Below are 72,089 nucleotides of genomic sequence, written 5' to 3'. Positions count from 1 at the left end.
CAAATGAGACATTGGATCTTTTTCTCATGAGCAAATGCTAAGGGAATTTGATACCACTAGACCAACCTCACAAGAGGTACTTAAGGGAGTGGTAAACATGAAAATTAAAGAACACTATCGACTGCCACAAAAACACAATTAAGCTCTCAGCACACGGATACTCAAAGTAAATACATAATCAAGTCATCAAGCCTACAAACTAGCTAACAACATGATAACAAGTCAGAATCTCATATACCAATACTAACTTTGAATGTAAACAGTATAAATGTTCTACTTAAAGGCATAGAGTAGCAAATTGTATAAAAAGACAGGACCCCATTGTCTACTGTTTTAAAGAGACCCATCTCACATGTAATAGTACCCACAGACTCAAAGTAAAGGAATGGAAAGAAATCAATCATACAAACTGAAGACCAAAAACAGCAAGAGTAACCACTGTTACATCAGATAAAACAGACTTTAATCCAACAACAATCAAGGACAAAAAGAAATGGCATTGTATTATGTAATAAAAAAAGGTTCAATTCAACAAGAAGACTTAACTATCCTAAATATATATGCACTAAACACTGGAGCACTCAGATTTATAAAACAAGTTCTTCTTGACCTACAAAAAGACTTAGATAACCACACAATAATAGTGGGAGACTTCAACACATTACTGAAATCATTAAACAGGTCTTTGAGACAGAAATCTCACAAATAAATTCTGGACTCAAACTCAACACTTAACCAAATAGATCTAATAGACATCTACAGAATACTCCACTTAACAGCCACAGATATACATTCTTCTCATCTGTGCACAGATTGTACTCCATGACTAACCACATGCTCTGCCATAAAGCAAGTCTCAATTAATTCAAAAAAGTAGAAATCATACTAAAGATACTCATGAATGAAGGTCAAATAAAAATCAAAATTAATACCAAAACCATCTCACAAATCCAAACAATTACACGAAAATATAACATTTTGCTTCTGAATGACTCTTGGGTGAACAGTAAAATTAAGGTTGTAATCAAAATATTATTTGAAATTAGTGAAAATACAGACACTGTTATGCCCAGACCGTTTATTCCCCGAAGAAGACCACCAGAGTCCAGAGTCAAAGCTAAGCAGCAAGGATCTTTATTACAGGTTCGAACCTGGAGCTCTCACTTGCTCGTGAAACGAGACGGGCAGGAGAGCTCCCCTACTGAGCTCCGAACAATGTTATATAGTCTAAGGAAAGTAGCCATAGAATCATTATACAAATTAGAGGTATGATTGGCTGGAGTTTGAACAAAGCGATTTGGCAAACTATGATTGGTTCCCGCCATTTCTGATATTTCAGTACAACCCTTGAGGCGGAAGAGCAGTTTTACACAAAGGCAGTTAATTATATTGCATCAGGTTGCACGACCAGTTTATGGCTATCTTGCTTAAACACACCTTGTGACTTGGCTATCTTACTTAAACATTCCTTGTGACCTGGCCTCAGAAAGAGAAACATGTACTTACAGAACTTACGAAACCTCTGGTACGTGCAAAGATTAGAGAGCAGAACAAGGGTGTAGCGGGTGGGGGGCGGGTACACATCTATCTTTGTGTCCTTTCAACACAACATACCAAAATGTTTGAGATGCAGCTAAACTAATGTAAAGAGAAAAGTTTATAGTGCAAAATGCCTACAGCAAGAAGTTAGAAAAATCTCAAATGAACAATACAACATCACACTTACAGGAAGTGGTGAAAAAGAGAACACATCAATTTCAAAGCTAGTGGAAAAAAAGAAATAACTAAAATCAGAGAAGAACTGAAGAAAATTGAGACCTAAAAATCCATACAGAAAATCAGTGCAACCACAAGTTAGCTTTTAGAAAGAATTAAAAACAATTGATAAACTGCTTACTAGATTAATAAAGGACAAGAAAATAAAAAGAGAGAATTTCCAAATAAGCACAATCAGAAATGACAAAGATAGACATTACAAGTGATCCCACAAAAATACAAAAGATCCTCAGAGACTATTATGAATACCACTATACACACAAATAAGAATACCTACAGGAAATGGGTAAATTCTTGGAAACACACAACCTTCCAAGATTGAACCATGAAAAAACAATGCAAACCTGAACAGACCAGTCATGAGTTCCAAAACTGAATCAACAATAAAAAACCTACCTGTAGCAGGAAGTCAGGGACCCGGAACGGAGGGACCGGCTGAAGTTGTGGCAGAAGAACATAAATTGTGAAGATTTCATGGACATTTATTAGTTCCTCAAATTAATACTTTTATAATTTCTTATGCCTGTCTTTACTGTAATCTCTGAACATAAATTGTGAAGATTTCATGAATACTTGTCACTTCCCCAATGAATATCCTTGTGATTTCCTATGCCTGTCTTTAATCTCTTAATCCCGTCATCTTCTTTGTAAAATGAGGAGGATGAATGTCGCCTCAGGACTCTGTGATTGTGTCAACTGCACAAATTGTTTGAAGAGCATATTTGTTTGAATATGAAATCTGGGCATCTTTTAAAAAGAACAGGATAACAGAGATGTTCAGGGAACAAGAGAGGTAAATTTGAACTGGCTGCAGGTGAGCCGGACAGAATAGAGCTATATTCCTCCTCTTTAATAAGCAAATAGGAGAAATATCGCTGAATTCTTTTTCTCAGCAAGGAAGATCCCTGAGAAAGAGAATGCGCCCTGAAAGTAGGCCTATAGACGGCCCCTTTTTAAGGCGTTCGGTCTTTTATGGTCGAAGCCAATGGGATGAAATAAGTCGCGGTCTCCTATAGTGCTCCCAGGCTTACTAGGATGGGAAAATTCCAACCTAGTAAATTGTGGTCAGACAGGTTACCTGCTCTCAAACCCTGTTTCCTGATAAGATGTTATCAATGACAATGCGTGCCCGAAACTGCATTAGCAATTTTAATTTCACCTCATCCGGTGGTCCTGTGATCTCGCCCTGCCTCCATTTGTTTTGTGATATTTTATTACCTTGTGAAGTATGTGATCTCTGTGACCCACACCCTATTCGTGCACTCCCTATCTTTTTGAAAATCGCTAATAAAAACTTGCTGGTTTTACGGCTCGGGTAACATCACGGATCCTGCCGACATGTGATATCTCCCCCGGACACCCAGCTTTAAATTTCTCTATCTTGTGCTCTTTCCCTTTATTTCTCAACCCAGTCGATACACTTAGGAAATAGAAAAGAACCCACGTTAAACATCGGGAGAGGGTTCTCCCGACACCCACCAAGCAAAAAGAGCCCTGGGCCAGGTAGATTCATAACCAAATTATATCAGCACAGAAAACAAAGAACTGGTACAAATCCTACTGAAAGTATTCCAAAAAATTGAGGAAGAGACTTTCTCCTCTATTTCATTCTATGAAGGCAGCATCACCCTGATACTAAAACCTGACAAAGACACAACAACAAAAATAAAATCATAGACCAATTACTCTGATGAACATAGATGCCAACATCCTCAATGAAATACCAGTAAACTGAATCTAGCAGCACATCGAAAAGTTAATTCACTACAATTGAGTAGGCTTCATTCCTGAGAATATAAGGTTGATTCAATATGCACAAATCAATACATGTGATTCACCACATAAACAGTATTAAAAACAAAAATTATATGATAATCTGAAGATTCTAAACTAGCGTTTGATAAAATTTAACATCCTTTCGCAATAAAATCCCTCAACAAGCTAGCCATCAAAGGACTATTCCTCAAAATAATAGGAGCCATCTGAGACAATCCCAGAGCTAACATCACATTAAACTGGCAAAATTAAAAGCATTTTCCTTGAGAACTGGAAAAGGATAAGGATGTCCACTGTCACCACTCCTATTCAACCTAGTACTAGGAAGTCTTAGCCAGAGCAATCAGGCAAGAGAAAAAAAAAAAAAAAAAAAAAGGGCTTCCAAATAGGAAAAGAAGTTCTCAAAGTATATCTCTTTGCTGATGATATGATTATATACATAGAAAACTCTAAAGACTCTGCCAAAAGGCTCCTGGAACTGGTATACTTCAGTAGAGTTTCAGGATACAAAATCAATGTACAACAATCAGTAGCATTTCTAGACACCAATACTGTTCTAGCCAAGAGTCAAATCAAGAACACAATCCCATTTACAATAGCGACCAAAAAGTAAAACACCTAGGAATACATCTTTTTTTCTTGTAGAAAAGATATCTATAAAAAAATAAAATAAAAAAAAAACCCTACAAAAACTGCTGGAAAAAAACAGATATAACAAAAATAAATGCAAAAATGTGCCATGCTCATGGACTGAAAGAATAAATATCATTAAAATGACCATACTGCCAAAGCAATTTACAGTTTCAATGCTATTCCTATCAAACTATCAATAACATTCTTCACAGAATTAGGGAAAAAACTCTTTTAAGATGCATATGGAACCAAAAAAAGAGGCCTAATAGCCAATGCAATCCTAAGCAAAAAGAACAAAGCCAGAGGCATCACATTACCCAACTTCAAGCTATACTACAAGGCTACAGTAACCAAAACATCATGATACTCGCATAAAAACAGATATGTAGATCAATGGAACACACTAGAGAACCCAGAAATAAAGTCACACACCTACAATTATCTGATCCTTGACAAGCTCAACAAAAATAACCAATGGGGAAGACTCCTTATTCAATAAATGGTGCTAGGGTAACTGGCTATACATATGCAGAAGAATAAAACTGGAACCCTACTTTTCACCATATACAAAAAAATTAACTCAAGGAGGATTAAATATTTAAACTGAAGACTTCAAATTGTAAAAGTCCTAGAAATAAAACCTATGAAATACCCTTATCAATTTTGACCTTGAAAGAATTTATGGCATCATCTTCAAAAGCAACTGAAACAAAAACAAAAATTGACAAGTGGAACCGACTTAACTAAAAGTTTCTGTACAGTAAGAGATATTATCAATAGAGTAAACAGACAAGTACAGAATGGGAGAAAATAATCACAAACTATGCAATCAACAAAGGTCTAATACCCAAAATCTATATAAGGCACTTTAATCAACAAGCAAAAGGCAGATAACCCCATTAAAAAGTGGGCAAAGGACATGAATAGACACTTCTCAAAAGAAGACTTACAAGGAGTCTGCAAACATAAAGAAAACAGTTATCATTGTTAAGTTTCAGAGAAATGCAAATAAAAACCACAATGAGATATGATCTCATACCAGTCATAATGGCTTTCATTAAAAGAGAAAAGTGGGCTCTAATACACTGTTGGTGGAAATGTAAATTAATCCAGCCACTGTGGTGCACAGTTTGGAGATTTTTAAAATAACTAAGAGGTGAGCTATCATTTGACCCAGGAACCCCCTTACTGGGGAAGAAAAATAATTTTACCAAAACGACACATGCAACCATGCATTCATAGCAGCACTATTCACAATAGCAAAATATTGAATTAATCCAGGTGCCCATCAATGGTGAATTGGATAAAGAATATTTGTTACATGTATACTGTGGAATACTATGAAGCCATTAAGATCAAAATCGGCCGGATGCTCATGCCTGTAATCTCAGCACTTTGGGAGGCTGAGGCAGGTGGATCACCTTAGGTCAGGAATTCGAGACCAGCGTGGCCAACATGCTGAAAACCCGTCTCTACTAAAAATACAAAAATCAACCAGGTGTGGTTGTGGGCACCGGTAGTCCCGGACTGGGCATGGCGGTGCAAGCCTGTAATCCCAGCTATTTGGGAGGCTTGAACTCAGGAGGCAGAGGTTGCAGTGAACTGAGATCGCACCATTGCACTCCAGCCTGGGCGACAGTGTGAGGTTCCATTTCAAAAAAAAAAAAAAAAAAAAAGATAAAAATCATGTCCATTGTATCAACATAGATAGAGCTGGAGGTTAGTATCCTAAGCAAATTAATGCAAGAACAGAACATCAGACAGTGCATGTTTTCAGTTATAAGGGGAGCTAAATATTGGGTACTTTTGCACATAAAGATGGGTACAACAGTTATTGGAGACTACTACAAGTGGAAAGGAGAAAGGAGGACAAGGGCTAAAAAAACCTACTTATTGCATCCTATGCTCACTGTCTGTATGACAGGTCCAATTATATCCCAAACCACAGCATCATGCAATATACTTTTATAATAAACCTCCACATGTGCCCCCTGATTTTATAATAAAAGTTGAAAAAAAAATACTGGGCCATAGTAAGATAGCCTAGGTAATGCCAAACTGCTTGGCCTTGCTAGTAGATGGTGAGTTAGTTTTACAAGTTGACATCTCTAGATTTACATATTAATTATTCATATTTCAACTGGTAATAAATACACATTTTAAACAACATAAAATGTTACACTCACATCTTCAGCTTTATTTTTATCTATTTTTTAATTTAAAGAGAAATACATTCAACCTGAAGAATCTTCCATGCTGAAATTATCTCAGGCTTTGAGATTTACTAAGCTATCCTTTGAGACTTACATACACTGAACATCAGGTAGATAATGAGCTTTGGGCAATGTAGGCAATAATTCCTTTTCCCTTAATACCTACACCATATAGTATAGGAATTTAAATAATATGACATTAACTTCTGCTTGTGGATGTCACTGATAATGTGTCAATACAAAGAAATGAGTGAAAAATGCTTTGTTCTTTTCAAATAGCAATCTACTCCATGGTAGTTTTACTGAACAATGAGGAAATCTTACATCATTGTTTTCAGAAGGAATGCATGACATCTGAATAGGGAAGCCAGGAGAGAATTTGTCCAAATCACTAGGGCCTCCTCCTGACCTTCACCAGGAAGGATTCTTAATTTTACAACTGCTCATTTGTGCTGTCATTATGCAAAAATACCGACTGGGGGTAAAGTGAGGAGTTGGTTCTGTAAGTCTTAGAAAAGAGCAGATTTATCCAATACCTTAGAGTGTACTAAAATAAATATATGTATTTTTTTCAATTTGAAAAACAATATACAAACTATGTTAAAGGAGTCAAAATAAAGTGTCAAAAAGCTACAAAGTCCCTATTTGTCCTGGAATATATTTTCCTCTACCTATTTTACTGAAAATTTTAGTTTCTCTTTTTACATATGTTCTTATCTCAATTCAGATGAGCACTAATATACCCTTTTATCATAAAAGGAAGATCTATTTTGGCTGTTCTGGAGCTGCCAATCATGGAAGCCCAGCAAGGATTCAAGGATGAAGTTGACTGACCACAAACTCCAAATACTGCTCTGAGCTCAGTTTCTAAACTGTTTTTCTTTTGTTCTTTGTCACAACTTGCTAAATACCTCATTTTCATTACCATTTATTGGAACTCATCTATTGGCCTGATCATTGAACGAAATGTGTCTTCCTGCACAATCCATATTTTAGCTCTTGTTTCTAATTATACAGGGTTATTAGATGCTAAAAGTGAATCTTCAGGAAGTTTTCTTCCCTCTTGACTGAATTGATGCCAATTCCAGGGGGTTTTACTGTATCCTCTGCTCCTACCATAGATTTTGTACCCCTGTTATATGTTAATTTATACTTTTCTGTCATTGTCCTAACTTTATATAAATAAATCTTTAATTATTAGCACAAAATATTCCTGAAATATGACACCAATAAATGACATTAAACTCCCCGTAATAAAACAAACAGAACTTTGTATTTGAGTAGCACCTTTGATTTAGGTCATTTCGCTAACATGGGCTGAGTAAAGAATCATCAAATAGTGCACACTAAATCCCCATATCTTAGAAAGAATGGCTACTACTCACATATTGCTTGGTCAGCTCCAAAAATTTAAAAAGCATAGTAATTTATCAATTGTCTTTAGAAACATATATAACAAGCTCAGAATTCTGGGTTCCTTGTAAGAAAGAATAATATTGGCATTCTATAACTGAAAGAAAGCTAATGACCCATTATGAGATTGAATGTTTTCATCTGAAAATTACCATTAAAATTTATTTTCTTTCCATCTCAATATAACGCTCATCTCAGTGGTAGGAAACAAAGAAAACAAGTAACACTGGGGACTTGGAAAAGAAATCACTTGAATATATCTGATTTACATTGGTAATCATATCCTGGAAGATCTAAATCTTCCATTTTAAAGCTTTTCTTTTATACTTTTATTTTAATGACCTTAAAAATATGTGGCCTACTTTTATTTTTCAAAATCTATATCTTGTTTAGCATTTAGAGGGGATTAAAACAATTTAAAGAGAACAAGTCTGTATTTACATGGACACAGCCTACTAATTTTGGGGTCTCTTTTGTATGAAACTAGCCACATAATGTTCTTTTATTACAGTTGATTCAATTGACTCAAAAAACATAGATTTGAATTGCACAGTTCAATTTACAGGTGTACACAAGTGAAAATATAGTATTTGTGGAATGTGAAACAGGTGTATACAGAGAACCAATTTTTCCCATTTGTGGGTTCCACAAGAACCTGAGCATGCATGTATTTTGATATCTGAGGGTTCCCTAGAACCAATCCCCTACCAATACCAAGGGGCGACTACGTATATTTCACTAAAGAAAATTTCTGATCTAAAAATAAGCCTCAAACAATATATTCCCTTAATTCTTGATTTTAGATTCTACACTCATGGAAGCCTAAATGTGTATCTTAAATATATAATTTACTGCAGTTTTAAAAATTATTTCCAATAATTAACTAAATTCTGTTTTTAATGTCTCATAGTTTTGCTAACAAATTTAAAAGAAGAAAATATTACTTTTAATTCACTTTAATTAAAATTTAAGCACTAATATAAATAAAAACACTGTGCTAGGAACTGAAAAGATAAACATTTAACTAATATTCTGCCTTCACAGTCAATCAAGTCAATCAAGCAAATTTCTACCTAATTATGTATATAGCAGACACTTGATATCTGTTACATCAGTACATATTGCTATTGGAATATGGAAGATAAATAGATTAGTTCTTATTTAAGGCATAAAGTATGGCTTATTGAAATGGGTTAAAAGTGATGATTTTGGTTTCTTAAATTAACCTTCTGACAAGGGGTAAAACTTATTTTATTTTGAAAAGTATTTTTAAATATATCCATCGTACTTATGCCCTATAATGTCCATTAAACACTTTTGAATTAATTATTATTATTCTAAAGGTTAAATATGAATTTTCAAATGCCTGCATTAGTTACTGTAAATTAACAATAAGATAAGAGAATAAGACTATTAATGGAACAATGAATTATAATTACAAACAAAAACAATTCAATATAGACAACTTGTTAGCAATTTATGTAAAGTGAGTTCTACTTAAACTACTTTAAGAGCAATACAGGTTTACTGTTTATAAACATACTCGTTCATGCAGAACAGCAAATGTCAAAGGAAAAGGCTAATAGTTTCATAAGCAAACTTAACAGGAACAATATATAATAGATGCCATGAGGCCTGACAGTTCTAATCAAGTTTGTAGGTAACCTTCAAACTGCAAGGATAGATTTCAAACTTAGGATCTCTTGTTCTGCGGGGGATTATAAAATAATCAACTGAGAGTTTACAGAAGTAGATGATTTAATACTTCCACTGTCTCAAAAGCTGACAAATTACATCACAAAAACTGTTTAATTAATAGTTTTGTGAACCATTTTAAAAGTAGAAAAAATGACTTTTATTTCACTTTATTAAAATTTAAGAACTAATATAAGTAAAACCATTTATTTATCTTACCATATTAGAAATTGATATGTACTCAAACATTTTATTATAAAAAACATACTTGTACACTTAGTCTCCCATGTAAATTTACATTTTGACTACTATTTTCACAAGCTTTAACAACAAAAAGAAACTACCTTTCAAAGGAAAAAAATAGTGCTGTATACTATAGACTAGCTACTTTAACGTTAATGGGAAAGGTTCTTTAGGTTATCACCCAAGGGCCAATTTGAAAACCCTGTGAGGATCACAAAGTGCTCAGTTATAAATAGCATAACTTGAGAACAAATCATTGTCAAACCAAATGTATTTTCCACTATGACAGAATAATGGCCTTGATTCTTTCTATCTACAGTAAGTGTAATCGAGCTTGACCTCAGGAAGTCTTTTAACTCTGTCCCACATGGCATACTCATCAACAAGCCAGGAAAATATGGTTTAGGTCATGCTATCGTTGGCTTGATGTAAAAGTCATCAGAGTGTGGTACTCAAAAAGAAGTTATTGATGGTTCATGGTTGACTGGGATGTATGAAATGGAATAAGGGAAGTAGTTGCCTTATGTCTGATCAAATGGTGTTATGCCAGATGAGATATCTAAGTTTGAAATTATTTCTAATCTTATACATGATTAGTAAATGACCTAAACTAACTTCTCCTATTATATCCAATTCGGAAGGGTGACTGTGAAGTAGAAATTACCTCGAGATATATATATGTACATATATACATTCATTCACTCATGCATACACACACACAAGTGTGTGTGCATGTATTCAAAAGTAATCTAGACAATGGGGAATATCTAAGAAATGAAAAAATCAAATTATCACAAAATTTTTAATGAGGAATTAGTTACCAGCATATCTAACTTAAAAAATGACTCTATATTTAAGAAAAAAAAAACAAAACAAAACATGGTGGCATGTTTACTGTTGAACAAAAATAAAGTATTATGACAAATGATGTACCAAAATGTAAGTGAAAATGCTGCAGTGTATAACCATAGGAGGACACATGAGTCTGTTGTACTTTACTCCATCTTGAAGGAATGGAAAATTATTAAACTCATAGAGAAGAATGAAATGACCCTTATGGGTCTAGGCTGTAAGTTTCACTCTTAACCTAATATTCTCTTAACAGAGAAGGTGCTTGTACATTGTCTAAAACAAAAAAATGAAATCAATTACTAAGTATTTTTATAATCATTAATATTCACAATAAATATAATATCATCACCTGGTTGTACTCATCTTCCCACATACAAGATGTGGCATCTGAATTGAGAGGTTCCTCCTTAGGTATATTTGATCCTGGTGAGACATGAGAAGCTCAGGCAACTAAAAGGGCACTTTCAGTTAAGATAAGAAGTAGTAATAGCAGTCATGTTGTACATAGCTCTTAAAGTTCTACAAATAAATTTGGACCAAAAAAATAGAAATGTTGAAAATTTTTACAATTAATATACATTTTCTTTTGGGCACATTGTTATGCCCAGACCGTTTATTCCCCAAAGAAGACCACCAGAGTCCAGAGTCAAAGCTAAGCAGCAAGGATCTTTATTACAGGTTTGAACCTGGAACTCTCCCTCGCTCGTGAAAAGAGACGGGCAGGAGAGCTCCCCCACTGAGCTCCGAACAATGTTATATAGTCTAAGGAAAGTAGGCATAGAATCATTATACAAATTAGAGGTATGATTGGCTGGAGTTTGAACAAAGCGATTTGGCAAACTATGATTGGTTCCCGCCATTTCTGATATTTCAGTACAACCCTTGAGGCAGAAGAGCAGTTTTACACAAAGGCAGTTAATTATATTGCGTCAGGTTGCACAACCAGTTTATGGCTATCTTGCTTAAACACACCTTGTGACCTGGCTATCTTACTTAAACATTCCTTGTGACCTGGCCTCAGAAAGAAAAACATGTACTTACAGAATTTACGAAACCTCTGGTACGTGCAGAGATTAGAAAGCAGAACAAAGAGTTTAGCAACATCGGGGGGGGAAGGGAGGGTACGCATTTTTGTATCTTTGTGTCCTTTCATTTTTCCCCCTCTCATAAGTAACTGGACATCCAATCTTGGATTTTCGGAGTTTTACAGTGCAACCTCACTTTCTGGGTGCAGGAGAGGCTGGTGATGGCTGCGGAGGACCATGAGTTGGATCGTATCAAATCTCTCTCTGACAAATTGTAAAATCTTATTTATTACACAGGGGCCTATGGTAAATAGAAGTAATAAGGACATCAAGGGGCCTAAAAGGGGGGCCAGAAGGGAAAACATTGAAGAGTTCTACCAATTGTTAGCAGCTGTAGCGAATTGCTGCTTTTTCATTTCTAAGCTTAGTTTATGTAGACGTTGGACTCTCTCTTCAACTAATCCTGACTCATTAATATAGAAACAGCATTCCTCTTTGAGAAACATGCAGGTTCCTCCTTTTTCTGCGGTGAGCAGATCTAGGGCTCTTCTATTCTGTAAAGTTACCTGGCCCAGGGAAGTGAGTTGCCTCTGGAGAGATGCAAGTGACTCGACTGATGCTTCCATAGCCAGGGAAAACTGTTGAAGTAACTTATCGTTTTCTATCATGGAGTGTTGTAACGCCCCTCCTGCTAGCCCCGCCGCAACGACAGAGGTGGTTAAGGATATTCCGGCAATTAGTGGTAGAAAAACTGCCCGTCTATGTCGCGTAGTTTCACTTGGGGCAGTCCCTGCCCAGCCTATAAACTCCGGGGTCAGCACAGTCAGTCGGGGAACTAGTGTAACGGGGATACACAGCTGCCCGTCAGAGATGCTTTTGGACAGAGTTTTTAGCAGGGTCATGTTACACCAGAAGAATACACCAGGGGGAGCACGTATGGGGCTATTACGTATGTAGCCGTCTGGTTGCAGAGGCTGCTACTGAATGCTGAATAACAGTAGGGGTATTTTTCCTGGTAAGGGTCACGATACAGGGCTACATCGGGTATTGCAACTGTTGATAAATTAGAGTCTGGTATATAGTTTGTGGGGGGGGGGAGGATAGGGGAACAGCGGTTAATGGCGGTCTTCCTAGGGTGGCACACATAAAGCAAGAGGACAGGTCGCCTAAGCCAGTAAGGTTGGTGACTGCTAGCCCTTCCTGTAGTAAGGTCAGCCAAGAGAAGGGCTGCAAGTCTTGTGATAACTTGGTTTCTTGTCTGTGGATCTGTGTATGGATTAAGGGTTGAATCTGGACTAGACTTCACCACAAATATAAGTGGCTACTGGGCCAGGTACTAGTTGATGAATAGTATACCCCTCCATGTTGCGGGGTTGTCCACTGAGAGTCCCACGGGTCTCTAATTATCCAGGTATAGGTGACTGGGGACTCAGTTTGGTAAAAATACCACCCTTGTTGTTCTGTCCAGTATCGGACAGAGTGCATCTTACAGTAGCTGTATGGGCAACCTGCACTCTGGTGCCACCAATAATTTTTACAATTATGTTCAGTCTGATCATACTCAAAACAGATCATGGGTATTGCTGGTTGGGCAATCTGGAACTTAGTGAAATTGAGGTAAACTATAGTATTACACCCGGAGGGGGGGCAGCCTGTGCTAGCTAGCAGTTTACCCGCTTAGGGGGTTTCCTCGGGGTGAGTTTTGTTCTCATAGAGCCAGAACCTCCAGACATAGGGATTAGACGGCGCAGCAGTGAGGAGAGTCAGATGCATAAGGCATAAAAGCATAGGTAAGCTAGACATGGTTACGGCTATGGGGATGACGGCGCAGGGTTAGCTTTAAGGGATTGTTCTTAGCTTTGTCTACAGTCCATGTAACCGGTGCTCCAGACGGCCCGAGAAGGTCAGATGCTGGGTCCACTGGTTTGATGTGTGTGTAGTGGATCCATGAAGCAATGCCTTCTACCTTGAGAGCGGTGGGAGTAGTCAGGAGTACTTGCAGTGGTCCTTTCCACCTGGGTTGAAGAGTTTCTTGCCGGTGGCGCTTGACTAGGACCCAGTCTCCTGGCTGGAATGGATGGGGCGTCGGCGGAGGTCTTGCTTCGTACAGTTCTCGTAGTCTGGGCCAAATTTCCTGGTGAATTTTCTGTAAGGCTTGTAAGGAGAACAGGAGCTCAGAGACATTTTCAGTTTCAGGTTTGAGTAAGTCATCTTTTAGACTGGGGACCAGGGGTGGGGGTCTGCCATACATGATTTCATATGGTGTGAGGCCCAGTCTGTAAGGGGTATTTCAGGCCCGGAACAGAGCATAGGGGAGAAGTACTACCCAATTAGCGCCAGTCTCCATGGTCAATTTAGTTAAGGTCTCCTTTAGAGTCCGATTCATCCTTTCTACCTGTCCTGAGCTTTGGGGCCTATAAGCACAATGTAATTTCTAATTTGCCCCAAGAATGGAAGCCAAATCCTGACTTACCTTAGCAACGAAGGCTGGTCCATTGTCTGACCTTATTTGGACGGGAAAGCCATACCTGGGGAGGATTTCTTCCAAAATTTTTTTTTGCTACAACCTGAGCAGTTTCTCTCTTAGTTGGGAATGCTTCTGTCCATCCTGAAAAAGTATCTACAAAGACAAGTAAGTACTGATACCTATATTTTCCAGGCTTTATCTCAGTAAAGTCTATTTCCTAATAGACACCAGGCCTAGTTCCTCTACACCTAATTCCTGCGGCGGTCTGGGTTTGGGGGCAAGGGTTGTTCAGTTGGCAGGCTTTGCAATTTGTTGTCACATCGCTGGCCAGTTCAGCTATGCGTCTGATTCTGAACTTGGCGTGCCTGATTAAGTCTATCATTCGCCAGGCACCCAGGTGGGTTGTCCGGTGGATATGTTCCAACACCTGCCGTCCTAATTTTTCTGGTAGTATGGTTTGGTCATTTATATCAGTCCACCACCTATTTTGAACCTGTTTTAGGGGAAGCGTGTCCATCCATTCGCGATCCTGTTCGGTATAGTCGGGAAAACATGGCAAATTTTGCGGGCCAGGATCAGGGAGCTGGAGCACGAGGAGCTGACTGGGAGCTTTTGCTATGCTCTTTGCAGTTTGGTCAGCTAAGAAGTTGCCTCGAGCAATTGGCATAGTTGGTTTCTGATGCCCAGGGCAATGTACAATAGCCAATTTCTTTGGTTTCCACAAAGCAGTTAATAGAGCTAGGATCTCTTGCTTGTTTTTTATTTCTTTGCCTTCAGCTGTTAATAGTCCCCTCTCTCTGTAGATGGCCCCATGTATGTGCGCAGTAGCGAAAGCATAGCGGCTATCCGTGTATACTGTTAGTTTTTTCTCTGCCCCTAGGGTGAGGGCCTGTGTGAGTGCTATCAGCTCGGCTCTTTGGGCTGATGTCCCTGGAGGCAAGGGTTCCGCCCAGATTACCTCAGTCTCTGACGTTACAGCCGCTCCTGCATACCGCTGGCCTTGGTGGACGTAGCTGCTGCCATCAGTGAACCAGATGAGTTCTGTGTCAGGGAGCAGACGATCTTGCAGGTCCTCCCGCACCCCATGCACCTGAGCCAGTATCTCAGTGCACTCATGGGACGGGGCGTCCAAGTCTGGATTTGGCAGCAGTGAAGCAGGGTTTAAAGAGGTTGGGGGCAGAAAAGTTATTCTGAGGGGGTTTAACAGCAGTCCTTGATAATGGGTGAGCTGGGCGTTACTCATCCATCGGTCCGGCGGCTGCTGGAGGACGCCTTCAATGGCATGTGGGGTTATAACGCGCAACTCTTGCCCCATGATAAGTTTATCAGTGTCTCGGACCATTAGGGTGGTCGCCGCGATTATCCAGAGGCAGGGTGGCCAGCCAGCAGCCACTGAATCTAATTTTTTTTTGACAAATAGGCAACTGGCCTCTGCCAGGGGCCTAGGTACTGTGTTAACACGGCTTTTGCAACACCCTTACTTTCATCCACGTATAAGTGGAAGGGCTTGGAGACATCAGGGAGCCCCAGCGCGGGGGCTGATAACAAGGCAGTTTTGATTTGCTGAAAGGCCAGCTCAGCCTCTTCCGTCCAATTGAAGGGCTGCCGTTCCTTTGTTGCCTGGTATAGGGGCTTGGCTAACTCAGCAAATCCGGGTATCTATAACCTACAGAACCTTGCCGACCCCAGGAATTCTCTCACTTGCCGTGTTGACTGGGGTCTAGGGATGCGTAGGACTATTTCCTTTCGGGCTTTGGTTAGCCAGCGTTGCCCCCCTTTTAATAGGTACCCCAGGTAAGTTACCTCCGACTTGCAGATCTGAGCCTTTGTTGCTGAGGCTCGGTAGCCTAGCTCCCCCAGAGTCTTCAGGAGGTCCTCAGTCCCTTGAACACAAGTTTCCGGGACCTGGCCGCTATTAAGAGATCATCAACATATTGCAAAAGAGTTATTTCAGGGTGTTGCCGCCGTTACTCACCCAGATCTTCATGAAGGGCTTCATCGAACAGGGTTGGCGAGTTCTTGAACCCTTGTGGCAGTCTGGTCCATGTTAGCTGACCGTTGATGCCCCTCTCAGGATCCGTCCATTGAAATGCAAAGAGTTCTTGACTTTTGGGAGCCAGAGGAAGGCTGAAGAAAGCATCTTTTAGATCAAGAACAGTATACCACTGTTTTTCGGGATGTAAGGCACTCAGAAGGGTGTAAGGATTGGGCACAGTGGGATGTATGTCCATGATCCTTTTATTAACTTCTCTTAAATCCTGTACTGGCCTGTAGTCCGTACTGTTGGGTTTACGAACAGGTAACAGTGGAGTATTCCAGGATGAGTGGCAAGCCCATAGGACTCCCTGGTCTAGGAGTCGGTGGATATGGGGCATAATTCCTTCTCTTGCCTCCAGGGACATAGGATATTGCCGAACCCAAACCGGGTCTGTCCCTGGCTTAACTTCCACAAATATGGCAGGTCGATGTTTAGCTAGCCCCAAGCCCCCAGTTTCTGCCCACGCTTCAGGGAAACGCTGGAGCCAAGAGTCAATTTCCTGATCGGGGGGCTTTTGCTCTTGATGGAGTCGGTACTCATCTTCTAAGGTGACAGTCAGGATAGATATTGGCCTGTTTTGGGAATCAGTTATCTTGGGCCCTTCTGGCTCAAAGTGGATTTGGGCCCCCATCTTTGTCAGCAAGTCCCTCCCTAGTAGAGGGCAGGGGCTCTCTGGGATGACTAGGAAGGAATGGGAGACTTTTCCCGTTCCTAAGTCTACAGTCCTCTGGGTTGTCCAGGGGTATTTTTTGATGCCTGTGGCCCCGTGCACCCAGGATGTTTTCTTAGACATTTTTCCAATTGGTTTGGTTAGGACTGAGCGTTCCGCCCCAGTATCGACCAAGAAGCGACCTGGGGACCCCTCCACTTGCAAAGTTACCCTGGGTTCGGGGAGGGGGTCCGAACCCCGTCCTCCCTAGTCAGAGTACTGGGTAACGAGTACGGAGGTAGGGTTAGCTGGTGTCCGTTTCTTTGGGCAGTCTTTAATCCAGTGACCACGTTCCTTGCAATAAGCACACTGATCCTTTTCTAATCCTTGCCTAGAGCCTTGCTTTTTCTGCTTTCTGCTTTGGCCATTCCCTGCCTGGGGGAAAGCTGCTACTAAGACTTTGGTCATTTCTTTGGTTGCCTTGAACTGTTTTTCTTCTGGAGTATCCCTATTATTATAAACTCGCTGGGCCATCTGAAGGAGGTCCTGAGTCTGCTTTCCCTCTAAACCTTCTAATTTCTGGAGTTTTCTTTTAATATCTGGTGTTGCCTGGTTTACAAAGACATTACTACCGCTGCCTGATTTTCCGGTGCTTCCGGGTCCATAGGGGTAAACTGTCTGAAGGCTTCCATTAATCTCTCTAAATACACAGCGGGGCTTTCTGTCTTACCTTGTAACACAGAATATACTTTAGCCAAATTGGTGGACTTGCGAGCTGCAGCCCGGAGACCCGCCATTAGAGTCTGGCAGTAAATGAGCAGTCGTCCCCTACCTTCTGCCATGTTGTAGTCCCATCTGGGCCGGGTCAAAGGAAAAGCCGCGTTAATGGGTCAGGATTTGCAGTTGGCTGGCCGTCATCTCCTGGAACCAGCTTTCTGGCCTCAACTTGGATTCTTTCCCACTCCTCCGTTGTGAACAGGATTCGGAGGAGCTGTTGACAGTCATCCCAGGTCGGCTGGTGAGTAAACATGACACTGTCTAACAACGAGGTTAGATCTTTGGGATTATCTGAGAACCGAGCATTTTGGGACTTCCAATTGTATAAATCACTGGTGGAAAAAGGCCAATACATGAGACGGGAGAGCCCGGTATCATCGAGCCATCCTATTTCTCTGAGAGGCAGGGCTACAGTGGAGTCAGGGAGTCGGGAAGCTTGGTCCTGCTGTACGCGGCCTCGTGTTCGGCCGGCCGGCCCCCCCAGGTAACTTTCGCTCTCAGCTGCTTCCGCTTCTCGGTTTCCCTCTATGGAAGCACCACCCTGGGGGACTGGGTCCTGCGGGATAAGGTGCGGATATGGTGGGGGAAATGTGGGTTCTAACGTTAGGGGGTCCTGGCTGTCTGGCAGCACAGGGGCCGAGGGAGCAGAGGGAGTCCTTTGTCTTGTAGGTCGCGTAACTAGGACCTTGCAAGGCTCAAGGATGAATGGAGTTATCCAGGGCGGTGGGTCTTCCACAAGATTTTGCCACACTAGAATATAAGGAATTTGATCAGGATGTCCTGACTGCCCTGGCAGGAAAATCTTAGTTTTTACCTTAGTAATAATAGAGAGACAGAAAGTTCCTTCGGAGGGCCACCCTACGCCGAAAGAGGGCCATTCTGAACGGCAGAAAGTAACTAGCTTTCCTTTCTTTAGCTCTACGCTTAAGTTATGCCCCCGAGCCTTCACATCCTTAAAATTGGTAACAAGGAGTGAGAGCGGTGTGCTCTGGTTGTTGCCTATCTTTGGACTGCTCCTACAAAGAGAAGGGGGGACGAAAATGAGTGTGAAGCAGAGGGGAGTATCTGACAGGTCCGGTCCTGGAAGGGGAAGAAAAGGTTTTATGTTTCGTTTTGGGCTTACACTTAACACTTAACAATAACGGACAGACAGTGATAACGATGAGCATTCTGCAAGCGCGTGTCGGACTTCCGACCTGAGTCAGACGGGGCAACCAAGGATGGAGGTCCCCAGATGGGCACTGGGGAACGTCTCCCACCAGTCCCGAGTGGCTGTCTTCTAGCGCGTCCGCCAAGACCGTGCCACTTACAGAACAGACCAATACAGATTACAGATTACGGATTTCGCGAAATTTCAGGGAGACAGACAGAGACAAAGACAGAGACAGTGACAAAGCCGGCTTACCTACAGATTAAGATCTGTTGACTTGGGGGTCTGGTGGGCTTGGGGGAAATCCCGGACGAGCCCCCATTTGTTATGCCCAGACCGTTTATTCCCCAAAGAAGACCACCAGAGTCCAGAGTCAAAGCTAAGCAGCAAGGATCTTTATTACAGGTTCGAACCTGGAACTCTCCCTCGCTCGTGAAACGAGACGGGCAGGAGAGCTCCCCCACTGAGCTCCGAACAATGTTATATAGTCTAAGGAAAGTAGGCATAGAATCATTATACAAATTAGAGGTATGATTGGCTGGAGTTTGAACAAAGCGATTTGGCAAACTATGATTGGTTCCCGCCATTTCTGATATTTCAGTACAACCCTTGAGGCGGAAGAGCAGTTTTACACAAAGGCAGTTAATTATATTGCATCAGGTTGCACAACCAGTTTATAGCTATCTTGCTTAAACACACCTTGTGACCTGGCTATCTTACTTAAACATTCCTTGTGACCTGGCCTCAGAAAGAAAAACATGTACTTACAGAATTTACGAAACCTCTGGTACGTGCAGAGATTAGAAAGCAGAACAAAGAGTTTAGCAACATCGGGGGGGAAGGGAGGGTATGCATTTTTGTATCTTTGTGTCCTTTCAACATGAGCAATATTCTGTCATGTTTAGAAGTGATGATTGTGTTAGCACAATTATGAAGAGAAAGTATAATGAAATTCAAAGTATTTTTAATACAAGAACATAATGTTTAAGTGTCACAATTTGTGCATAATAGCAATCATGTATCACAGATAAAATGGCACAAGATTTCAAAGTCAAGTACTTAATTAAATCTTTCTTCAAGATTTCAAAAACTTTTTCTCATTTTTTTCCTTCTTTTCTCATTAAAGGACAAGTTGAGCAAATTGGTATAATTATTCTTTGATGGAAAAGCATCTTCTAAACTATAAAGCAGAACTCCAACCCCAGGGATTAGTCAGTTCCAAATGTTGCTTTTAACAAGGCTGGTCTTTCTGAAAATAATTTATTTTTTCAGCAAGGTGAGCTTTCAGCAGTTTTGCTAATGGTATACTCAAATCTCAAGTGACCAATCTTACATACAACTCCTACTGATCCTCTCTCTTCTGATCTTGCCAAACGTAAAGTTTTGTTCTTAAATCTATATTCCCTTTGGAGTTAATTTCAAACAACTAACTTCAAGTCATGTTTATGCCGTATGTTCTGTTCCACTTGTATAAAATCCTAATCAACTGAAGAATAGTTGGGAAAATAATCACAATTTCAAATATTGACACTAATAATCAACTAAAACTATTAATTTTTATTTCTTCCAGATCTTAAATCTAATTTTCATCTTATCTTCTTAGTTCCCACCGAAGCTACAACATTATAATTATATGCACACAATTATATCTTTTCATCACGTGCTTTAATGGGAAGAAAGACTACAAGCATAGACATTCGTGGTACTCAATTTAAGGTCATTCTTTATGTCATACACACACACACACACACACACACACAAACCGATATACATATAGATACAAACATGTTGAATATCTCTTGTTTAAAATGCTTGGGACTAGAAGCGTTTTGGATTCTGGATTTTCATTGTTTATATTTATTTTTTAGAGACAGGGTCTCAATACATTGCTGGTCTTGAACTCCCAGCTTCAAATGATCCTCCTGCCTGAGCCTCCCAAAGCTCTGAGATTACAGGTACAAGCCACTGGACCCAGACCTAGATTCCTGATTTTTAAAAAAATATTTACATATATATATAACCAGCTATCCTGGGGATAGGACCCAAATCTAAACACAAAATTTATTTATGTCCATATATACCTTATTGACATACCTGAAGGGAAATTTTTGCATTATTATTGATAATTTTGTGCATGAAACAAAATTTTAACTGTGTTTAAATCACAACTCATAACATGAGGTTGGGTGTGGAATTTTCTACTTGTGGTGTCTTGTGAATGCTCCAAATGTTTTGGATTTTGAAGTATTTCAGATTTCAGAATTTTAGAGTAAAGAGGGTTAACCAGTAATATATTTACAGATTATGTGATCAAGATGACCTTTTTGATAAGCCATGAAAATTAGGAAATAAGGAAATGATCAAGATAATACAATTGTTTAAAGACAAAAGCTTTTATTCAAAGCCTTATATGCAAAGAACTATGTTTTCGACATGTTCTAGAGCATTTGTTATAGAGTTCTGTCTTTAGTAAAGACAATATAAACAAATATCATTTGAAGAACATGCAAACATACTTTAAAAATCATTAGACTGAGAAGCATTTCAAGAAACATTAAGAGATATCATTATTGTCTTTATGAGGCTATCTCTGCTTGGATAAATTTTTTAAAATATTTAATAAAATACACATACAACCTAAAATAAATCTTGTCACATAGTTCTTTATCTTTGTTTGAAATTAAAACTAATTTTAAAAAATATTTTTAATGATCATTAACATTCAAATTATCTCACTGTATAAGAACACACAAAATCTAGCTAAGTAGAACAGGCAGATAAATTAAAATATATGATAAAATGAAGGCATATCAAACTGAAGTAATTTAATTGACAAGCTGATAGAAAAGCCAAAACAAAACTAATATTAAAAATGAAAATTGCCATGACTATAGTACCAGATTTCAAAAGTTGCTATTAGCATCATTCAACAGTATTGTATGAGCAAAAGGAAAGATACATACATCATTGAAACTCTAAAAATAGACTCATACGTATAAGGCGATTTGAATATTGACAAAATCAATAAGACAATTTAGTGGAAAATAATGGACATTTCAACAAATTTTGACTAAAATAATTGGATTTTCTCATGCAAAACACCCCAAACCTTCACACATTTCTCACGACATATTAAAAAACAACTCAAATAAGTCATAAGTTTAAATGTAAAATCTACATTTATGAAATTTCTAGAAGAAAAAAATATAAGGGCATCATTCTAACCTTCAGCCGGGAGAAAATTTCTTATAGAACAACAAAAGCAAATCACTTTTTACAATTTATAAATGAGACCTCATCAAAATTAAAACTTTGGTTATTCAGAAACATTAAGAAAATACAAATAATCTACAGGCTAGGAGAAAAGTGTTAGAAAAATATATGACTAATAAAAGATTGATACCAGTTTATATAAAAATAACTTCTACAAATAAATAATAAGCAAGCATACATTAAAAATGTGCAACAGACATGAACAGTTACTTCAGCTCAAAAGTAGTAAGGACTGAATGAATGGATTAAAGCAAATTCCATTTTTCTTTCATGTCATAATCAACTAAAACCTAACTTAAAGCTGAAAAATGACGAGATAAGCAAAGGTTAAACACTTCTATGAGAAAATGAATGTTTGTAATAATTAAGGGTGAGGTTTATAAATAATGCGTCCATAGATGTCTTGTATGTGTGAACTTCGTAGGGAATATGTAGACACAGAAAGGAAAAAATACTGTAAACACCCTATGGATAAAAGAAACAAAGAAGAAAGGAAAATAGGGAAGCAACAAATAATATTTTATCTATCATATCTGATTCTAGAAAAAAATTACAGTGAGATAGAATCACATTCACTTGTATTTTTATGAAATTATTAAAATGTATACAGCTGACTCTGATTATTACAACAATTATGCTCTGTAAAGTCACCACTGGTCCTTAATGAATATTGAACTATTGCTCCTAAAGGAAATACAGTGTTAGGTTCCTGAAAACCTCAAGCTACAATTTTGTGAGCTGATCAATGCTTAAAATTGTATTATGTGTGTTTCTCTTTAAATATATCTAAACTAATATAAATTTGATTCATTAATATTGAACACTATGGCTCATTCCTGAATAAAGCTTATCTAACACATATATTTTGTCCATGAAGCACATCACAGCCTATTATACTTCGGAACACTGGACAGTACTTCAGCTCTATGATTGGGCCATTTCAAAAATACACACTTGTGAAAAGCATAACACAAGATAGATGAATAAAGGACAATTGTTTACAGTATAAGATCTGAAATAAGAATTCAGAGCATGGGCTGGGCATGGTGGCTCATGCTCTTCATTCGAGCACTTTGGGAGGCCAAGGCGGGCAGATCACCTGAGTCCAGGAGTTCAATAACAGCATGACCAACACAGCAAAACCCCATCTCTACTAAAAATACAAAAAATTAGCTGGTCATGGTGGCGGTGTTCACCTGTAATCTTAGCTACTAGGGGACTGAGGCAGGAGAGTCACTTGAACCCAGGAGGCAGAGGTTGCAGTGAGCTGAGAAATTCCATCTCAAAAAAAAAAAAAAAAAAAATTCAGAGCATGGCCTTACTCTACCTCAGCTGGAAATATTCACACCCAGAAACTCAAGTTTTGATTCTGGGGTTACAAATAGGTTTTCTGTGAGTAGGTAAATTGACAAATACAGAATTCATGAATCATGAAGATCTACTATATTTAAAAATAGCCTTAAAAATGTATATTAAGATATTTCTGATAGGGTTTTTTTGTTTTTTGCTTTTTTTTCTAAATTTCACTAATTATAGTTTCTAGACCAAAAAAACAAGAGTTAAAATTATTCACTACTACTCAGGTGTTATGGCTTTAATGTGTCACCTCCACGATATAGGTGCTACCAGTGTGAAAGTATTATATGGTGGGACTTCAAGAGGTTAATTGGGCCATGAGGGCTCCTTTCTTCCATGGGCATCAATGCCCTCCTTTCATCCTTCCCTCTTTCCCAGTGGAGGAAGCCTAATGGACTGTAAGTGTGAGGAATGTGTATATCCTCCTCCTTGGCAGACATGACTTCATAATGGCAGATTACTAAGGAATGCATACATCTTCAGTTCTTTAGAAAGCTAGCTAATAATCCAGTAAAGACTTATTTGGGATATCAATGTAAATAGTTAATTATAAAAAAAAAAACAACTCTAATTATAGCATTTAATCTGCAAATATTTCCATGATATGTTACAGCTTCTTTACATAGTCATTTATAAGTATATTTTTTATGTTTATTAGCAATTATTCCCAAATGAGCCGCAAACAATAGATGCAATATGGAATTTTACTTTCCTCTCATGCCAGTCTTAGACAGAGGGTCTCAGCCAGGTGGTCAGTTCTATTCCATGAGGTCATTCAAGGATCCCGGTTATTTTGTCTTACTTTTCCACTATTCTAAAATGTTAGAGTTTTCCTTACATTGTCCAAATGATATATTAATAATAACTTTTAGTTACTGCTTGTGAAATGACGGAAAGGAAGAGGAAACTTAGTCAGTGCTTGAGAGATATGCAATTTGATTACTAAAAGGAAGAAATGAAATCAGTATTAAAGTACACTTGTAATCCTTACTGTAATTCTTTTGTCTATAGTTGCTTTTGTTTTGTTTTTTTAAACTGAAATTCTATTGTATTAACAGAGCCTTCCTGATAAAATTTCCTTCTATGATCTCATTCTGGAGAAAGAAAACAAAACAATAGAAATGAAAAGTGTATCTTCTTTTGGAAGTGGCAAATTAAAATACTCTATCACATACCTGACTTAAAATGTTTGCTCTAAATTTGGAATATTATAAGAAGTTGTTTACATTTTCATGTTCTCTTAAAACACATAAAACATGGTACAAAACATGTACGTAGGAGGGGAAACAAGAATTGTTTGATAAACTTAATTTTCTCAACTTGTTTACAATTTTGTTTTTTCTATATAAGGTTAAATATAACCAACTGACATGCTTTAAGGTTACACCTAGGAATAGTAGTACTTAGGTAGAAATTGACAATAAATATTTTAGCAAAAAAAAAAATGTAATCTAAAGTCATCATTTACTTTTTCTCTTCTTATACATGGCACTTTAAAATAACTTATGCAGAGAAGCATAGAGATATCATTTATAATGTTTTGAAGATGTTGATTAATGTCCCAAATACTGTTTTTGAAAAGAGTATAATTTTCTTCATCTACTATACCTTTAAGTTTTTCTTTTAATTTAAATATATACCAATGCAGAGATACAAATCTCTAGGTGTAATATATAAAGAATTGACACTTCAGAAGACATTTATTCGAAAATTATAGCCTATTACCTCAGAGTAAAAACAGATTCATTTTATATTAAATTATATTATTGAGGAAAAAAGTATGTACAAAATAAAATTATATTGAAGATCTAAGAAAGAAATATAAATTAATTTTTAAATTTGCTAGCTATCATTTTTCTTTTTGTTTCCTCTTAGGTTATTAGTGTTCTTTAGATACCAATAACAGTAATTTACTTAGTTTAACTTTACGAGAATTTCAGAATAAAATTAGAGTTACCAGGCTCTGAAAAGCGAAACTAAAAACATTCATATTATTGTTATGTTTTCTGGTTGTCTTCTTTAAAATTTTCATTGTGTAGCCTCATTTATCTAAGAACAAATATGAATACATGGTTTATTAATGACCTATGGTAAGAACACTTAGACTTATACGGTGTACCACTTAATTTTTCTTTTTGACTTTTTTTTGCTATACCTCCCACTACCATTGTTCTCAGATAAATCCTACTTTGAATGAAAATAAGACACTAAATATCTAAACCTCATAAAGAGATAATCTATCCAAAATAAATAGCTTTCTCTTTGTACATTTTTTGAAATTTGCAATTTCAGTTTATTGATTGTGTCATTTTCATCATTTCCTGTTTTCTAATAATATTAAATATACGTATTGAATATTTGAAATTTCTAAAAGGATTTTGTTTGCTAAATATAATGCTATAGGTTGAAATGTGGTGATTTAAGGCAATATCCTATGAAAAGCCCACGACAAGTATTTTCAGCTTTCTCTTTTCCTTTTTACTGTTTTGTTATAGTTCTTTCACATAAACCTAGACTTATTAACTCAACTGGAAGAAAATATGTTATATAATAAAACTAAGTCATATATAGAAATTTTCATAGAATAAAAACAACAAAGCAAAATTAAAAACACTCAATTCCTATAATACTGATGCAAAGGATGTAAAACAGGATTTAATATAACTTTGTGAAAATGTCATTTGGAGTATTGTTATTCTGAAAGTTTTTAAATATTAAACAATGCTTTGTATACCTACAGGAAACAATATTGTCAGATTACTCAGAACTAACTAAAAACATTGGCAAAATTTTATCAGAAATAATAAGTGAAGCAGGTGTCAATAAGATTTTGAAAGAGGTTTAATGCAGAAAAACAGAGAGACAGTAAAATATAAGAAGTCCAGGAGAGACCATTTCCGGAATAAAAAGAAAGCTTAAAAAAAAAATAAGTAACATCATCGGGAATATTTGAGTCCCCATAGTTAAGATTATAAGCAAGAGAAGAGGACCAATGAAATTTAGGGCTAGAAATGAGATTGGAGGTGGGAAGGCAGAGGCTATATGTAGTCTGGAATGAATATTTGACACCACGTAATTGCACATTTAGAATAAGATAAAAATTTATGCCAAGTATAGAAACTCACAAAAATAAAGGGATTAAAAACTTTTGTGGTTTCTGAGAATTAAAATCGAGGATGTTTAAAGATTTCATATTTGAATTTCAGAGGTAGATCGAGGCATATTATCAAAAGGAGATTAGATAAAAATGACTTCTCTGCATAGTAATCTAAAATAGTATTCATTTCTTTCAGACTATATTAAAGAACTACGAGGCTAAAACAGAAAGAAAATATGTAATAGAACAATTGTTTCTACAAATGTTTTTATAACAGAATACAAATGTGGTCTGTGAGAAAAGGGGAGAGAAGGGAAGAAAAATCAGAACACATAGCTTTATTAAGCAGTATATATCTTTTACACATATTGTATGATTTGTTTCAGAAATTATTGTGAATCTTAGCAAGAAAATGAAAAGTCCTTTGGAACACTTTAGTGAAGGTTAAACCAAAGTCATATGAATGAGGAAAAGTTTATGGGATGAGATAACATGATAAAAATCTTTGCAAAGTCTCAGTACTACACTCTTAGATACAGTAAAACATAAAGGTATGTTTATGGGTAATCAATACTATGATTTGGAACTGCTTAAAAATTGAATAACTCTTAGCAATTTGGTTACTATCTGTATAAAAATATGTTTTCTATTGTCTGGAAAAATAATAACTGTTATGTTTCAAAATTCAGATACTCTAATGTTTTATCAGATTCTCATTCCATATATGCTATCTATAATATTAAATAATGTAATGATGATAAATATAAAATGACATAATAATATTTTAAACATTTTTAAAAATCACTTTTGAGAAATAGTAAGAGAGCTGTATTTATTACAAAGGCTACTAATAGAATTAGTATTGATAAACTAATTGTATTTATAATTTTTATTTATTGGATTTAAAATTCTACATACTTTAAATAGAATTTAGAAGAGGAAGAATATAATATAAAAGATGCATTTAAATATGTAAAACATACCAGCGGTCTTGTAACAAAAATAAAACGCCACCTTGTTAAACGTTAAACCTTCAGTACTCTACATGTTATAAATTAGGATCTGTGTCAAGAAGCAAGATGTATTTAATCAGATAATCTCCACATTTCCTATAAAAGAAGATACTCCCACATCTTCTCCTCTCCCATCTTTTTTTAAAGTAACGACAACAAAAGCATGAGTCATTATCTACCACAGGAAAATAAAGATTCCAAAACCTCATGCAAGTGGCCAAGGAAACACAGAGAATATTTTGGTGGACATCTCTGGCTGATATCTCTACACTAACATCATGGAAATGAAGTTTGGGAAAAAAGGCAAGTTGACTAAATCCTTATATTACATATTAACATGCTTTAAATTCAAGATAATTGAAAGGAAAATAGTCAGCTCAGGAAAAAAATTAAAATGTCCAGGATGCCCAGAAGTGGGTTCTACCTCACCAGGGGGTTCTCAGGAAAATGAGGAGTTGGTCCCTGAACTCGTCATTTAGTGTGCTTTAATAGTAGGTAAGCAAACTAGAAAGACAAAAATGACTATATATTCATGGAATTAATCATCCTGCAGATGGGGTTCTGTAGAACTTAAACACCCAAACAAAGATAGCAAATACATATGATCATTTGGAAAGGAGGATACACACTGAGATGCCTAGGAAAAGATGCTCTTTTATTGCAAAGAATTAAAAACAGGATATAAAAATACAAGTACTTTTATCTCATCTATCTTTCGAGTAAGCAGAGAGGACCTGCTGGAGAAAGTAAGTTGAGTCAAGTAGGGTAGGCAAAACAAATAAGGCTAATGTTTAGATGAAAAGATAAACTCAGGCCCGTGCTTAGTTAAGGGTCCAATGTGAAGTTGTAAGTTGTATCTGTACAGGGATACAGGGCTGACACACCCTTGACCAAGTGAAATAAACACCAAAATTCTTTGGAATGCCACGGAGACACCAACAATTAAAACAAACCAACAAACAAACACACACAAAAAAAAAAAAAAAAAGAAGAAGAAGAAGAAAAAAACAAAGGTGCCCTGTGCATAGGAGGAAAAATGTCAATTAAAGGAAAATATCAGCCTGACCTTCGATTTTTCCATAGTAAGATTCAATTATAGAAGCCAATGGAGCAATACTTTACTTATTCTGAGGGAGAAATTATGACTAACATTATCATCTTTAGCTACATTGCCATTTGATATTCTTTGCTTTTGTTAAATAAAGAAAATAATAAATCAAATATGTTTGCTAAAATGTGACTATTGCAGGATTCCATGGCAAACTTGTAAATATCATATATGTTAACTAACAAAAGGACATAATGCTGGGGAAATAGTCTCTAAAATCATAGGCTATTGGAGACATTGCTGCTTGCAATCATATAATAATGGTACACTCCATTATTGTCTGAAAGATCTGAGTCATTTTGACACAGAGAGGCATCCTCTGTTTCCAATCTAGGCACAAGACTTCAGTTTAGGGGTTTCCAAACACAGTAGTGCAAATTTATCTTAACGTTTTATATTTCAAAACAAAAATAGGACCTGGTTCCACTCAGGATCCAATAACTGATATTAAACTTTCTACACACAGCACAGTTTTGCTCGGACTATTAAAGTACTAATTAATTAAATTTTACCAAAAACACATCTTTCCCCAAATCCTGAATCAACACCATCACCTGTTTTTTTAGGAGAGCGAAATCCAGTAGTTCCTCTTGGAAACCTTCCTTTATTGCAGCTACCAGATAAATCAATCTTTGGTGGACTGCTGTCTATCCCCTGTCGTCATAGTCATGTGAATATTATTGCATTATTTACAAAATTATTCCAATATTTAGAAACCATTTCTCACCATTGATCCCCATATTTTAAAAAATTTCGATCTACATATACATAGATGTCTTGAATATTTCTGAGTTAGTGTTAATGTGTATGACTAGAGTTTATTTTTCAGTTTATATTTAACTTTTGGTCTTGAGTATTTTATTGTTACATGTATTATTTTTCTAAAATCAATTAAATTATCGTATTTTATAAATTAAGAATGGACAGCTTTTAGGAATAATACTTTGGTTTTTGGTTATTTGTAGAGATTACCTTAACTGCAATCTTACACACACCCACAAACACACACACACACTCACACACACGAGTAGATTCTTATTAAAGTGTTTCCTTTGTTTTCGCCCAATTTTTGTAAACTGTTTTTATTTATCTAATAATGTTTTCAATAAGTAACAGGTTAAACTGTTGCTCAGAAATTTAACCAAGTTTGTATCCTGCAGGGATGTTTCTTATAGCCCCCAAATTATTTCTCCCAGTTGCATTTATCATTGTTGACAAGTAGAGCAATAAAAACATCTCACTTTTTTCTCTGGAGTCCTCTTGCAAATAGACAATGTAAGGAGAGATATTTGTTTATATTGGGGCTGCCAGCCTTTCCATGCTCACCTGGAAATTTAAGAAAACTATTTTATATTATTTTTATTGTATTAAGACAGGTCCAATCTAGATAAGATATATAGATATTACCTAATGATTTCATAAGGGATTGAGGAACAAAATGCAGTTTCCAACTAGGATTAGATTTAATATTCAGAGAGTTGTAATACACTGAGGGCTCCCTAAATCCCATCTGCCAGTAAATTTTTCATATGTGAATCTTCTACTTACTTTTGTAAGTTTTACCGAAGTTCTCCTCAGAATACAAACCATGTTCCGGTCTTAGGTTAGTTTCATGAGGAAATGTAAAATCTCTTATAGAAATATATTTTTAGTTTCATACATCTATAGAGTTTAGCCCAAAGTTTAAAAAGGTTTAAAGACCTTTCAAGTGTGCTGAAAAGGGTTTGATTGATATGATTTGTATTTGTGTTCCTGCCCAAATCTTGTATCAAATTTTAATCCCCAATGTTGCAAGAGGGACCTGGTGAGAGATGACCAGATCATGGCGGCAGATTTCCTCCTTGCTGTTCTAGTGATAGTGAGTGAGTTCTCACGAGATCTGGTTGTTTAAAAGTGTGTAGCACCTCCCCTTCCTCTCTCTTCCTCCTGATCTAGCCTTGTGAAGATGTGCCTGCTTCCCCTTCGCCTTTTGCCATGATTCTAAGTTTCCTGAGGCATCCCCAGCCATGCTTCCTGTAGTTACAGAATCATGAGCCAATTATAATTTTTTTCTTTATAAATTACCTAGTCTTAGGTATTTCTTTATAGCAGAGTGAGAATGGTTGAATACAACAATTTTTTTTTTTTTGCCATTTGATTGTGAGCTTTTATTAGATTTAACAAATTACTATTTCATATGCTTTCTCTTGTTGCTTATAAATACTATTTCCCAATTGTCTGAAAGAATGTGCTACTTAAAATCACTTAATTAGTTAATTATTTTGTAAGATAATATTAGCTCTAAATTATACCAGAGGCTTGATTCTCTACTTATTGATTTCTAATATAAATAAATTGTTATTATAAAATACAAAGAAATAAAACATTATTTTTAATCCCTGTTTCAATTAACATGTAATGAAACAGATACTAACTTGCCATTAAAAACTCATGCAGATTTTTAATGCTGTAATCCAACAGTTTAAAGCAACAGTTGCTGCTACAGTGCTACAAGAAAGAGTTATATCCTTGTTGAGGGGAAAGAAAGAGAGAGACAGAGAGGCAAGAAGAAAAGGAGAGAGGGAGTGCGAGAGGGAGTGGGGAAAGAGAGGAGGTAGGAAAGGGAGGAAAAAAGCTAATAAAAATGTAAAAATACGTTCTGTGGATTTCAGAGAGGAACACTATCAATCAGGACTTACTTCATTAAGAACTTATCCTTTGACATTGTCCTTGGAAAATTGTGAGGATTTCAACAGAGCTGGAGTGTGACTATATTTATAGATGGAAGGAAGAGAAAGAGCTTAGGAAGCAATTTGGAAGCCTAGGTTAAGAAAACTAAATAATATGTAGTCAAATATTTAAAAACTAAGCCTGGAAAGGATGTTTAAAGGCTAATTTGAAGGTTTTAGTCATGATTCTCCAGGTAATAATTGTGTTTGTGTTTATCTTATTGGTCTCCAACAATAATATCTTACAATATCTCAATATTATTATTATAAACTGTCTTCATTTTTAAGCAGTAATTCTTCTGCTTGAGTTTAAGTTTATATCTTCAAATTTGTATATTTATGTACTCACTAATTTTATAAATACTCTTTCTATATTAGAAAAAATAGTTTATTGTTTCCCTTCACACTTACTTCTCTAGACTAGAAAATGCATTTTCTTCAGCATTTACCATGGAATTTTTTCTACTTACTATGGTGGGTTTTCTTCACTTCCACTTCATTTTAACCACATGATCATCAAGACAAAGTATAGCTTAATAGATTATGTCTAATACGGATACTTTTTAACTATGGAGCTTTTTATACATTTTAGACTACTGGTGCCACTACTATTCTAAAGTAAATGTTATCTCCCCTTATAAATACACATCTGATTCAAGGACACTTCATTTCATTAATTTGACAAACATAGTCTCCATTATGTTTCAGGGAATTTACATAATTCTGTGAAGCAACATAAGCATAAAAAACAGTCCATGGAAAATTCTAACTTACAATACTGTCTCCCATCCTATATAGATCTCCATGGGTTTGTAATGTTTCTGCATATCTGCAGCTTTAGATCTCTACTATTCTTTTCATGGCTGTTTGTATAGTAAACAATGTTGGAAGATATGATATCTCCCTCCAGGGCAGAAGAAAAATGTGTTTCCTGACTAGAATAATAAAGATAATGTCTTCTTCTCAGACAAATGTTGAACAGGTTTACTAGTAGCCCTCTTTAAAAGATTGAATTTCCTAAGCATGAGGTTTTTCAGCTGTGACACACCCACTATTTATAGAACATCCATGTGAGCTTACCTGTATATCACTGTTATGCATTTGAAGAATGAAACAGGCTTACAATTCCTGTTGTGCTGTGAGCTTTGTCTTTAGAAAAAAAAGGAAATGTTAAATAAAATATTGCTAAGATAAATTAACACGACCTTATAGGTGGGGCCCCTTGGTTTAATTTCAATGCATTGTTGTTGTGTATATAGAGTGTGGATTGATGTGTCATATGTTTGTACAACCCATCCTATAAGTGTCAGAGGACAATTTTCTGTTTGGAAAGAGCTTCAGTTAGAGAAGTGCTAATGGGACACATTCTCCTCATATTTACTACTAATGAATGGATCAAAATTTAGTGGAATGCCTCTGCCCTCTGATGTCAAAGCTTCCACAACATAGGTGAGGTCCTGTTGGCCAGCACATCAGAAGCCTCAGTTGCAATGTCCTGACTGCAGTATTATCACATTTACTCCAGAAGTGGTGACTAATAAGCCCTGGGAAAATTCTGAGGCCTGTTTGACAAAACTGAGGAAGTTTTATCCAACTTCCTTGAGATTATGTGGGTAGATTCAGTGTTCAGTGCCTCCCCAAAGAAAAATTGTCTCTTCAGCCCCCTACTACCAGAAAGGAGGCCCATTGCCGTATTGGACACTGCGTATTGGAGACAATTCTGTGACTGATGATTCTGATTGGAGCCTCTGGCAAAGAAAGGCAGCCTGCAGCCAGAACCACCCTTTAAGATTTTTACCTTGTATCCTTCCAGATATGACTACCAGGTACTGTACACACCTTTAGAAGAGCAGCTGTTAGCTTCCTGTTATGCTCTTGCTGAAACTGAATACCTGCCCATGGAGGGCTTATGACTCTGGCCTAATATTCTTACATGGATGCGGGCCAGTTTGGAATATAATGACTAACACGGTGGGAGGAACCTGAAAACTTCACTTGTCAAATGTAAATGCTATGTTTGCAGAAATTCTTACATTGGCTATGCATTTCTGTATTTTTAATAAAGTAAAAATAAAATTGATTTCTTAAAAAAATCAGCAGACTCAGTTCTAGTGACATCTTAGTTTTGCATGAAACTGTGATAGTCTAACTTGTGAATTTGCAAGCAGGATAAAAATCTCACATTCTTCTCAATTCTTACCAGTGTAAAATTGGGATTATTTTTCTTGTGAGAAGAAGCACTTTATACTTATTTATTTTACATACAATTATATCAGTGTGATTATTCAAATTTATGTTAAGTTCAGTTATTCTGTTCTGTGCTATAAATAATATATTTTACTTTTATATAGAAGTGTTGACTGTAATTTTAATTTTAATTTTAACTTAATCAAGAAAATTTCAGAAAATAATGTTCTGATCTAGAATTCATAAATGGTTTGGTTATTTCTTATACAAAATTTATGCTTTTAGCACATTGCCACTCAAAAAATATGTATAAGCAATTTTGCAACATCAATAGATGATTTTTGACAATTATAACTATCATTCATATTCTCTTGCTAAACTAACTACATTGTATTATAATTTCCTTTTTTTTTCATTCTGGTCTGCTTCTCCTCACTAGACTTTGAGCATCTCAAGGACAAGGACAATGTTTTGTTTACCTTTGTGTCTCCTGTATTTAATATATTAACTAAGAGGGTGAATTCTTGTTTGGTGAGAGGATATAGGAAGATATGAATGTATGAAAAAAGTGTCTTATATGTGTTCTATATTAAAGATGTTTAAATTTATATTAAAATTACATGTTTATACCTCATCAGTAAAATACACGTTTTCTGGATTTTGAAAACACTTAGTTTTCAGCTTTAGTAAGTATGGCAAACAGCCCTACAAAGAGTAGAATCCTATAATGGAGGATATTATATCAGCATGAAAATACATTGTCAGAATAATGTAGTCTTAAAGTCAAAAAATCTGAAGGAAAATATATATTAACTATTTGGGTAGATAAATATTCTCTGATTATTTCGAAATCAAAGGTCATGGAAGCCATTGAGACTTTCAGGAGTAACTGAAAGCACAGTGCTGAGCCTCAGAAAAAAGTAGATTAAAACATACATTTTAGCATAAGGAGGGAGAAGGGCAATTCAGGGAATGTGTGGTTTAAACAATGTGCAGGATTTATACCACACAAAACAAAGAAGATTTAGGTATGGCCCATCCATATCACAAAATATTAAGAGATAAATAAAATTCCAAGTGTGCACCTATGGATTCAAATCAATTATTTATGAAGGTTAGGCCGTGCAAATCAATACCTGTACTGTAGGAGGTAGTGAAAGGAAGATTCACACTTTGAATCCTCTCCGATATTGAATTAAATTGATTTGTATCCATTTGGAATAACATGAATTTTAGTCTAGATTTATATGCAAAAGTCTGTTTATAGAGTAAACATTGAAACCAGAATGAGATTCAGGGAGGAAAATACCCTAGGAAGGTGATCTAATTTAAAGACTTCAATTGTAATATATATGTAATACATATTTAGGTTGTAAACCTAATCTGCGCTAACATAATTTTTCTACTGGGGAAGAATCTGGACACTGTTAAAAGGAACATATACTAGAAACAATGGATTAATACATCTGTGAAAGTAAACATGCTGAAAATTTATGAGATATGACTGAATATTCAATAAAACATATCTAGAAGTAAATAGACATAGATATGCTGTAAGATAATTTTCAGAATGAAGGATAGCTCTGACATCTATTGTTTCCACACTAAACTCCAGTCACTCCCAATGACCGCTGTCAATAGTAACTACTGCAGAAGTTTCCACTACCATTTTATCTGCAGCCTGCAAGTCAGTAAGTCTCGTATCGTTAGTCACCTCCATCCGGTTGCTATGGAAAGGACTTCAGACAGAATTCTCTATTGCAGAAGCTGTCAAGGATGTGTGCCTTCTTTCTTCTCTCCTGCTCATTAATGATTTTCTTTGATGTTTGATTGTTCACTAGAGTCTAATTAGTGGGGTCTGTCTACTTGTTCTTTTTTTAAATCATCTATTTTTCTACTGTGTAGCTATACGGTGAGTCATCTTAAATTTTTCAGGATGCTACAGATAGATTAAGTGACAAAATGAACTTATTTTCTATCCCCACTATATGTTGTCTGTATCAAAAGTATGGAGACTACATATTCTGAGGTGGAGGTCACACACTTAAGAGACTAATGTTACTTGTGAAAAAAAAAAAAAGATAATAATCTTGGATAAAGATTAGACTTTGCAGTACCCTGAGAAATGATCTATGATAAAACAATTAGTTGAGGTACAATATTTAAAATCTCAATGTAAAGTAGGAAGTAGAAATAAATGAATATTATAGAATATGTACTTGGATTATACAATATAATCTGGAATGAAACAGTTGAAGTATAATATTAAAAATCTCAATGTGAATTAGAAAGAAGAAATAAACCTACAAATGCAGATTACAGAATAAGTACTCTGAAGTTTGAGTTTTGAATGAAGTGAAGTCCTTTCTGGAAACTTTTTTGTTTTGTTTTTTTTTCGAGACAGACTCTCACTCTGTTGCCCTGGCTGGAGTGCAGCGACACCCTCTCAGCTCACTGCAATCTCCACCTCCTGGGTTCAACTGATTCTTGTGCCTCAGCCTCCAGAGTAGCTGGGATAACAGGTGTGCACCACCACAACTGGCTCATTTTTTGTATTTTTAGTAGAGACAAGGTTTCACTATATTGGTCAGGCTAGTCTTAAACTCCTGACCTCAGGTGATCTGCCCACCTTGACCTCCCAAAACGCTGGAATTACGGGCATGAGCCACCGTGCCCCACCTGGAAACTTTTGTTTACACTGCCCCTTATCCAGACCACATTAACCTGTTCACATGAGTGTTTATCAAGTATTTTGTGAACATAATTCAGTCATAATGCTCTGTGCTGCATGGAAGACAAAATAGTATGGTACAGAAACTTATTTTCCTCATATTGGTGGAAATGTATAGTTTAAAATTATGCACACAATTTATTGTTGGTTAAGATGTAACCCCAATATTTATATTTTTGTACATGTTTGCTTCCTCTTTAGAATCCTATATATTTAAAATGTGATTTTCTATTGGCCTTTGTAGTGGAATACCTTATTCTTCCACTCTGATCATGATTGATATATGCATATCTATGTATAGGAGGAAGATTTCTGTTACCATCTCAAATATTATATAACTTGATTTTATTGAACAATGGTATTCATTAAATGGAAAAAATCTACTCGCTTTTCTTCTTTTTTTCTCTTCTTTTCTTCCTTCTTTTTTCCTTCTTTTCTTCCTTTATTCCTTGCTTTCTTTCTTTTCATAGAAAACTGAATTGTTATCTAGTCTTGACTTCTCTTACAACCTAGGGAAAGCAATAAAATTGAGTGTTCTTGTTATCTAAGCCCCAAACCACTAATCTTTTTATCCGATTACCACAGTCAAAAAGGGAGAGATAATATGGAGATTCATCTATCCAATCCCATTGACAAGAACTGAATTGGAGAGAGAGGAGCAGCCAGGTGTCAGGGTAATAGCTTTAAGACAACGAGGCAAAATGAGAGTAAGAATCAAGGCTTTATTCACTTGCTGAAATAGTTGAAATAAGGTGCTGGCTTCCCCACTGTTCCATTTTTCTCCCGAATGGCAATGGGCAAGGGCAGGTATGTCAGCACAGATTAAGGAAATTATCTCACTGCCAAAAGAGCCATGAAAAAAGGTTTCTGGAATTTTATGAACCCTGGGGCTGAGTGGAGAAAGAGGTAGAATGGCTGGGAGTGAAAAAAAATAGTGAATACTGAGTCAGAATGGAGAAAAATACCTTCAGGGCTCCCTTCTTCCCTGCTAAGGAGTTCTAAGCAGCGGCATCTAGTGTAGGCCTTAGCTGGGGGCCCATGGTAAAGAGGCCTTTCATTGGTGGTTCCTAGTTAGAAATGCAGACATGCATAACAGCATGGCTGGCCAGGGGTTCCTGAGTCCTTGATTGCAACTCCTTTCAGAGGATGTAATGCACTGGCTGTGCACAGGTCTGGTGTAGAGAGGGCAACTTTCTGCTATGAGGCGTGCTTAGAACTCTGATGTACTAGCACGAAGTGAACTTGGCCAGGGAGTTGGGGACTAAAAAGAAGGATGGGCGGTCCCTTTTCAGAACTGAAAAGCTTATATAAACAGCTCACTAACATCCTTCAAGAATGTCTGACAGCTTCTGCTAGCATGTCCTAAGACCCATTGGTGAAGTGCCGCAAGGGACCCTCAGACTCTTGCAAAAGTTCCGCTAGCATCCCTCAGCATGTCCATGGGATTCTGCTAGCACCTGCCCAAAGTGCCCCCATGGAATCTTCAGGCTTTTTCTCCCACAGAATGACATTGTGCTTGATCTATCACCCTGTTTGCAGCATTGATTTGTCAAGAGCTGAGCTGCCAGGAACCTATTTACCCATCTCACTAGTTCATCCAGAAACAGAATTTCCTTCAAATAGAATGGCACAGTTTCAGATGTTCTCTTGATGAGGAAAAAGAAAGACCATTCCTGAATCACTTCTGAGTATGTAAATACATAAGCCTTGCATTTGAAATTTGGTGAGAGGTATTGAAATGCTGCTTTGTTCATAACAGACGTTTTCTAGCTTGGAGAGAAGACTCACTGCCACTTTGGCTATAAGTATGCCATTTGGCACAGGTTTTATGGTTTCTAAATTGTGTGGAATATAATAGAAGGATGAGCCTAGGTTCTTCTCCAAATAGTGGAATTGGAAGAAGCACACTAATTTAATCTTTTTCCTCAACATTTAAAATTGTGCCCTAGTTCATACACATTAATTGTGCCTTTTTCATAGATGCTTTATCAATAACAGAACCTCTTGATTCTTGTTAGGAAAATAGATATGCTTCAGTCAAGAATAGGCCAAGGTAAACAACTGGACCAGCATGACTCAGCGGGTCTGAAGCACAGACAAACAACTCTGTTCATTATGTAACCTGTTTCTGTAAGCTCAAACTCAGCTCTGATTCACTATTGTCTGTAAAAGGTATAATTACCCTGCTGACACTGTGCACAGGGCTCACATTCAGAGAGAGAGAATAAAGTCATGTTGAAACTGTTATGACTCCTTGAGTTTTAATCCAGCTACCCACCACCTGCCTACTGACTCCCCTCAGACCTCAGTTTGGGCTACAACTTGACAATTCTCATCACATCTATAGAGAAGTAATTGGTTATCAGTGTACATTTATCTGAACTTGGGTGATGAAATGTATAACTGTGAAGTACTTTCTTAGTGCTTGATTAGTACTTTCCAGTAACTGTACTCATTGAAAAATATGTTGTATTTCTAATTGCCAGCGGACTGTAAGATAATTACGAAAGGCCTACTGCATATAAGTAGTAAATCATATTTAGAAAATACTAAATATTGTCTGTAATAATTTTATATCACCACCTTTTAAATTAATTAATTTGTTAATTCAACAATTAATGAATGACTAATTTTACTATGTTCTATGGAAAGAACATGATAAACAGAGTGAAATGGATATGGACTTGTTTTCCAAAACATGATATCTAGCTGGTGATTCAAATAGAAAAAAATATAGGCATTTTGAAAACAAGTGTGTTTGACTATTTATAACCTAACCCTTTCACACAGGGAACTGGAATAGAAGAGAAAAGCTGACACAATTTAGCCACTTTGTTAGGGGAATTTGGTATTTAGATATAGAACTAATATAGCCATTCTGGGTGATTCAACTAAGATGAGACATGCAAACCTAGGAATTATAGAGTGAACATAGACCGAGAGAAGAAGCAAATTTTGGTCTAATGAAGAAAAATGTAGCTGATGGAGAGAGACACATGGAGATGAGCAACTGAGTATATATAAACACTAATTCTGTTTTTATTTCCTCCTGAAGCTCAACTGCCCCCTTAAGATCTATTCTTAAGTTCATCTTATATGTATATGTGTTTGCAATTTAACATTTCTGAAATTGGAATATGTCTTATAATTAATAATACCTTATGAAAATTGTTGGCCAGGTGGCAGTAAGAATGTAGTTCTCCTTGCCTGTGTTCATGCAAAACTAATCATATCCATTCATATAGTTGTCACGACAATTTAGTTAACTCCATTTTTGCTACATGTTTTGAGGGAGGTGCTATTTAAAAGAGAACACCATGGTTATTCACAAAACAGTTTTTCATTGTGAAAAGTAACAGGCATGAAAACAGAGTAGTACCACAAAAGTATGATATTGGTGGAGCAAATATTTATCACTAGGGAAATAGTTGCAATAAAATAGTTTTCTGACAAAACAATAACAGAGAGTAATATCACACACCAAGTAATGCAACAAAGCTAGATGATGTTTCTAAATGCTTGGAAACGCTTACATTTTTCAAAGCAAGAAAAGCTGTTGTGACATATTTATGCATCTCATGGAACTATCTTTAAGACCTCAAACATAAATTTTTCAAAAATTTCATGCTGAGTTTGAATAGGATTTTTTAAACTCACAATGACACACTATTTAATTAAGGAAAAGTGATAGCATGAATTTAGTCAAATAGGAAATGCTAATAAATACCCAGTATTCTTCAACATGCCAAACATGTACTATTAATGCTAAATATACTTAAGAGATACAGATTATAAGTATTGATTGAAAAACAATTACTGTGAGGCTCTGCTCTATAATTTCCAAAATTAAATTGCCATCATATTTCATTTTAAATCACTGAATGAAATTACACCCCCAAGGTGTTATTTCTGAGAGCACCAAAAATCAAAAGATAGATAGATAATGGCTGAATTGTTGTTGGGCTGATTAAATTTCTTCTGTCACACAAGTCTGGGGGCTTTGCACAACCACCTAGTATGTTAGTTCTTTATGCATCTGGGGGCATGTATCTGTTTAGTTAACAAATTATCTTGCCAAAAATAGAGCTCCCTCTTTCTCATTCTCTTTTGCTCTCTCTCTTTCTCTATCTCTCTCTATATGTATACAGGGTATGTACATAAATATGTATGCAAACTGTGTGTGTATATCCATATACACACAGAATGTATACACACACTTATGTGTGTGTATATTTTTCTTCTTTTTAGCTGATCTACACTTCATCTCTAAATTAATTAACTCATGGGTTACATAGCTTTCCAAAATATATCATTGACAGCCTGGAGGTAAGGGAGAATGCCCAGCATTGGTATTCTTGACACTTGGTCCAATATGACTTTGGGTAACCATCTGAGGCTACTTCAGATTTTACCTGGCCCCAGTCTGGCAATCACTCAACAAGAAGGTACAATTAGGGCCTCATGGGAAAAAAAAAAAAAAAAAAAAAAAAACACACACACACACACACAAAACACTTTGTCAGATCAGTCTCTACAGGTAGCTCTTCTCTAAGAATCAATTTTTTAACTTTTAACAAGGTTTAAAAATAAATTGGCAGGACAATGGTCAAATTTCTCCAATTCCTATTCCTGTGGGATTTGATTTCATGCAGTTTAACAAACTGTGTGAAATAACTTTCAAGAGACAGGGAAATATAGCTTAACAATAGTTTATTGGCTGTGTTTTGCCTTCTTGTCTGTTTGCATGAAATAATGCAAATAAATGACTTGTTATGCAATCTTTTTTACTTTAACACCTATCATCTTCTTTACAATTACTATTCTATTTTATGTGATATTTTTATGGTTAACATTTTGTTATTATGGTAAAAACGTTCAACATGAGTTCTACACCCTTAAAAAATGTTTAGGGGTACAATGCACTATTAACTATAGACATGTTGTTGCATAGGAGATCTTTAGGATTTATTCATCTTGTATAACAGAAATGTTATACTTTTTGTGTAGCAACCCTCCATTTCTCCCTCCCCTATGCCCCTGGCAACCACCATTCTGCTCTCTGCTTCTATGAGTTTCACTATTTAAGATACTTAATATAGGTGAAATCATATAATATTTATTATTTTGGAACTGATTTACTTCACTTGACATAATGCCTTCAAGGTATATCCATGTTGTTACATATTGAAGGGTCTCCTTTTTTAAGACAGGCTATTCTACTGTTTGTATAGATCATATTTTTATATCCATTTATTAACTGATATATATTTAGATAGTTTCAATTTCTTGGCTATTGTGGATAATGCTGTAATGAGCAAGGGAGTACAGATAATCTTTGAGATACTGGTATCAATTTTTAAAATAGATATGCAGATGTGAAAAACAAACAAACAAACAAACAAACAAACAAATAACTTGGTCAGATCAGTCTCTACAGGTAGCTCTTCTCTAAGAACCAACTTTTAATGGCCAGCGTTGGATCATATGGTTATTCTATGGCTACCATAGGTACTTTTTGGGTGCTTTTATATTTTGGGGGGAAATTTCCTACTGTTTTCTTTAGCAGCTGCACCATTTTGTATTTTCACTAACAGCGTACAAAGGTTCCAGTTTCTCCAAATTTTCGCAAACACTTGTCTGCTTTTTTCTTTGATAATGGTCATCCTAACAGGTGTGAGTTGATACTGTGGTTTTGATTTGCACCTCCCTAATGATTAGTAATATTGAGTATCACTTTTCATATACTTACTGGTCATTTGTTAATTTTCTTTGGAGAAATATATATTCCAGTCCTTTGCCCAATTTAAAATTGGATTTTTGTGGTATTTTCTTGTATGTTTTGTTTGGTTATTTATTTTTGTTTTTGCTTCTGAAATGTAAGAGTTTCTTAATATTTTGTATATTAATATTTTATCAGAGCAAATATTCTCTCCCATTATGTAAATTGTCTTCTCTCTCTGTTAATAGTTTTTGATGTGCAGTAGTTTTTCTTTTGTTCGATAGAGTCCAACTTGTTTATTTTCACTTTTGTTGCTTGTGCTTTTGGTATCATAAACAATAAATCATTGCCAAGATCAATGTCATGAAACTTTTTACCTGTATTTTCTTCTCATAGGTAAACAGTTTCAAGTCTTATGTTTACATTTTTAATCTATTTTGAGTTCATTATCAGGTATGGTGTACAAAAAGCTTCCAATTTCATTTTTTACATGTGGATATAGTTTTTCTAGCACCATTTGTTGAAGAGACCACCCTTTTTACCTTGTATGTTCCTGACATTCTTATGGTGATTAGTTAGCTGTACATGTGTGGATTTATTTCTGGGGTCTCTATTGTGTTCCACTGGTGCTCATATCTGTCATTATGCTGGTAATATATCTTTTCTATTAATGTATCCTCATAATGTATTTTGAAATCAGGAAGTATAATTCCTCCAGCTTTGTTCTTCTTTTTCAATATTGTTTTGATTATCTGAGGTCTTTGACGTTCAGTAAAAATTTGAGTGTGTATTTTTTTCTATTTCTGTGAAAAATACCATCAGAATTTTGATAGACAATACTTTGAATTTGTGTATCTCTTTTTGGTGGTATTAACACTATAAAAATATTCCTTCCAATACATGAAAACGGAATGTCTTTTCATTTGTTTGTCTTCTTTAATGTCTTTCACCAGTGTTTTGTAGTGTTCAGTCTATAACTCTTTCAGCCTCTAAGTTTATTCCTGGGTATTTTATTCATTTTGGTTCTATTTTAAATGGTATTATTTTCCTAATTGCTTTTTCGGATAGTTTACTGGCAGTATAGAAATATGACTAATTTTTCTTTATTGATTTTGTATACTGCAGTCTTACTGAATTTATTAGTTCTTACAGGTTTTATTTTATTATTTTGTTTTATTTTATTTTATTATGGAGTCTTTAGGGTTTTCTACGTATAAAATTATGTCATCTTCAAATAGGGACAATATTACTTCTTCCTTTCTGATTTGTTTTTTACCTCATTGCATTGGTTAGGAGTCCGGTAATGTGTTGAATAAAAGTGGCAAAAGTGAATGCTCTTGCCTTGTTACTAATCTTAGAGGAAAAGTGTTCAGTTTTTTGCTATTGAACATGAGCTGTGGATGTTTATATATGGCCTTTATTTATATATGGCAATTTTCATGCATTCCTAGATTTTGAGACATTTTATCATTTAAAAAGGTGTAAAAGGTGTAAAAAGGTGTATAATTTTTTAAAGTGCATTTTCTGTGTCCACTGAGATGATCATGTGATTTTTACCCTTAATTCTGTTAATGTAATATATTACATTAATGACATTAATGTATTTTTGGATGTCGAATCATCCTTGCACCTCAGTCATATATCCCACCTAGTCATGGGTTATGAACCTTTTAATGTGTTGTTGAATTCACCTTGTTAATGTTTTGTTGAGGATTTCGGTATCTGCATTCACAGGGGCAATGCAGTTTTCTTTTAGTTTTCTTTTCTTGTATTGACTTTGTCTAGCTTTGGTATTAGAGCAATTCCTACTTTACAAAATAAACTTATAAGCATAGTCTCCTCTTTAAATCTTTTGAAAGAATTTGAAAATGAATGCTGTTGGTCCATTTTTAAATGTTTGATAGAATTCAATGGTGAAGGCACCTGACCCTGGACTTTTCTTTGTCAGTAAGTTTTTGACTGTTGATTCAGCCTCCTTATTATTTGTAAGTAAATTCAGTATTTTTGTTTCTTTATGATTCAGTCTTGGTAGGTTGTATATTTTTAGAAATATTTCTTTTTTATAGGTTATCCAGTTTCTTGGTTAATAATTGTTCATAATAGTATCTTATAATCATTTTTATTTTTGTGCTATTAGTTGGGTCTTCATTTATTTTATTATTTTAATCTTTTCTCTTTTGCTTCAGGATATAGTTAAGGATTTGTTAATTTAATTCTCTTTTCAAAAAATTCTTAATTTTGTTTTTTCTATTATTTCTCTATTCTCTATGTGATTCATTTACTTTTTTCTAATCTTTATTGTTTCCTTTCTTCTGCTAAATTTGACTTAGTTTTTTTTTTCTTTTATCTTGAACTGGAAAATTGGGCTGATATTTTAGATATTTCCTCTTTTGTAATGTAGTTGTTTGTCATTATAAGCTGCCCTCTTAGTACTCCTTTTGCTGTATCCTATAAGTTTTCATGTATTGTATTTTCATTTTAAATTTTCTCCATATATTTGTAATTTCTCTTTTGATTTTTTCTTTGACCCACTCATTGTTCAAAACTGTGTTGTTCAATTTTTACATTATGTATTTTCTACATTTCTTCTGTTATTGATGTCTAGATTGATTTAATTGTGGTCAGAAAACAGACTTGGAATAATTTCAATCGTCTTAAATGTTAATACTTATTTTGTGACCTCCCATGTGACTTATATTGGATAACATTCTGTGTGTGTTTGAGAATTATGTATATTCTGCTGCAGTTGAGTTGAATATTTTGTATATGTCTGTTAGGTCTCTGGTCTATAGTGTTTTTTAAGACTGCTATTTCTTTATTAATTGTCTTTCTCATTTTCATATCCTTTAATTAAACAAGACTATTGATTTTTCCTGCCATTACTATATAGATGTCTATTACTCCCTTCAGTTTTGGCAATATTTGCCTTATATATTAGATACTGTATAAACTTATCAGCATAGTCTCCTCTTCAAATCTTTTGAAAGAGTTTGAAAATGATTGTCATTGGTTCATTTTAAAATGTTTGATAGAATTCAATGGTGAAGGCATCTGACCCTGGACTTTTCTTTGTCAGTAAGTTTTTGACCGTTGATTCAGCTTCCTTACTATTTGTAGGTAAATTCAGTATTTTTGTTTCTTTATGATTCAGTCTTGATAGGTTGTATATTTTTAGAAATATTTCTTTTCTTTTTTATAGGTTATCCAATTTCTTGGTTAATAATTGTTCATAATAGTATCTTATAATCATTTTTATTTCTGTGCTATTAGTTGGGTCTTCATTTATGAAGGGTACATATGTTGGGTACATATATATTTATGATTATATTTTCCTGGTGAATTGACTCTTTTATCATTATATAATGTTCTTTTTTTGTTTATTGTGATAGTTTTTAATTTAAAGTCTATTTTGTCTGATATAAGTATATAGCCTCCACTCTCTTTTGTTGACCTTTTTTTAATAGAATATATTTTTTCATTCCTTAACTTTCAGTCAAAGTGTGTCTTTAAATTTAAAGTGAGTGTGTTATATACAGCATATAGTTAAATCTTTTTGAATTCCTATCAAGCTCTGTATAACTTTTGAATAGGGAGTTTAACTTCATATTATTTACAGTAACTATTAATAGAGTATAATTATTTCCATTTAGTTAAATATTGTTTTTCTCTCTTATGGTTATTTTGTTCTCCTTGTGTCTTCTTGCTGTCTTCCTTTGTTTTTAATTTCATTTTTTGGTACTGGTGTGCTTTGATTTCTCTTTTTCTTTTGTGTATCTTCTATACAGGCATTTTCTTTGTGGTTACCACGAGGCTTACATACAATGTCTTATACTTATAATATTTTAAGCTGGTAACAACTGTAATTATGTACAAAAACTCTACACATCTACTTCTTCCCCCAACATTTTATTATTGACTCACAATTTACATCTTTTTATATACTGTATCCATTCATACATTTTTAAGTTTATGATTATTTTTAATACTTTTGTCTTTTAACTTTTATACTAGAGTTAAAAATATTTTATTTGCCATCATTAAAGTATTACTGCATTCTTTATTTTTCTATATGATTACTTTTGCAGCAATTTTTATACTTTCATATGCTTTTGTATTACTGTTTAGCATCTTTTTGTTTCAGCTTCTAAAACTTGCTTCAGTATCTTATATGGCAGGCTCAGAGGTGATGAACTTCTTCAGTCTTTGTCTGACAAAGTCTGTATCTCTCCTTCATTTTGGGAGGTGGAGGACAATTCTACTGTTTTTACTTGTTTGGCAGTGTTTTTCTTTCAGTACTTAGATTTTACCATTTACCCCCTGCAATCTTTGCTGAGAAAGCCAGACAATCTTAAGGGTTTTTCATTGTTCATGACAAATCATTTTTGTCTTGTGCTTTAAAAAAATTCTCATCATCCAGTGGCTCACACCTGTAATCTCAACACTTTGGGAGGCCAAGGTGGGAGATTCACCTGAGGTGAGGAGTTTGAGAGAAGCCTGGCCAACATGGTGAAACCCCATCTCTACTAAAAATACAAAAATTAGCTGGGCATGGGGAGGGCGCCTGTAATCCCAGCTACTAGGGAGTCTGAGACAGGAAAATCTCTTGAACCCAGGAAGTGGAGATTGCAATGAGCCAAGATTGCACTCCAGCCTGGGCAACAAGAGTGAAACTCTGTGTCAAAAAAAAAAAAAAGAAAGAAAAATGTCTCATCATCTTTGTCAATTTTGTTATAATATGTTTCAATGTGTATCTTTTTGTATTCAACATTTTATGAGGTCTCTATTTTTTTCTTCACATGAAGGATGATTTTGGCCATTATTTCTCTGAGTAAGCTGTTCCCCTTTTCTCACTTTTCTTTCTGATATATTTCTTACTATAGTGTGTACATTCAGCCACATGATGATGTAAGTCTCATAAGGCCTTTTTCCTCTTTTTTGATCTTTTTTTTTCCCTTTTTTTCCTTTGACTTTATAATTTTCAATGGCCTGTCTTCCAGGTTGCTTATCCTTTCTTCTGTTTGACCTAGTTGGCTTTTAAAACCACATTCATACAGCCAACAGACACATGAAAAAATGCTCATCATCACTGGCCATCAGAGAAATGCAAATCAAAACCACAATGAGATACCATCTCACACCAGTTAGAATGGTGATCATTGAAAAAGTCAGGAAACAACAGATGTGGAGAAATAGTAACACTTTTACACTGTTGGTGGTATTGTAAAGTAGTTCAACCATTATGGAAAACAGTATGGTGATTCCTCAAGGATCTAGAACTAGAAGTACCATATGACCCAGCCATCCCATTACTGGGTATATAACCAAAGGATTATAAATCATGCTGCTATAAAGACACATGCACACATATGTTTATTGCGGCACTATTCACAATAGCAAAGACTTGGAATCAACTCAAATGTCCATCAGTGACAGACTGGATTAAGAAAATGTGGCACATATACACCATGGAATACTATGTAGTCATAAGAAAGGATGAGTTTGTGTCCTTTGTAGGGACATGGATGCAGCTGGAAACCATCATTCTCAGCAAACTATCACAAGAACAGAAAACCAAACACCGCATGTTCTCACTCATAGGTGGGAACTGAACAATGAGATCACTTGGACTCAGGAAGGGGAACATCACACACCGGGGCCTATCACAGGGAGCGGGGAGGGGGGAGGGATCGCATTGGGAGTTATACCTGATGTAAATGACGAGTTGATGGGTGCTGACGAGTTGATGGGTGCAGCACACCAACAAGGCACAAGTATACATATGTAACAAACATGTACGTTATGCACATGTACCCTAGAACTTAAAGTATATATTAAAAAAAAAACCCTCTAGTGATTTTTTTGTTTACTTTTACTCAGTTATTGTATTATTTAGCTACAAGATTTCCGTTTGGTCTGCCTGTTTCTGTTTTCTGTTTGGTCTGCCTGTTTCTAGTAGGCCTTTAAACTCCTCTAGTGTGCTTTTTTTGTTTTTGTTTTTGTTCAGTTATTATATTATTCAGCTCCAAGGTTTCTGTTTGTCACTTTTTCTATCTCTTTGTTGAAATTTTCACTTTGTTTGTGCATTGTTTTCCTTATCTTATCAAACACCCTTATGGTGGTTATTTTTAATTAACTTTCAGGTAAATTACGTATCTTCCTTTCATTAGAGTCAGTTTCTACAGATTCGTTTGTGCCTTTGTTAGAGACATGTTTCTGTTTCTTCACTTTTCTTGACTTTGTGTTGCTATCTGTGCACTATAAAAAAAAAAAGCAGATACTTCTAGTCTTCACAAACTGTTCTTACATAGGAGAAGGCCCTCACCAATCAGCCTAGTCAAAGATTCTGGTGGCCTATCTCAAGCCTTCATGCTGGTCCAACTTGCTTTTTTGGTGCTTTGTAGCCCCCAGATGTTCAGAATATTCTGGATCCTGTCAATGTTCAGAGACAGGCAAGGCAGAAGCTATTTTCTATCTTCGGTCCTTAGAAATTTGGGGCCATTGGTTGCTCTGTACACCTTTTTCCCTCCTGAGGGAGAAGGTGGGAGCTCAAGTTTTTGTCTGCTTGCTCTGTACTGAGCCTGTTGTTAGGAGGTTGCTGACGGTGAGGAGGGAGCTATGGTAACTGTCATCTAAAACAGCTATCTTTGTTCTTACTTGGCTCTAGGCAGCTTGACTGTGCCAGGTTCTGTCAGCTCTCTCAGATAGGCAAGGCAGAATCCAGTCCTCTGAGTAGCTTCCCAGAAAAACGAGGGTGTTGGATGTATGTTCCAACTTTTTCCTCACTAAAGAGAACCTTGGAGCAGAAAAACTCCTCCCAGTAAAATAGGGTGCTCCCAGGGAATGGTGAATATAGTGAGATGGTGTTTTAAAACTAGCCAGGGTGGCTGGTTTCACGCTTGATTAAGGTGCAGAAACCTCTCAACCAGTTTCCTTATTTCTCATAAAGGGAATTTCTCTATGTAGTGTTGAAGAATCAGAGTGTTCATGGGGTGGGGGAGGATATTTCAGAGCTTCTTGCCTGAAAGGAAGGAGATTTCAGGGCTTCTTGCTAATATCACTCCCCTTATATCCTAGATTCCCCCTCACCCATCCTTTAACAAAACCTTCCATTAGCACCTCTAAAAAGGCAACAACAATAGAAGAATGAGTGTCAAGGATTTGAAAAAGTAATTCAGAATCAACAACAGATTCCTATTTTAGTCATTGTTTCTTCTTGGTGTTTTTGAAAGCAAGGAGGATAATATTACTTGTAAATCATGAAATTCAATTAATCTGAGTCAGAGAATAATTTAGCTGAGTCAGGCTCAGATTGTAGAAAACTATTAGACATGCCATCGCAATTAATTTTACTCAGGTTTTTATTTTTGTACTTGCACAAAAATGAAAAGAAGATAAATGCATATGGTTAAAAATGTCTGAAAACAACAATTTCACAATTGTAGAATAAACAATCCATGTGTGAAGTTTACCACTGTGTCATGGTTTACTTGGGAGTTCTGTTTGCTTTCCTAATGGCAAATTAAAAATGTATTATACAAACATTATTGTCTCATAATTGATAAAATAAGGCATCTATTATTTATATTAATCATGAAACCACATATATAGTAAATATATAAGAAAAACTTTGCTGATTACATCTGGGAATAAAATTGTAAATTCTTCATAAGAGAAACATTTTTTAAATAAAGAAACTTGTGTTTCAATCCACAGAATTTATCTTCAAAAATTATTTCCTATGGCAATAAAACCATTGTTTCTAGCTATTGTTGTTTGATTTCAGCCTCTTTCAAAAATGTCCTGCATATTTGGAGACATTATTTATTGATCTTAAAATCATAAAAGAGTTAATGCTGTTTCCTTTAGGGCTTCTCTTAAGACTGGAGTAACCATGTCACATGAAAGAATCTAGCCAGTATTGTCATAAAACATGAAAACTATTATGTAATGAGTGGATCGAAGATGAAATATTGTTGTATATTGTCATGAGAATTTTTCATGAAAAATAAAGTAATTCTTAACTCTTAACATGCTATTAATGCTTAAGGGGAAGTAAATATTCTCTAAACTACTCACTACAATATTTCACCTCTGTTTAGATAATGAACATAGTGTACTGTGTTACAGTATGTCAAATAGTGTGGAAATGAAAATGTTATATCATAAAATGGCATAGTTGTTTTTGTATTTGTAGAAAGATTATCAGGTGATTTATATTCTTCCAGGGTTGCCATTAGTATTAGTATCAGGCAATACAAAGCATATAGTAGTTTTAATCTAATGAGTGAAAACCTTTGTGTGTTTTATAGTTTATTATAAATAGCACAATACAAGTTATATATTTTTAGCAAGAGTACATATCATAAATATCCAGTTGTTTATTGAAAATATTCTTCAATATTTCCTAATATTCAATGGATGATGAATTTTTAGTTAATATACTATTTTTACTTACTGCTTTTACTATTTAATATGTAATAATGGTTGACATGGTTTGGCTGTGTCCCCACCCAAATCTCATCTTGAATTCCCATGTGCTGTGGGAGGTAACTGAATCATGGGGGCAGATCTTTCCTGCTCTGTTCTCATAATAGTGAATAAGTCTCACAAGATCTGATGGTTTTAAAAAAGGAGAGTTTCCCTGCACAAATTCTCTTCTCTTGTCTGCCACCCTGTGATATATGCCTTTTACCTTCTGCCATGATAGTGAGGCCTCTCCAGCCACGTGAAATGTAAGGCCATCAAAACTCTTTCTTTCATGAATTTCCCAGTCTCAGGTATGTCTTTATCAGCAGCATGAGAATGGACTAATACAATGTTCTTGACAGTAATGATAGTATTTGTTACTGTTCATGGATCTACTAACATGGAAAGCCTGAGTCTGCTATCCTTAGAATGATCTGGTTTCAAGGTTTGCCCTTGGCTGGCAGTCTGGGACCTTGATTAAAGTGGCTTACTGTGCTTAAGTTGTGTGTACAAGCAACATGGTTTATCTTGAACGTTAGCTTTCCCCATAGGGCTCTGAAATTTGGTAGGCAGAAGGTAATTACGTGACTAGCTCCCAGTTAAATTATTACTGCTGAGTCACTAATGAACTTCCATGGTAGACAACCCTTCTTACAAGTTGTCACGACTTATTGGTAGAAGAACTGATCATGTCCTGTGTGACTGTATTGGGAGGGGACTCTTGGAAGCTTTCATCTGGTATTTCCACAAATAAATTTTGGCTATTATAACTATATGCTGAGTTACGCGAGTCCTCACAGTTATCCCCGGATGTGCAGGGCAGTCTTTGGTACCCTTAACAAGAGCACATATTATATACCAAGCATTATTCTAGGTGCATTATATCCATTATTATATTTGTGATTTTTAAAAAACCCTGTAAGATTATGGGTTTTTTAAATTGTTTTGTTTGTTTGTTTATTTGTTTGTTTTTGGAGATGGAGTTTACCTCTTGTTGCCCAGGCTGGAGTGGTGTGGCATGATCTTGGCTCACTGCAACTTCCACTCCCAGGTTCAAGCTATTCTCCTGCCTCAGCCCCCCAATAGCTGGGATTACAGGCATGCGCCACCACACCCAGCTAATTTTGTATTTTTAGTAGAGATGGGGTTTCTCCATGTTGGTCAGGCTGGTCTTGAACTCCCTACCTCAGGTGATCTACCCGCCTGGGCCTCCCAAAGTGCTGGGATTACAGGTGTGAGCCACCGTACCCAGCCCAGATTGTGTTATTAATTCTGGTTTGTGTATGAGGAAACAACACTGATAGCATAAGAGATTATACAAGTTAAAAGAGACAGCATTGAGGCAAAGCCAGAATTTTTAAACACTTGTTTTTTGTCTTTTTTTTTTTTTTTTTTTTGAGATGGAGTCTCGCTCTGTCACCTAGGCTGGAGTGCAGTGGCATGATCTCGGCTCACTGCAACCTCTGCCTCCCGCGTTCTAGCGATTCTCCTGCTTCAGCCTCCCGAGTAACTGGGACTACAGACACGTACCACCATGCCCAGCTAATGTTTTGTAATTTTAGTAGAGATGGGGTTTCACCATTGACACAATTTTTAAAATTCCAAAATAAGTGTGTTGGATGGCATTGTCTACTAAAAAGTAACATTAACAATAAATCCCGCATAGACCTGTTATTCTGTCATTATTCTTGTATTTGCATTGCACATGTTTGATTTCAGGTATTCATTTGGTGGTGTGTGCTATTCAGAATAACACATCTAGTAACTCACTAATCAAAACTAGCCACAACTCCCAGGATTCTCTTCTGCCTAAGAATTACATATTTTGCCAATTAAATTTCAATGATAGCTAGTAAATAGCAGGTGGATTTGAGTACCTGTAAGAACACTGAGTTATAGAACCCATTACTTCTCCTTTTTACTCATCCATATTAATCTGGTCCACAAAACTGAGATCTTGCTTTAATATCCCCAGATTCTTCCTAGTATAATACTTAAACTTTCTGTCTAATACTTAAACCTTTTCCTCACACCCAGTTAATAATTGGAGGCCTCAACTTGCATCTGAAATCCAGTAACTATTTTCTGGGCTATACATTGGACCGTCTGTCTATATTTCCTAATGCCTATTGTCACCAAGTATTGTCTTCTGAAATTCCCTCATTGTCAATACTCATTGGGTCAAAATTTAATGATCTGAACACTTTCCTGTATTGTGCCTAAGATTTTTTTTTTTTTTTGCCAAAGATAAGAAAATAACACATAAAAATTTAAAATAATCAGTGTCAGCATTACATATATATACATATTACAGTAACTTTTATTTTTTATATCTTCTAAGAGGATGTGTTTCTATTCTACCAGGAGGCAAGAGGCAGAGACAGTTTTCAGGGCCACATGAATACTGTTCCTATTTATATATATATTTTTTTCCCAAGATGAGAGTGTAAGCTTATGAATTCTGTAAAAAAAGGAAGAACTAATGTTCACAAACACCTTTTGATAGAAACACACGAACTGTTAGGAAAAATCAAAGAAAGTAGAATCATCCATCAGTATACTCAGCAGATTTCTTCCAGGATTCCCAAGAATACAAAAATCCAGGGATGCTCAAGTTTCTTAATTAAAATAGTGCATTTGCATATAACCTATGTTCATCCACCATATTCTTTAAATAATCTCTAGATGATTTATACTATCTAATACAATATAAATGCTATGTAAATTGTGTTAATACAGTATTGGTTTTAATTTTCAGATTGTTATTAGTATTACTTTTCACTACTTTTAATCCACGGCTGGTTAAATCTGCAGATGCAGAACCATGGATACAAAGGGCCAATTTTTTATAAATGTGATTCTTTCATACAATCTATAAAAGCTGTGACAGCATATTTTCTTCTGCAACTGTGTAAGATAGGATATCCAGGAAAACACACTAGCTATGGAGGTGAGAGGGTGAGTTTTCAATCAAGATGTCATAATAGAAGCCATATGAAAAATCGTAGAGCAGTTAAGTGGAAATGGATTTTTAAGAATTTATAATTGTTTGTAAAACATACAGAGAAAAGCAAAAGCAGATATCTGAAGAGATAAAAATGACGAATTTATGTCTGAAATCTTACTAGAAGACTGAATATTGGAGTTTTGTGGTTTGGTTTTCCCAGAAATGTCAGGCCTTACCTAGCTAGGAAGGGTGAAATTAGCATCTGAGACAACAGAGAAAAAAAATCAACAAGAAGAGCATAATAAAAATCACTATGGAGGAGGTCATCCTAGTTTTAAAACAACAGTTAGGCATCTAAAGAAAAAAGAATAGGAAGCAAAAGGTCAATGTCCAAGGCTAAGTGATTACTATACTAATTTTCTGAAGGTAATTTTTCATTCCCCGTTCTTGTGTTAATATTGGCAAGAATCCTTGGATGTAAGTAGGTCTATTGTTATCTTTAATTTTCAGGTTGTAAAAGATAATAAAATCAATGTTGAGTGCTTAATATGTCCCAGCAGCTATACAAAGTTTTTTCTTCCTTTTTTTTTAAGCACTCTCATTTGAGCCTCAAAAGTACCCAATCAGGTAGATAATAGCTTTATTCCATTATATAGCATTATGTAGGTCAGAAATTTAGACCTTGATATATTGAGTAATTTCCACAATGTCAGATAGCAAATATTGAGCCAAACTGCAAATTCAAAAATATCTGATTCCAAAATTTTGATTTTTATTGGGTGATACTGCTTGTTTATTCTATTAGGTGATACTGCTTCAATCTGTAAAATATGGATACTACTTACTATCCAAATTCACATTGTCACATTGTGAATGTGACTTACTGAGCGACTTTATACTAGAATTCTGAATTATTAATTTCCCTGGATCTTAATGACAGTTTTTTGCTCATTTTTTCACTTATTCTACTGATTATCTATATGTGCAATTAGAGATGCCATCTGACTAAAGCAGTAGCCATTACTGATTCTTTGGTTCAGACATCAATGAACACTTTGAGCCTCAGAAATTTAAATCTTCACAAAATAGTCTATAGAGCAGCACTCACAGCATAATTATATTTTTTCTTCAAAGATTGATTTTGAGACTATCTCCTGTTCACTTATTCTTCGAAAATGGCTTAAAATGTAAAGAGTGAAGCACTCTGTTATTTTAATTTGAGTCACTTAAGAACCACCATACTTTCATTGATAGATCAAGGTATATTATTAATAATCTACACATAAAGAGGTTACCCATCTCACCTGGAACTGAAGAATGAAACCATAAAACAATTCTTAAAAATTATATGATAATGTATAGATTCTATTTCTTTCATACCTAGTCAATGTTGTACATTTTTTACTAAAGAGATTCCCTAGGGATATTAATATATTGCAAAATATATGAAAATTAGAAAAGAAATGGATAGGCATTTGTATTACGTACAGAGAAAATAAAGAAGGCTGACATATTTTAACTTACCTTGGAAAAACTCTGTGAAAATTACATCACTTTTATTTGTTTTCCTAGTACCCCAACATCTCTATTTTAGTACTTTAAGAGAAAATTTGTTTATAAGTATATTAATCATATATTTTTTAGTATTTATTATGTGTGCTGATAATCAAAAACATATATTTTACAAAAAGTATAAAAATGAACTCATTCACAAATAGAATTTTATACTCATAGTGATTTAAAAATATTTACAGGCCGGGCGCGTTGGCTCAAGCCTGTAATCCCAGCACTTTGGGAGGCCGAGACGGGCGGATCACGAGGTCAGGAGATCGAGACCATCCTGGCTAACACGGTGAAACCCCGTCTCTACTAAAAAATACAAAAAACTAGCCGGGCGAGGTGGCGGGCGCCTGTAGTCCCAGCTACTCGGGAGGCTGAGGCAGGAGAATGGCGGGAACCCGGGAGGCGGAGCTTGCAGTGAGCCGAGATCTGGTCACTGCGCTCCAGCCTGGGCGACAGAACAAGACTCCGTCTCAAGAAAAAAAAAAAAAAAAAAAAAAAAAATTACAAGATAAATACTATGATTAATTTCAATTGAGCTAAAATGTACAGATTTTGAAACTAAAGGAGTAAATTACATGCATGTAATCATATTATCTCTGTAAGTACTGATTTTATGAAAAGAGAAAGTGAAATTTATATGTTTTACTCCTGTAGCATTCATAAATACACAAAAATAGTTATTTTAAAGTAACTGGAGTGATTTGAATTGGTGCTCCCTTAAAAGAAGAAGATTAAATTATTTTCTGACTCCAGTTGCTTTTCTAAGTTTGTAATTGAATGGGTCATTCCTAAGTAGCTTTTATTTTGTTTATTTTCTTCTGTTTAATGTTTTTCTGCTAGTATATGTAATTATCATGATAATTCTCAAATCTTTCTTTGTGATAGTGTTGTTGTCGTTGCTTATTAATAAATAATTGCATAGAGTTACTTGCATAGGTTTAAACAAAACAACATTTGTGGTTTGAAGAATAATGGCATGAAAAATTTTTGGCCTTCTTTCTATTGTTTACATGACTTCTCAATGACTATCTTATTTCTAAACCATAGCTTATTATTGAAGTTAAGGCATTTCTTTTATTTTAGACTTATTCAAAAATAAAAAGACATCAATGATTTTTTTTTTTTTTTTTTTTTTTTTTTTTTTTTTTTCCAGATGTAGTCTTGCTCTGTCGCCCAGGCTGGAGTGCAGTGGCACGATCTTGGCTCACTGCAACCTCCGCCTCCCAGGTTCAAGCAATTCTCCTGCCTCAGCCTCCCTAGAAGCTGGGACTACAGGTGTGTGCCACCATGCCCGGCTAATTTTTGTATTTTTAGAAGAGACGCGGTTTCATCATGTTGACCAGAATCGTCTCCATCTCTTGACCTTGTGATCCACCCACCTGAGCCATTCATAGTTCTGGGATTGCAGACGTGAGCCACCACACCCGGCCGATTTCTTCATATCTATAGAAATAATACTCATATATTATAAAACATATAAGAATATCATAAGAAATTGTTTTAAATTAATGTTAGGGAAAATCATTTGAAGAATGAAAATTAGTATACTAATTTTAAAGTCGATTTTCTTATAAAAATAATTTTACTCATTTAATAAACAGGAAAAAATGATATGTTTTGAGAAATTCTCAGAACCTTTCATGTGTTAATTTGTCTTATATCTATCCAAGAAGAAAGATTTAATGTACAGCTGAGCTTAGAAATCTAACCAATATGGGCTAGATACTGCGCTTTGCACTGGAGATACGGCCCTGCTGAACTCAAATTGGTCTGCATTCATTGAAATATGTTATCCATGGAAAAAAAATAGGAGAAAACAGAAAAAAAAAGTATAAATATCAATAAGGAACTCACTGCAATCACAATACAGTTTTAATCTTCCAGGCAAAAAGTGAAAACATGCACATACATACACACATTCAAACACACATACATTTTAAAAGCAGTGTTACAGTATGCATAACATATCATAATGATTTTGCTTGGCTATTTTCCAAGTTAATAGTTTATACCAGGGATTGGCAAACTACAGCCTGTAAGTGAGAATGGCTTTTACATTTTAAAATAATTTTAAAATCAACCAAACCAATGGAACAACAACAACAAAAAAAAACCCAGACACCCACAAATCCTAAAATTTTATTATGTTTTTCATTAAAGAAAAGTTTGCTGTCCATGCCCATGATCTGTGTTATCACGTATCATCAGTGATAATCACCATAATCACCATTATATAGGGGTGTATATATATATATATATATACACACACACACCCACATAAATATTTGTTCTTTCAGAAATGGCTTTATAGACACACACACATAGATTTATGCCTCACTTCATGACGGGGATACACTCTGAGTTGTGGGAACATTATAGAGTGTGCTTACACAAACCTAGATGATATATCCTAGATATATGCCTAGGCTATATGATACAGCCAACACTTCTAGGTTACAAAACTGTACAAGATGTTACTGTACTGAATACTGTAAGCAACTGTAGGGAAATTGTAAGTATTTGTGTATCTGCACATAGAAAAGTATAATATAGTATAATATAAAACACTGTATTATAACTTTATGGGATGCCTTTGTATATGCAGTCCCTCATTGATGGAAGGTTACTATGTGATGCATTACCATATATGTATATCTACATAATGTAGATATACACATATATGTATATATACAGACATATGTTTGCATATATACACACATATATGTATGCATGTGTATATACATGTATATGTATGTATTTATGTAACTGTGCATATATATATATATGTATATAGCAAGAGAGAAAGGGTGAGAAAGAGGCAGAGTAGCCACTTTTCTGTTTTGGAACATTTGATATTTAACCTTACATTAGTGAGGAGATTTTCAATATCTTTTATCTTAAAATATTAATTATATCTATATTCTCAGTTAGTCCCAGTATAATCAATATCTAATCAATTATTTTGTCTTGAGAATGTATCCTTCTTGATGATACATTTTTTTTTCTTTTTTTTGAGATAGAGTCTTCCTTCCTCTGTCACCCAGGCTGAAGTGCAGTGGTGTGATCTCAGCTCACTGCAACCTCTGCCTCACGGGTTCAAGCAATCCTCCCACCTCAGCCTCTCCAGTGGATGATTACAGGCGCACCACCATGCCTGGCTAACTTTTTGTATTTTTAATAATGACAGGGCTTCGCCGTGTTGACCAGACTGGTCTTGAACTCCTGGCCTCAAGTGATCTGCCTACCTTAGCCTCCAAAGTGCCAGGATTACAGGCGTGAGCCACTGGGCTTGTCCCCTTCTTGAAGATTCTATTTATTGTATTTCTTAAAAGGTCAGCAATGAATTATATGTCAACAAACCCAATGATCTTATTAAGATTTACTTTCAGAAATCTGAACATCATTTGACCTTCTTGACATTCCTATCCTTTTAAATCTTTTCCATTTTCATTAACTGGTATTACACTCTTCTCGTTTTACACACCTCGCTGATATTTTTATGCTTACTTTCCTCTTTTTACCTTTAATAACAGCCATTAGCTGTTATTCACTCCTTTTTTGTAAAAAATTTCCACCTCCACTGACTGACTTAAAAGTCCCAATTAGTATTGTGGCTTTTAAGCTTCTTGCTTACAAATCTCATGTTCACATAGAAACATTCCTAATATCCTAAGTACATTCCCAACTACATGAACAGCAGCTAATTTATATATTCTTAAAGCTTTGTCAAACTCAGTATGTCTACAGTAAATTCATAATTTTTATCCCCAAACCAAATATTTCTATAATGTTGTCTCTGTCTATCTGTGGAAGCACTATCACTCAGGCTCAAAACCTTTAAGTCAATCTTGAGTTTCCCTTATCACTTCTCCTCACACCCAGTCAATTATTTAGCTTTCTCTCTTCTACATCTGCAGTTCTTCTTATTGCTGCCTCTTCTTTTCTATAGCCACTTTCTTAATTCAGCTTTTCACTTCCTTGAAAATGTGGACTGGAATTCAAAATTTTTTTCTGCACATTGAAAGTTAGACCTAATGATATTTATATATGAGACACACATCTATAATCATCTTAATATGTGACAAAAATTAAAGCCAAAAACAGATATAGATAGACAATATTATAATTGGCTACCAAAAATATTTATGATAGGTAAGTGGAAATTTGTTTTATTAACAGAATAAATGATTGTTTAGATGCAATGAATAACCTAATAGCTTTATATTTGTCCCATTTTCAAACAAAAACCTTTATCATCATGGCAGGAATAGTTATATTATTGTAGAAATTATGACAAATATATTAAACTTTGAAAAATGAACACAGATTATTTAAAATTATTTTTAATCTATGCTTAATTTTTTTTCACATCCACTTTTCAACTAGTAAACACACACACACACACACACAGAGTTTAGAACTGCCAGCTTAATGTTACTGTTACATTACATTTGGCTTCTCTCCAGTTTTCCTTTCTTAATTCATTTTGTGCATTTGCGGCTGTTTTCTTATAATTTCATTTTTCTATAGGGCAGAATGAAAGCTCCAAGTCTTAATATTCTGCATCCTTCACTGTGCTGTTCCAACAAACTTTCTAATTTTTTCTTTTACTAATACATACTTTGCAAGAGTCAAGTGAAATTAGTTGTTCTCCTCACACTATTCCCCACACCCCAAATATCCACAATATACGTAGCTCTTTTAGATATTCTTTCTTATTGTAATATTGTTAATGCACAATTTTCAGCTTATATCTCTCATACTAAATTGTTATTTCTCTGAAGAGCTGGAGCATCAGTTTAGTGCCTTCAGCAATAATTATTTACAATTGTTCATAGGTAAATTAAGTTTATCTTTGAAAATACCATATGACATAAGCATGCCTCAATGACCCATTTACAGACTATTTCAGTAGAACTGTCATTTTTGGGAGTGTCATATATGCCAAACACTGTGTTGCACAATAGAGATAAACACAACCAAATCCTAGGCCTGTCCTAAACAAGCTTAGAATCTTGAGAAAGGCACACAAAATGATACTCCTATTTTAACGTGCTAAGTAAAATAATAGAAGTATGCATGGAAAGATATGAAAGCTGAGTAGAATGGGATAGGAAATAATCTCAGTTTATGAGAGTTAAAACTTGATTTTCTGCCTGAGTTGGCAAGTCAACTGAGTCCTAAAAGAAAACTGAATATTATAGAGATTAAACCATCTTTCTTGAGTCCCATCATTATTATACAGCAAAGCTAGTGCTAAAACCAAGGTATCTTTGCCCGAATTCTCTATTTATTATAACACCCTTGTAATTGTTCTGGCACAGTTTTCCATCTGTTAAATAATGAAAAATAATAATCCAAGATAATCCTCTCGCTTCCATATATCATGACTGAATTCTATTTGTAGACTTGAAGAAAGTAATTTGATCTGATGGGGGGATTTTAGTGGCAAGAGTATTGAAAACTGGAAAATAAAAAAAAAATTATGGAACGTTTATAAAACCACTCTTTTTTTGCTTCTCAATACCAAGAGGCATTTTTCTTTTCTGGCTTTTATTTCCAGACTTCTTAGCTGCACTGGATATGTTGTCTTTCTACTCATCTTAATAACGTCCTCTTGCTAATTCTCAAGCCATGGCTTAGTTTTTTAAGTGGCAGCCATGCCATTATTTTCAAGACACAATTTTGAATGTGAACAAATGAGAAAATAATTTACAGCCAGAGAGCACTATCCTACTACTATCAATACAAACAAAAAAATAGCTCAACCTTTTTCTGGATGTATAAACTAAGAGGGCTATGCCATCTTCCAAGACAGTTTCCCTATCTGTGAAATGTAAAGTTTACAGTAAGTAAGATGATAGGTACAACACTTTTCAATGCATTTCTGACACACTAGGTCATCAACAACAGGGAACTTTCTATTGTTATAATTATATACTTTGCCTCTGTATTTAAGTTTTTATATTTCAGAATTCTAAACTAGCCTTGCTTTTTTCACTTTTCATGCTTCATTTCATCAATCTTATTTATTTTTTGCTTTTATTTATAGCCTTTGTGAGCTCATTGCTTCTTTTTCTATTTTGCTATTCCAAAATACACCAATTCTTTCAAATTGTCTTACAAACTTATGTTGTAGATTTTCTTTTGGTTGCTACCCAAATCCTCAAATGCATCATCATCTCTCTCTAAAACTACTTCTCTACTTATTTTTGCATTTTATTTAAAGCATCAGTGACTTAACTGTTAATACCAAAAATTTGGGGCATTTTTCTACTTTCCTCCATTTTGGCTAGTTTTATATTCAACTAATTGCCAAATTGAGCTAATCTTGTGGAACATAGTTCTTTTTAAATTCATGATTACTGCAAAGATAGTTATCTGGCCACCAAAGATTCTTGTCTTCAAAGGGTAACATTCTTACTTAAAAATGGCTGTATACTCAGAAACTACATTTTTTTTCCCACTCTGTGACACTGCAAATTCTGATTTTACATGATAGAATAATTAGAAATCCTTAACCAAATGTATTTCTACTTTATATCAGTATCTTGGTTCATTTGCAATTTTCTAATAGCCTAGAAATTAGTATTTCCATTTCTAGCTTAGCTCTCATCAGTGTAATGTTTTTATGAACACTAAGAATTAGATAGACAGGTAGATGGATGTAGATAGATGATTAAAGGGACAAAAGAAAAGAGAGAGAGAGAAAGAGAAAGAGAGAGAAAGAGAGAAATAGGTAGGTTGATAGGTACCAACAACCAAAGTATAATCAGACCTCTTTCTAAACACACACATGACTCCCATTCTTTTTAAAGAATAAATAGGTATGCTTCATCATTACCTACAAGGCATTTCGTAATCCATTTTTCTCACCTCTCCAGCTCTAGTAACCACTTAGTCATGTGATGTCTCCACTAAAATCTTCAGATCCCTACAGCATCCCTAAAATCTTGATAAATGAGCTTCCTAAATTTCCAACTCCATGCTAGGATATGATTATAGGACACTGAAGTTACATGTAGTGCTTTCGGCTCTATGCTAGGTCATGGCCCTTCTTTTCACTTTCCATATTTTTTTAATCTGATACCTCCTAATAATTCTTAAAATGCACTGTTCAGACATTATTTTTGAGGAAGAAACTGATTATCCTCACCCCATGGCCCCAAATGTTTCTTCTCTGAATATGTAGTGGCATATAAATATTTCTTCTGAAATGTTTGTCATTCTGAATTACAACGGTCCGCTTGCTTGTCTCTCTGTCTTTTATGTTAGGTAATAAGCTGTTGAGATTGTAAATTGTATTTTGGTAGTTTTGAATTATCTCTCTTTAATATTGAAATTTCTACAAGTTCCATTTATAAATGGAGAGCCTATAGTGTATAAGAAATAGTGCTTTTATAGCTTCAGGAGAACAATATAAATAATATACATAAAATAAGTAAATTATATATTATAGAAGAAGGCATAAAATATCATAAAAGAAAAAGCAGAGTATATTCAGCAGAATAGGAGTGTAGGTATTAATTTTGAATACGGTAGTTAGAGCAGGCCTCATTTCAAAAGTGACATTTAAAAAATGACATTGCAGAGCTAAGGGAGGTAGCCACAATGTTATGGGAGAAGAGCATTCTAGAAAAATAAAACAGTGCAAAGGCCATAAGAATTGAGAATCCCTATGGTGTTTGAAGAACAACAAAGAGACTAATATAGCAAAGCGGACTTATGAGAGGAGTGTCAAAAAAGATCAGACAAGCAGGTGACGGTCAGAGTATGCTGGGTTTTGCAGGATTTTCTAATAACTTTGATTTTATACTAAGTGAACTGGGAACCAATGAGGAATTTTGAGAATAAAAAGAATATTATTTACACTTTAAGAGGTTTCTGTATCATCTATGTTGAAAAACTGATTTTAGAATGACGAGTGCATTAGCAGAGAGGTGTATTCAAAGACTATTGAGCTATTGCTCTAATCCAGGTAAAGGATAATGGCAGCTTGAACTAGGATGTTGATTATGGGAAGAGGGGGATCAGGGAGTGCTTTGATTATGGGTATATAGTTTTAGACCATATTAGCTAGATGTCTTTATGTAAAATGTAAAATGCACATGGAGTGTGCTAGAATAAAAAAGGTACAGTTTCAATATTTTTTGCCTGAACATTTTGAAAGATAGAGAAGCTATCATTTGTGGGGAAGGTTGTAGTTGGAACATGTTTAGGCAGGGAAAGATCAGTAGTTCATCTTGTACAATTTAAATTCATCAACTCAAGTTTTCCACTCAAGTGGGGATATCAAGAACTAATTTGGATATAACTGAAAGTTATAGGAGATATAACTGAAAGTTTAGGAGAAGATTTGGAGTCAGATATATAATGACGGAAGTCTCATTTACATGCCAGAGATTAAATAGGATCACCAGGAAACAAACATAAAGTGAAAAGATCCATGGGCTGAAGAGAAGGAACAAACAAAGTGACAGAGAAAGAGTGATTATATTTTATGTGTTATGCAATCAAGTGGAAATAACACATCGAGTAAATATTCTTTGAAATGAGCTGACTTTTTGACATACTCCAAAATCACCTCACAGTTGCTATATTGACTACATCTGTATACAAGACCTTCGTACAAGCCAACTCCTTTGTAATTCAATTAAATACACTCTTCATTTGCTCTATGTTTTGTGGAAAAAGTCGGTGTTTGCCTTACGTCCACTGAGATCCTACTTCTATTATTTCTATCTATTTGCATTAAATGATAAACTTAGGAAACAAGGAGTGAATATGGAAACAATATTATTCTCTTCTGCATTGTTTCTCTAAACATTCTCACTTATTATTATTATTATTATTATTATTATTTTTTGAGATGGGGTCACACTTTCTTACTCAGGCTGGAGTGCACTGGCACAATCGACACTCACTGCAACCTTGAACTCCTGGACTCAAGCCATCCTTCTGCCTCAGCCTCCTGAGTCCCTGGGATTACAGGTGCTACCCACTGTGCCTATCCATTCTCACTTACATTTGAAAGAAAATTATATTTTTCCTAAATGCACATATAGAGCAAATGCAAGATCACACTTAAAGATGTGATAAATTTGATACTGTAATGCCATAGAATAGAAAAACAAAAAAGTACTAAAAGTAAGTTGGACTCTGAATTCTATAAATATTGACTGTTAAACATTTAAGACTTATCACAAGCTTTTATTTCTTTCTAAAATCAAAGAAAATTGTTATTAATGGATTATAGAAAACACTTTTGAATAAATTTGTTAAATGACTACAGAAACTCCTGAGCTACAACAGCCACAAGATAAGAACAAAAGGTGTTATTTTGCATTATTTTAAAAAAAACAGATTTTAGAATTTTTGCCATACAATAATTTTTATTCTGTAGAGCTAGAAGGGCTTTTATTGACTGATTCTGTAGTTCTTGAAGACAAGGTAAATTTAAACTATTTTTTGGAAATAAACAGGAAGTTCATCTTTTGTATATTAGAAATTCTCTACTTAGTGAAGTAAAAAGTAACAGGTCTATTAACAATATTGATGGCAAGTTCAGATAGGGAATTGAGCATGTTTTGTTATAATTAGGTATAAACTGGCTCTGAGAAGATGAAGTTTAAGTTGTTAATAACTTCACATTCCCCAAGGCATGATGATACAAAGTAGGATGTCTGGAAGGGCACTAGAACATCCTGTAATTTGTCTAATTTGTAGTGAGTTAATAAGGCTGATAGTGGCATCTTTATGAATAAATGGACAATTTATGAAATAAAAATGACAAGTATTCCATATATCTTGTGTTAATTCTTAAACTAACATATTCTCTTCTGTTTCTCCCAGTAGCTAAACTATAAAGGGGAATTTTTATAAGGTAAAATATGTCTTTTATTAGCTGCAGTTCAAAACTGAACAAAAGGGCACCTTCAAATACATGGTCTTAAAATTAACCTTAACTTGGAAAGAGCAAATTGAAATTTATATTCTAAAAGGAATTCTTCAAGTGAGAGTCAAATACAAAACCACGATTATCCTTCAAAAACCAACTTACATGAAACTTACATAATAAGATATTCTGATGTCTTATTACATTTAAAATATAATGGATTCTGAGACACATACTATAAAAGATCTGAACATCAAATGGCAATTAGCCATAAACGGTGAAAGCTGAAGAATAATCCATTTCACTTGTAAATAAAAAGTGAGTCAGATTAAATTGAAGGCTATTTCATCAGAGAGTTTAGTGAGAATAGTTTGGCTTCTCTTCAGGAAAAATCTTAGTACTATTGTGGAATAGAAATTCTAAATTTGAAATGCTTCCTAATCAGTACCATAACATCCTGAACTGGGGCAGAGTGTGTCCAGTGAGCTGAATACTTAAATCTTTGTATAAGTGTCTTTAATTCTAAACTGTTATGATTGTTTTTAATGAAATGTCCTTCCACTCAAGAAATATCCTATCCTTGCTTGGAGAGAAAAAAATAAAAAACAAAAAACACGTTTTATCTATTTATCTAAGGCAGGGATCAGGCAACTATGACCCATGACCAAACTAGATACAGTTTGCCTGATTTTGTATGATCCGAGAGCAGAGTGTTTATTATACTTTTTTCAAAAATCAAAAGAATAATATCCCATGACATATAAAATTTCTATAAAATTAGAACTTTGTTGTCCATAAATAATTTTATTGGAAGACAACCTTATTCATTCATGTATTATTTATGGCTACTTTCACACTGTGGCGGAGGTATTGAGACCAGAAACCCTATGGGCTACAAAGTCAACCTTGTTTACTATCTAGTCATGTAAGAAAGAGTTGAAAACTCTTGGTCTAAGGAAGGGAGAAATTCCCTACTGGTCATTCTATTTCAAATTAGTTACTATTTGACATTGATGAGAGAATCAAAATGGTGACAAAACCGGTGATTAGATAAAAACTATACATGTCAGTAATTTTGCTCTTGAGTCAAGCCTCAACTCAAGCTATGAACAACAAAAATGTACAGACCTTTAATTATGTAATATTTTAAATAATAATGGCCAGTGCTTAAATAATAAGATTATTTTAAACCTTATAGCAGCACTAATTTCTTTCTTGAGACATTTTCGTTACTTAGAGTATTTTAATTACATTTAAAAACTTTGTTGTTCTGATGAATAATGTGAATATAATAACAAACACTTAAAATTAGTATATTTCAGAATATTTTGTTTCTTTTAATATAAGTAATCTGTCTACATTAAATTGCCATACACTACCAAGCAAATTTAACAAGAATGAAACTGTGTTTACCTCAAAGTAAAATATATTTGTTAAGAAAAACATGCTTAATATTAAGCTGTTGCTTTTGTTATGGTTGTTTTGTTTCTCTTTTAAATGAGGAAAGGTAATTATTGGTAATTTCTAATAAATGTGGACTGACAAAGGCACTGTGAAAATAACTGTTGTAAACTCTCAATTAGATCAATATAAATCTACTTCAAATGTTTTTATGTAACAGTTCCAAAGCACTGAGTGAGGAGAGGAATAATCACAAATACATGATTGTATAATTTTAAAAAGAGGAAAAACAAAAATTTTCTCAAAATCTAAAAACCCTGCCTGGGCAAATAATGAGACTCTGTATCTACAAAAAAAGGAAAAAAAAAGTAATAATAAGAAAAACTAGCTGGGTGTAGTGGCACATTCCTGTAATCATAGCTACTCAAGAGGCTGAGTCTGGAGCACTGCTGCAGCCCAAGAGTTCAAGGCTGAAATGAACTATGATGGCACCACTGTACTGCAGCCTGAGTGAGGCCCTCTCTCAAACAAACAAAAAGAACCAATTAATAGTAAAAATGTGCAAAACAGGGAAATTAAAAATGAAAAATAAGGAAAATAGATTAATATTTCCACTAAAAGAAATCTTCTTAGTCATATAATAAAAATATGTATTTTTATTAATAGTACCAAGATGGAAAACATGACAGTGAAGGGTCAAATTATTATGTCAATATCTGTTGCAAAGGGTGCTACAAGAAAGCAATTTGCCAAAATGATTAAAGACATGAGTTTGTGAGCTAAATACTTTGTATGATGATATTCTTGATGTTTACTAGCTATGACATCTTGGGAAAGTGAGTTAATCTCACCGTTTCTTAATTTCTTTATCTATAAAATAGAATTAATAATATAGTATTATTAATATTCAAACTATTATGAGAGTTATTGTCTTAGTCCATTTGCAATGCTGTGACAAAATACTATAAAATGGGTGTTTTTTAAACAGCAGGAACTCTAATGTCTCACAATTCTAAAAGCTGAGGAGTCCAAAGTCGAAGTGCTGGCAGGTTCAGTGTACGATGAAGCCTGCTTTCTCATAGATGATAACTTCATACTGTGTCCTCACTTGATGGAAGGTCAAACAAACATACTCAGGCAATTTTTGTGAGGGTACTAATCCCATTTGTGAAGTCTAAGCCCCCCAAAGTTCCCACCTCTTAATACTATCAAAATGGGGATTAAGTTTCAGTATATGAATTTTGGGGGGATGCAAACAGTCAGAACTTACCAGTTTTGTAAGAAAAATGTATTAATGAATGTCTTGTTATGTTTCTTAGTACAGAATGTTTATTAAATGGTAGCTATTTTTATAAACATAGGCAAAAGATCTCATACATTTAGGTAACACCTGAGGTTATAAAATATTTTGTGTATTTATTTATTTATTTAAGTGGATATAGCATATTAAATTTATTAAGTCTAATTATAAATGTAAGAAAGAAAAAATATTTCAGTATCTTAAAGAAGGGGATGCGAACCTTCCAGTGACATTGAATGTGCAACCTCATGAAACAAAGATACATTCATACAATAGAACCCTAAAAACAGCAAAAGTGGCTTAGGGCCACCCATGTCAGAGGGATGAATATCACACATAGGGTACACACAGTAGTTTCATAAGAATACATCTAGTGTATTTGTTGTACACTAGTGTACCTCTAGTGTAAAGTTGTACATCTAATGTGCAGTTATTGTCCATATTAGTGAATTGATTCTCAAACCCAAATCTGCTTTCTAACCCAGGTACTGGAGCTACTCCCTGATACCGGAGCTGCACTTTCTGAACATTTCTCCTTTGTCAGCTGGCACAATCATAGGCTTGTTAACAGAGGATGCAATAGCAACGATCAGTGGCCATAGCAAAGGAGCTTCTCTTCCTGGTGCCAGTGCTTTTTCTGAAAATGGGCGTGCCGGCGATCGGCCTGTTGGATTTCCATGGCCTTCACCTTAGAGTCCCTCATTGAGAGCTCTTCCTCTCCTTTGTTCTCTGGTGAGAATCCCCAGCATTATTGGGCCATTTTCTGTAGACTAGCCATGCTCTGCTGACGCCTTTTTGTGAGTTCTTCTGTCACTCTGTAAGCTTCTTATTTTTCATGCTACTTTCCCTCTGGCAGGCTGCATGTATCTATGGCAGCCACATTTCTCCAATGAAGTATAAATCTCAGCTTTTGGTAGGGGAGGTTCCTCTTCTATCTTCTAATATCCTTCTTTTTTAGTCTCCCTTAGCTCCAGAAGTAACAGCTACCTGTTCTATTTGCTCTGTGTTGCTTAGAGTTCTCTTTTACACCTTTTTAGTAACTGACTTTTAATTTTCAAGAGCTCTTCAAATTAGTGGTGTAATTTCTCCCTCCTGCTGAACCCTAATAGTGTACCTTTTATGACATTTCAAAAACATATAAAACAACTATATTTTCCGTACATAGACAAATATAAACAATGAAAAGCCAAAAGTAGTAAGAAGAAAAAGTTCATGAAGACTGTTATTACTGTCGTGGGAATTGAGGGAAAGGGGAGATTTGATCAGGGAGGGGCCTATGTAGAGCTTCCGTTGTGCTGGCAATATTCTTTCCGCCCATATCTGCATAGGTGCTATCTATCTATCTATTTTTGGAAATGCATCAAAGCACATACCTATTTCATCTTTATTCTTTGTAATAGTTTTGATCAGGATAAAATGACTTTCTGTTGCTGTATTTTGTGCACATAATAGCCAATGGGAGTCGTAGCTAGGGATTTGCAAACAACATAAAATGAATTAATGTCTCCTTTATTTGATCTTAAACTGTTATAAATTTTGCATTTTACATTGTTATATATATTATTAAGTCTTGTTATATTTCTCCAACATCTTCTGTGTAAAATGTTGCTCTAAGATAAAAATCTATGCTTTTGAAGTAGTTTGTTAAATTATCTCACAAGCAGATACTCTTCCAGGGAGATTGGTAAACTGATTTGAGATTACTTATTTTTAAATATTTAGTGAGCTTGCTCTATGTGCCAGGCATGGCCATAGATGCTGGAACAAAGACAAAAAAGTACAAAACATTCCCAATCTCTCTTATACAAGCAATCTTTTCTGCTTTAGAGAGTAGGGGTACATTACCTTCCTTACATACTTTTAGTGTTGTTTTTGTCTAAAGTTGACATTGAGAATAAATTTTGTCTTTTGTTTATTAAATATTACATTTGTTGAGAAGTTCAACTCTATCAAGAGAGGCTCCTTCTTTAATTTTTTAATAGTAAGAAAATTTACAGTTAAATGAGAGACTTAACTCACTTCATGAGAGAAAGTTATAGTGCTAGAAACATTATTTAATGACTGTGATGGACAGAAAAATATCTGACCCTTATAAATAAAATTTAAAATAAAATAAGTTAAAAAATATTAATGATAACATTTATAATAGTGATACATTTTTCAGCTAGTTGAGATTTAGAGGGTAAATGTTTTTAATTCAATACTTGAATCTGAAAATACTTCCTGAACATATTAATTCTGGTAATGAATATTATAAAGTGATTATAATATTCAAGAATATAAAGTTAAATTGATTCTTCATTTGATAATTTTAAATACAGCAAAAATTAAAAAAAGAAATTTGAATAGTTCATTCTTATGAACAAGAATGAAAGTAATAAATCACTAAAAATTTAGGAGACAAAAGAGATTTGGCTTATACCTGCCCAAGCTAGAAAAGAAATGAAAGTTGATTATTGCAGCCACTTTTTAAAAATGTCATCATGCATTGTTTTGTTTTGTTTTAATTTTCTTTATTTTCAAATTATCAATTATATGAAAACACAGAAAAAGTGAACCTAAAGTACCCTATGTATATGTGTTGAAATATTTTACTCCACAAAAACTCAGATTGCTTTGAGGGTAGTCAAGTTTAATGAAGAAAACTATGTTGTGTTTCAAAAGATGTTGAAATAATTTCATATGAGTTGTATTTAGTGCCTAGTACTACAAAAAGAAAACAAAAATATTTAATACATTTAATCATCTTGCTATCTCTTAACACTATCACCATATAATATAGTTCAATGCATATATTGAAGACGCAAATAGCAATTACAGTCATTCTCTACCTCCATTTTTATAATCCCTTACTTATTCTATAAACAACTATTTATTATGCCCTATATAATTTAAGGTAACGAAAAATAATTAAATATTTCATTAAATACTTTTAGTTTCGTCTGGAACATGCGCGCATATCTTAATTTAAACATAACTAGCTGAATCATTTGGCGTATGTGATTTTTATGGCTGTTTTAGATCTATCCACATATCAAAGTGAGCTTGAACATTCAAGGCAAAGGTTTGATATGCCTTCTAAATAATTCCTTTTAAACATTTTGTTAGACCGTCAAATGATCAAAAAGGAGAGATATAATGCATCTGTTTTTTTTTGAAACACTTAACTTTTTATAGAATAAATTAAAATATGAAATGTAGTAGAAAATTATTATAGTAATGTTTTAAGAAATAGGTAAATAATAAAATAATTTCTTAAAGTGATAAGGTTACCAAAAAAAGCCAAAGCAAAGGTTGTGTGCTCAATCTAACCTGAACTGAAGTAGAATGTACTCTGATGGAATATTGTAAAAAAGATTTAATATGAAGAGATCTACCAGTTCAAATGCTGGCACACAGCATCAGCATTCACATAACTAAAATTCTAGCCTTTGAATTGAATGGTCAAATAATTCAGTTACCTTCACTTCTTTTAACACTCATCTGTTTATTTAACAGAATTTTATAAATTCTTGGTTTTCAAGAGTGTGGTGAATGAGACTGAAAGAGTACAGGTAGGGCTGCTGCTCAAGTTCATATACTTATATTAAGTTCATTAACCTTTACATCATGCTAGAGTAAATGAATTTCATTTCTCCCTTTCCAATATACAAAGTCATCAATCTGCTGTCTCATAACTTTCCCTTTGAGCTCGACCTTGTGGTGGTTAGGAAATGAGAGAAAGAAAAGTTGAAAAAGAAAAAAAGAAGGTAGTAGCTGAGAAATCAGACAGAGACAGAGACACCAGTATTTGACTGCTCAGATTTGAAATGTTGATCATGTAAAATTATTTTTAACTACACTAACATCAATTTTGTGCACATTTCTATTTAAAAACTATCAGGTGTAAAGACATTCTCATGGATAATACTTGAAGGAGAAATGACAGATACATATAAAATAAATACATAAAATTATAGTGATCCCTCAGACCCCAAAAAGGGAAAATTTTGCTGACTTTCTTCTGGATATTTTTCCAAAGCAAATACATTTGTTATAACATTTGAATTTATTTTGAGATTTTTTTCTCCATGTCTGCCTTCTCCAAATTACACACTTTCCTTCCCCACACATATTGTCCCATCATTTCCACACCTTTTGCTATATGGTATCATTAGATGAGTAAAAAATGACAGATACTGAGATAAAGAAAAAGAGGCAAAGTACAGGGTCACTGTTTTATTTATCACTGAAAGTGTGATACATCTGTGAATGCAAGAAGGAGCTAAACAGAAGGGATGCCAGAACAATGGTTGTCAAATATGTGAGGATAGAGGAACAGCCAGGACAGAATTCCCTCACCTAGATAACTGGTGATAAGAGCTAAGGCAATCAAGAAGCATAGAGAAGAAGGGCTGCGGTAAGGAAAGAAGCTTCTCAGTTCTTTGGAAGTGTGGGCATACACTGTAAACAGCTTTTAGTTGAATAATGGGCTTTTCTCTTACTAAAACATTTTGTGTCTCTCTGTAGCTAGGAGTTTGATATAAAAATGTGTGACTCTCCTACAGAGATTTTCAGAGTATGCTGACTGAAAAAGTATATTTGATATAAAAATTTTCTAATCAGTCCAATGAGACAC

The sequence above is a fragment of the Macaca fascicularis genome, chromosome 17 (assembly GCF_037993035.2).
Source record: "Macaca fascicularis isolate 582-1 chromosome 17, T2T-MFA8v1.1".
Taxonomy (NCBI): Eukaryota; Metazoa; Chordata; class Mammalia; order Primates; family Cercopithecidae; genus Macaca; species Macaca fascicularis.
The sequence above is the reverse complement of the archived record's forward strand: the minus strand, read 5'-3'. Positions refer to the sequence as shown.